The sequence below is a fragment of the Rutidosis leptorrhynchoides genome, chromosome 9 (genome assembly GCF_046630445.1).
Source record: "Rutidosis leptorrhynchoides isolate AG116_Rl617_1_P2 chromosome 9, CSIRO_AGI_Rlap_v1, whole genome shotgun sequence".
In the NCBI taxonomy this organism is placed as follows: domain Eukaryota; kingdom Viridiplantae; phylum Streptophyta; class Magnoliopsida; order Asterales; family Asteraceae; genus Rutidosis; species Rutidosis leptorrhynchoides.
This window is the reverse complement of record NC_092341.1, coordinates 355,550,811-355,622,899: the sequence shown is the minus strand read 5'-3', so window position 1 is coordinate 355,622,899 and position 72,089 is coordinate 355,550,811. Positions and strand designations below refer to the sequence as shown.

The 72,089-nt window shown below is 33.3% G+C and overlaps 1 pseudogene; it reads right to left on the bottom strand.

Moving 5' to 3' along the window:
- Nucleotides 1-33,079: 33,079 nt before the first annotated feature.
- Nucleotides 33,080-60,633, bottom strand: LOC139869223 (uncharacterized; annotated as a pseudogene).
- Nucleotides 60,634-72,089: the final 11,456 nt, after the last annotated feature.

Sequence of the window (72,089 nt, the reverse complement as noted above, 5' to 3'; positions counted from 1 at the left end):
GTTATTTGGGAGGTGTATATCAATTTCATATGTTCATATATAAATCTGAAAATGTGCACACCAACTATTCGATGAAATGTCTCTGTGATAATCATCATTATTAAAAGATAATTCTTGCTTTTTTTTTAATAATGGGGTATATTATGTCTTGTTTTGTATAGTGTTTTGGTGAAACAACAATTTGTTGCTGGTCAAATTAATTTGACTGTCCAGGCAAAATGGTCGTTTTGCGTCCTTGCGTTCCGGACAGAATCAAGTCGCAAGACCATACTTGCGACCTTGCGTACCGGTAGTAAAGGACGCAAGACCAATTTTGCGTATTTTCGTATCATATGCTGATGTTCTTATTGCTAATTTTACAGGGATGGGTTGAAGGTAAACTGATGATGAAGAATAAAATAAGTATTATAGGTGATGTGAAGAAAGTAATGACCGAAAATCAAATAAAAATATTTAAACAAACGTGTTTTGGTGTATGGTTAGATCTTGAATACATGGGAAACGATCCCGGACTTGTACATGCAATGCTCCAACGTAAAACTGAATGGCAGGAAGGTATTGATGATGATAAGTACCCCGAGGAGCAAGATGACATATGGTTTAGATTTAAGCCTAATTTTTCTATTAGATTTGGTCGCCGTGAATTTTGTCTAGTAACGGGGTTTTTGTTTGGTACCCGTACGGATATGGCACATTACATCCCTAAAAATTATGAAAAAGAGACGGCTCCAATTAGACAACGTTTATTTCCGTCCATTAAAGAGAGCACAAACATTTTGATTGGTGATATTGAAAAGAAGCTTCTAAAAAGTAGTCGAGTTGGTGTTTCGGACGATGATGTGGTTCGACTAGCAATCATATTAGTTGTAGAGAGAGCTTTTATGGGTAAACAATCTGCCCATGTGGTGAACAAGAAGTTCTTATATTTAGTTGAAGAAATTTCAAGTGTTAATAAGTACCCATGGGGGTCTCGTATATGGGAACCGACTTACAAAGCGGTTAGTGAAGGGTTTGTTGTTCGGGAAAGCCAATTAGAGAGCGGCAAGGCGTACACTTTGGCGGGATTTATGTGGGCATTTAAGGTAATGACATGTTTGATTTCAAATAGTTTTATTATTTAAAGATAATATATATATTGATATTGTTTAAACAAAAATGATTTGTAGATTTGGATCCTCGAGGCTTACCGTCGTACCATTAAATCCTTTGCTACAAAAACGGACAAGAATGGAGTACCGAGGGCTCTTTTTTGGAAGCGTACAACAGCGGAGACTTTTGGAATCTCATATTACATTAAACTCTTAGATATTCAGGTCAGTGGGCTTTAATATTTGGAATTACCATTGACTGGTAAATGACTGTTGAAACAGAGAGGAAATGGCAAGGACGCAAGACCCTTCCTGCGTCCTTGCATCTTTGGTAAGCGTGGTCGCAAGGTTGTACTTGCGTCTTTGCGTACGTGCTACTATGGAGACGCAAAGAGATGTTTGCGTCCTTGCGTCTGTTTAACCAGAAAAGTTTCAAGTATTTTTTGTTATCTTGTGTATAAAGTCGTGTTTGATTATGCAGGATGATTGTCCCAAGAACAAGAGACCTATACGTGATCTCTTCCCCACTGATACAGAGAAGGAGTGTCAATGGTGGATTGATAGTGACACGTTATTTCTTGGAACTTTAGTTGAACAGGAGATCCAGCAAGAAGAAACCCCAATAATTCCAGAAACTGTAGAGGAGACACAGACACATACACAGAAACAGACACCAACACATCAAAATACCGAGGTACAAGAATTACATCGTGTGGTAGCGTTGTTGACCGAGCGGGTATCCAAAACTAAAAAAGAATTTAAAGAGCGGTTGGACAAAGTTGAAAACGAATTAAGTGAATGTAAAAGAAAATTGTCGGAATACGAAGAAAACCCTTTTCCAGAGCAAGAGTATCTGGTATATTAAAATTTATTAATTATTTTTATTTTTTGCATTTGAATATTTGTTCTCAATGAATTTATATAATTTTTGTTTTTTATTTGTTATTTGCTTAGGACGATACGTATTATGAGAAATCTTTCTCTGACAATGAGATTGTCAACCCTTCTCCGATGCAAATACGACGTGGAATAAGAGAAAGACGACCCACGCGTGCATTAAGGTCCCCGTTTACTTCACCTGGATATAGAAAACCAATTGAGAAGGTAAATTACTGCATTATAATATTTTAGTTGTGTTTTTTTTTAAAAAAATGCTTAAATATTTGGTGTTCTTGACTCACTGATGTGGACGTAAGGTTATGCTTGCGTCCTTGCGCTTCGTGGACGCAAAGTTTGTCTTGCGTCCTTGCGCTTTGTGGACGCAAAGTTAGTATTACGTCCTTGCGTCTGTTGTTTTTATTAACCAGATTTCCTGTTTTGCACAGCTGTCCAGACATGTCATTGAGAAGGTGGAAAACATGAATGCGATCAACCTAGATACAGAAGAGCAATGTGTGGATGAGCAAATGGTTGATCAGAAAGCTGTTGATGGACAACCTGATGCTATGGTAGTTGATAATGTTGCCCCTGGTGAAACAGAAGGACCAAAGAATGTAAGTGGTAAGGATGTGAAGGTGACTTTTAAGAGAAAAAGGAAGGAAAAGGACTGGGCTAGTGAAGAAGAAATCTTTGCCATGATCGACAGACTTATCAATGATCAAGGTTGTCTTAAACCACCACCCACTGGAGCATGGAGAGATCAGAGAAAGCATGCACCCCCTGCAAAAGATCCCACGACAATTATACAGAGCAAACAAGAGACCCGTTGCATGTTCATCTTTCAAAGTGATCAGTTCATTTACCTTGGTCCGGAGTTTTGGATTCGCTTGCTGGGGTTAGGAGAGGCAGGATATTTGGAGAACTTGGTGAGTGATCTTCTTAATGTTTTGTTTATGACATGAATTATTGTGTTAATATCTTAACCTGTCTTCTTAATTTGTAGCACATTGATGGCTGGACTACATTTCTTTTAAGATATCGTCAGAGATTTCTCCCCAGAGCAAGTCAGATGTTTAACACTCCTGAGTTACCACATGAGGTGGTTAAAGCAAGTTCTCGATGGACAATTATGCCATCTGGATTCCTGGCTCAGCTTGCAAACTTTAAAGAATTTTGGGGATTAAGTCAGAAGGAGAAGGAGGAGAGGTTGAAGCAAAAGGAGGAGAAGTTGAAGCAGGCCAAGGCCAAAGATCCTAATTTCAAAGAGAATGAAGGGTTCACTACCTTTAGGGTACCAAATTACACTTATATAATTGCTCTTGGGGATGGTAGTGATGAAATGTATCCAGCTTGGTCTTCATGTGATCAGGTAAGCATTTTAATTATCAATCTGGTGTTGATTAAAATTAGTGATCAGTTGATGTTTTTTGTAAACTGCAACAGGCGCAAGGTATATCTTGCGACCTTGCGTCTCGTTATTTACTTGAACGCAAGGTTAGTCTTGCGACCTCGCGTCTTTTATTTTGCTAAGACGTAAGGTTAGTCTTGCGACCTTGCGTCTTCGTGTTATTTGGATGCAAGGTGAATTTTGCGTCCTTGCGTATGTGTTGTTTTCTGACTAAACGTTCTTTCTGTTTCAGATCTTGATCCCAGTACACTTTAGAGTCCCAGAACATTTCTTGCTGCTATCATTAAAGTTAGAAAAAATGAAAGTTTATGTGTACGACAGTTTACCCGGTCTTGCTAGTGAACAGCTACAACATGTTGTCACAATGATGTGTGAAAACTTGCCCGTCTACTTGCACGCGATTGACTACTATAACAAGACGCCAGAATCACAGCTTGAAGATTACTACCAAAACAATGAGAGTATGGAGTTGATGATTGAATCTGGGCGTAATGTGCCAGTGCAGGCAGGTGAAACCGGTGACTACGGTGTTTGGGTGTGCATCCATATGGAGAGACTGGTGTTTGCACAGGAGGGGCTTGATGACATTGGAGATCCAAAAAGGCTGCACAGGAATATAGGAACAGAATGGCAAGGACGTTCTTCCGTGCACGTTTTGATACACTACCACCACCACCAGACGAAAAAGATGCGACAAGGGATGCTAAAAAGGCTGCACAGGTTGTTTGATTGTACCCTTGTTGATATGTATATGTGTTGTTTGAACTTGTTGTTTGTATATGATTACAAGTACTTACTAGTAGGTCTATATAAATGTGACTCTGATGGGAAAGAATAGACTGTAAGAGTAGCAGTATGCAGAAAGATGGACAATCTTGTGATTTGACCAGGGTTTGGAAGAAAGATGGACTATATTGCGACCTTGCGTCTGTGTAATGAGGTTGCAAGGTCTAACTTGCGACCTTGCGGTCGCAAGGTGAACCTTGCGACCTTGCGTATGTGCAAAAGGTCGCAAGGTGAACCTTGCGACCTTGCGTATGTGCAAAAGGTCGCAAGGGATATCTTGCGACCTTGTGTATGTGCAAAAGGTCGCAATTGCTATGATTGGATTCAAGGTTTAATGATAGCATACATAAACCAAAATATAGATTATTATTACACATAACATAGATAAACTTCTAGAATTTATTACAACGAGAAGATATGACATAAAAAACATACAATAGGAAAATAAACTGAAACTTGGAGATTGGTTTACTAATTATCGCTCCCTAGATTGCACGTTGCATAAAACTGAGACTGATAAGCATGAAACGCTTCTTTGTCAGTGAGTTTCTCCTTACCCTTCTTTGACTTTGAAGTTGAGGCCGATGTTTTTACTACCCTTTTCGTGGTTGGTTCACTAGTTCGATCAACTGAAGATTTGCATGTATCCCTACCATGACCTGGTTCTTTGCAACGAGTACATGTTCTTACTGTTTTTTCAGTGTCTTCACCCGTTGAAGGATGACGTTTTGTTGATTTTGGGCGTCCGGGAGCTCTTTTTGGCTTAATGGGAGGGTTTACAATTGGTAGGACGTTGGGCCCCGGATCCGACCATTCAGACCGATGGGGCAAAGGAAGGATGTGTTCCATATACGTACTTATATAAGTTTCTGTCTTGAACCAATGAGATACAAATTGAGTAACATCAGCTACTCCAAACAGTGGTGCTACTGTAATAACATGTCCGCAAGGTATGCCTGATCCCTGCCACTGCCCACATGAACAAACTTTATCTGCTAGATTAACGAGGCAATTTTTTTGTCCATCGCGCACTTCTACTAGATTGTTTGTCGATGGAATTGCTTGCCATCTTCTTGACTTTTTCGTCCTCTTGGCTAGTTTATGTTCAGCATATGGAGTAACAGTTGAAGTAAGACTAACCGATTGGTTGCGATGTTTGAAATACCAATCTTGTACCGAAGCGCGAAAAAATTCCAATAACATGCAAACAGGTAGTTTTCGAGCATGTACGGATAGTGCATTAACAGACTCTACACTGTTGCTAGTAAGGTATGAATACCTAACATGTTCCGCTCTACTTCTAGACCATTTGTGGAACCCGACATCACTTAAAATTTTGTAAGACGCTTTCAATCTTCTTTGAAATACATCAAGATGATCCTCAAAATCCGACGCACGATAAGCTTTGACCATTTTCCAATAATGCCATTCAAAATATTTGAATTTGTTCGATTTACTTTTAATGCTTGCAAACAAATGACGAGCGCAGAAACAGTGAAACGCTTCGGGGAACACGGTTGAAACACCATGTGCTATTGGCAAACCTCGATCCGAAATAAAAGTAAGCTCTGACATACGATCACCCATTCTCCAAGTCATCAAATGGTCTCGTAGGTTGCCCAAAAACCAATCCAAAGACACGTTTGTCTCACCGCCAGCAATTTCATAAGCCAATGGCAAAATTCCATTATTGTCATCCATCACAACAGCAACTAAATTTGTACCCAAATATCCTGCCTTCAAATGCGCTCCATCAACGATGATTATCGGGCGACAATGTTGAACAAATGATTGAATCTGCAGGAATGAACAATGTTAAAACAAATATGTTTTTAATTTTTTAATCGATACGCAAGGAACGCAAAATTTAAAATATACATATTGTAAACCGACATGACTCAAGCTAGTAACTGAAGATTGGATTATTACTCAGTGGCTTGTCCCGTATAGTTTAGCAGGCAGTATCAAAAGGAGTCATAGTCAGCTAATTGAGAGTTTCTGTTGGTGTTTGACATAATTGACAGGCGAGGCTTATTAAGTTTTGGCGGGTGTAGTTGAAGTACTCTTTATCGAAAGCTGCCAGCTCGAGTGGTTAGATGTGCTTGTCTCAAGATGCTTTCTTGGCGGTATATATAGGCAAGTTAAATGAAGTCAAGATGGTAATCTGGTGTAAGGTTTGTTCAAAGTCTCCAGGTGGGAGATTGTTGAGTGTGGAGAGTTTAAACAAACGAAAAAGACAAGCATAACAAATCTCGTGGAGGTACTGTAGTGTAGTGACCCGAACTTTATTTAACGGGTAGGTACTGTAGTGACCCGAACTTTTCCATGTTTATATATATTAAATGAAATTGATATTTATATGATCAAGTGTTTCCAACATGTTAAGCAATCAAACTTGTTAAGACTTGATTAATTGAAATAGGTTTCATATAGACAATTGACCACCCAAGTTGACCGGTGATTCACGAACGTTAAAACTTGTAAAAACTATATGATGACATATATATATGGATATATATATAGTTAACATGATATTATGATAAGTAAACATATCATTAAGTATATTAACAATGAACTACATATGTAAAAATAAGACTACTAACTTAATGATTTTGAAACGAGACATATATGTAACGATTATCGTTGTAACGACATTTAATGTATATATATCATATTAAGAGATATTCATACATCATAATATCATGATAATATAATAATTTAAAATCTCATTTGATATTATAAATATTGGGTTAACAACATTTAACAAGATCGTTAACCTAAAGGTTTCAAAACAACACTTACATGTAACGACTAACGATGACTTAACGACTCAGTTAAAATGTATATACATGTAGTGTTTTAATATGTATTCATACACTTTTGAAAGACTTCAAGACACTTATCAAAATACTTCTACTTAACAAAAATGCTTACAATTACATCCTCGTTCAGTTTCATCAACAATTCTACTCGTATGCACCCGTATTCGTACTCGTACAATACACAGCTTTTAGATGTATGTACTATTGGTATATACACTCCAATGATCAGCTCTTAGTAGACCATGTGAGTCACCTAACACATGTGGAAACCATAATTTGGCAACTAGCATGAAATATCTCATAAAATTACAAAAATATGAGTAATCATTCATGACTTATTTACATGAAAACAAAATTACATATCCTTTATATCTAATCCATACACCAACGACCAAAAACACCTACAAACACTTTCATTCTTCAATTTTATTCATCTAATTGATCTCTCTCAAGTTCTATCTTCAAGTTCTAAGTGTTCTTCATAAATTCTACAAGTTCTAGTTTCATAAAATCAAGAATACTTCCAAGTTTGCTAGCTTACTTCCAATCTTGTAGAGTGATCATCCAACCTCAAGAAATCTTTCTTATTTATAGTAATATATCTTTCTAATACAATGTAATACTCATATTCAAACTTTGATTCAATTTCTATAACTATAACAATCTTATTTCGAGTGAAAATCTTACTTGAACTTGTTTTCGTGTCATGATTCTACTTCAAGAACTTTCAAGCCATCCAAGATCCTTTGAAGCTAGATTCATTTGTCTCTTTTCCAGTAGGTTTATCTACAAAACTTGAGGTAGTAATTATGTTCATAACATCATTCGATTCATACATATAAAGCTATCTTATTCGAAGGTTTAAACTTGAAATCACTAGAACATAGTTTAGTTAATTCTAAACTTGTTCGCAAACAAAAGTTAATCCTTCTAACTTGACTTTTAAAATCAACTAAACACATGTTCTATATCTATATGATATGCTAACTTAATGATTTAAAACCTGAAAACACGAAAAACACCGTAAAACCGGACATACGCCGTTGTAGTAACACCGCGGGCTTTTTGGGTTTGATAATTAAAAACTATGATAAACTTTGATTTAAAAGTTGTTCTTCTGGGAAAATGATTTTTCTTATGAACATGAAACTATATCCAAAAATCATGGTTAAACTCAAAGTGAAAGTATGTTTTTCAAATTGGTCATCAAGACGTCGTTCTTTCGACTGAAATGACTACCTCTTACAAAAATGACTTGTAACTTATATTTCTGACTATAAACCTATACTTTTTATGTTTATATTCATAAAATAGAGTTCAATATAAAACCATAGCAATTTGATTCACTCAAAACGGATTTAAAATGAAGAAGTTATGGGTAAAACAAGATTAGATATTTTTTGATTTTTGTAGCTACGGGAAATATTAACAATTCTATACGAATCATATCCTAGCTAACTTATATTGTATTATACATGTATTCTAATATATTATGTAATCTTGAGATACCATAGACACGTATGCAAATGTTTTGACATATCATATCGACCCATGTATATATATTATTTGGAACAACCATATACACTCTATATGCAGTAATGTTGGAGTTAGCTATACAGGGTTGAGGTTGATTCCAAAAATATATATACTTTGAGTTATGATCTAGCCTGAGACGTGTATACACTGGGTCGTGGATTGATTCAAGATAATATATATCGATTTATTTCTGTACATCTAACTGTGGACAACTAGTTGTAGGTTACTAACGAGGACAGCTGACTTAATAAACTTAAAACATCAAAATGTATTAAAAGTGTTGTAAATATATTTTGAACATACTTTGATATATATATATATATATATATATATATACATATTTGTTATAGGTTCGTGAATCGACCAGTGGCCAAGTCTTACTTCCCGACGAAGTAAAAATCTGTGAAAGTGAGTTATAGTCCCACTTTTAAAATCTAATATTTTGGGATGAGAATACATGCAGTTTTATAAATGTTTTACGAAATAGACACAAGTAATTGAAACTACATTATATGGGTGAATGATCGAAGCTGAATATGCCCCTTTTGCTTGGTAGCCTAAGAATTAGTAAACCGATCTACTAATTGACGCGAATCCTAAAGATAGATCTATTGGGCCTAACGAACCCCATCCAAAATACCGGATGCTTTAGTACTTCGAATTCGTTTTTATCATGTCCGAAGGATTTTCCGGAATGATAGGGGATATTCTTATATGCATCTTGTTAATGTCGGTTACCAGGTGTTCACCATATGAATGAATTTTATCTCTATGTATAGGATGTATATTGAAATATGAAATCTTGTGGTCTATTATTATGATTTGATAATATATAGGTTAAACCTATAACTCACCAACATTTTTGTTGACGTTTTAAGCATGTTTATTCTCAGGTGATTATTAAGAGCTTCCGCTGTTGCATACTAAAATAAGGACAAGATTTGGAGTCCATGCTTGTATGATATTATGTAAATACTGCATTCAAGATACTTATTTTTGATGTAATATATTCTTATTGTAAACCATTATGTAATGGTCGTGTGTAAACGGTATATTTTAGATTATCATTATTTGATAATCTACGTAATGCTTTTTAAACCTTTATCTATAAAATAAAGGTTATGGTTGTTTTAAAAATGAATGCAGTCTTTGAAAAACGTCTCATATAGAGGTCAAAACCTCGCGACGAAATCAATTAATATGGAACGTTTATAATCAATATGAACGGGACATTTCAGTTGGTATCCGAGCGTTGGTCTTAGAGAACCAGAAAATTTGCATTAGTGTGTCTTATCGAGTTTGTTAGGATGCATTAGTGAGTCTGGACTTCGACCGTATTTTCTTTAAAAAATGATTGCTTAACATTTTTGTTGGAAACTATATATTATTAACATGTAAATATTATGTGATATATTAATCTCTTAACATATTTGATATTGTGTGATAGATGTCTACCTCTAGCACAAATCCCATTGACTCACCTAATAATAACGAAGAGTCGAATATATATTGGCAAGATTCACAAGTTCCCGAAGAACCGGAAGAAGAGGAAACAGAACCGGAAGAAGAGGAACCGGAAGAAGAGGAACTAGAAGAAGAGGAACCGGAAGAAGAAGGGGTTCCGGAGGGAGGAATAGTAGGAACCATAGAAAACCGTTCAAATAAAAGAAAATCCTCAACTAATGGACCAAAGTTAATAATGGTCAATGGTGTTTCCGCTAAGGAAGTAAAATATTGAGAAAATCACCAATTTTCCGATGAATCGGATCCTGATGAGGATTCCGATGATGTTATAGAAATTACCCCGACCCAATTTAATGAGGCAAAAGAAAATAATAAGGGAAAAGGCATCAAAATAGAGAAATCTGATTTCGACCCCGATGAACTTTATGTGTACCGTCAACACCCGTATTTTCAATATCGTGACAATAACCCGGGAACCTCTAAACCACCAGGTTTTTCTAAACCAATGTGAAAAACGAAGACTTGTATTAGAGGAACATCATATATCCCTAGAAGATTAGGAAAAAGAACCAAGTCCGAAGAAGAAGAAGAAACCAGTGATTCAGATTAAAGGGGTGTGAGCATGTTGTGTAATAAATGTATTGTAGTGTGCTTGTACTTTTATGTTCTATGTAAAAATTGCTTGTATTGTTTATTATTACGAATCTAATCCTTGTCTATTTTACAGTATAAAAACAAAATGGACGTTAAGGGTAGACAACCGAATATTTTAGAAGACCTACCAGAGGATATAATTGAGGAAATCTTGTCTAGAGTCGGTCAAAATTCATCAGCACATTTAGTTATGGCAAAATTAACTTGTCAAACATTTGAAAGACTTTCCGGAAATGCCTTAGTTTATAAAAGGCTTTCCTTTGATAGGTGGGGTATATCACATTGGGGAGACCGTAAGTTACGCCGTGTTTTCTTTAAAGCATTAAATGCGGGGAACCCAAATGCAATTTTACGCTACGGGTTAAGAACCTATTTTGACTCAACATATCCCAACATAGGATTTCATGAATTAGAAAGAGCTTCTAACATGCAACATAAAGAAGCATGTTATGCTTACGGTTAGTGATGTTCGCTTCTTACCAAAGTGAGAAAAAGAACATCGGATTGCAACTTTTAAATAAAACCTTCCCACAAGTGACGGATTCAGTAGTTGGGGTGAGAAACAAGGTTTTTAGATTATTACGGGGCTGTTGAACATTACGAAACCCTCGTCCTTTTGACGACATTACAACATGCTGCCTAGCCAATGGTCATAAAGGTTATTTTCCACAAGACCAAGGATGGGAAGTCGTCTTAGTAAAACCAGAATGCATGACTTGTTTCTGGACTTATGAACTGCGTGTCTTTATTTCCTTTGCTGAACAACTTGCGTATTAACTAGATTTATCTTTAAAACTGTCCTGTATCATAGTGTACTATATTTCATGTTATATGTAATATAGCAAAGTTGTAAGTTTGAAGAATATTTGTATGTGATATATTATTATAATCAGTTTTTCATATGGAATTGTAGTAGTTGAATTGTATATTAGCTACTAAGTATGAACTTAACGGGTAGGTAGTACCCGAATTTAAACTTATAAAACGCTAATATGAAGAAAAAGCTTTTATAAATGAGTTCATATTATGCTACGAAATACTATTTGACTACTCTTAATATTCTGTATGATTAACTCGATTCAATTGGCTATTTTGAAGAAAATGGCACCGACTACTCGACACACCATGAATATGAACGAAGAGGAATTTTGTACCTTTCTTGCTGCAAACATAGCCGCAGTACAGGCTGCGCTACATACTAACAATAACGATGAATCTAGCAATGCAGCTAACGGTGCAAGAAATCATGTAGGATGCACCTACAAAGAATTCACTGCCTGCAAACCTTTGGAATTTGATGGAACCGAAGGACCAATTGGATTGAAACGGTGAACCGAGAAAGTCGAATAGGTGTTTGCCATAAGTAAGTGTACTGAAGAGGACAAAGTTAAGTATGCTATGCATACCTTCACAGGTACTGCATTAACGTGGTGGAACACCTATCTTGAACAGGTAGGACAAAATGCTGCTTACGCACTACCGTGGTCAGCATTCAAGCAATTGATGAATGAGCAGTACCGTCCTAGAAATGAAGTCAATAAACTCAAGGCAGAACTTAGAGAGTTATGAACACAAGGGTTCGACGTTACCACATATGAACGACGATTCACAGAGTTGTGCCTATTGTACCCGGGAGCATTCGAAGATGAAGAAGAGAAGATCGACGCGTTTGTAAAAGGGTTACCAGTAAGGATTCAAGAAGATGTAAGTTCACACGAGCCCGCTTCTATACAGAAGGCAAGTCGAATGGCTCATAAACTCATAAATCAGATTGAGGGAAGAATTAAAGAGCAGGCGGCCGAAGAAGCCAACACGAAATAACTCAAGAGGAAGTGGGAGGAAAACGGTGACAAGAGTCACCAGTACAACAACAATAACAATTACAACCACAATCGCAAAAACTATCCCAACAACCGCAAAAACAATCACAACAATAACCGCAATCCTAACAATAACTACAACAAACATCCCAACAACAACAACAACTACAATAACCGTTTCAACAACAATAACAATCCCAGCAACAACCTCAATAACAACAACGGCAACAAAAACCAAAAACAGCCATGTCATAGGTGTGAAGAAAATCACCAGGGGTTTTGCACGATATTTTGCAACAGGTGTAAAAGAAATGGTCATAGCACGACAAAGTGTGAGGTCTACGGACCAAAGTTTAACAGAACTAAGGGAGCAAATAATGCCGGAACAAGTAATGCCGAAACGAATAGTGTCGGAGCAAGTAATACCAACGTTGTTTGTTATAAATGTGGAAAACCGGGCCACATTATTAGAAATTGCCCGAATCAGGGGAATACTAATGGGCAGGGCCGTAGAAGAGTTCAATATTAATGCGGCAGAGGCACAGGAAGACCCGGAGCTTGTTACAGGTACGTTTCTTATTGACAATAAATCTGCTTACGTTTTATTTGATTCGGGTGCGGATAGAAGCTATATGAGTAGAGATTTTTGTGCTAAATTAAGTTGTCCATTGACACCGTTGGATAGTAAATTTTTACTCGAATTAGCAAATGGTAAATTAATTTCAGCAGATAATATATGCCGGAATCGAGAAATTAAACTGGGTAGTGAAATATTTAAGATTGATTTGATACCAGTAGAGTTAGGGAGTTTTGATGTAATAGTTGGCATGGACTGGCTGAAGAAGATGAAAGCAGAGATCGTATGTTACAAAAATGTAATTCGCATTGTACGAGAAGAAGGAGAACCCTTAATGGTGTACGGAGAAAAGAGCAACACAAAGTTAAATCTTATTAGTAACCTGAAGGCACAAAAACTAATAAGAAAAGGTTGCTATGCTGTGCTAGCACACGTCGAGAAAGTCAAATCCGAAGAAAAGAACATCAATGATATACCCGTCGCAAAAGAATTTCCCGATGTATTTCTGAAAGAATTACCGGGACTACCTCCACACCGATCCGTTGAATTTCAAATAGATCTTGTACCAGGAGCTGCACCAATAGCTCGTGCTCCATACAGACTCGTACCTAGCGAAATGAAGGAACTTCAGAGCCAATTACAAGAACTTTTAGAGCGTGGTTTCATTCGACCAAGCACATCACCGTGGGGAGCTCCTGTTTTGTTTATTAAGAAGAAATATGGTACATTCAGGTTGTGTATCGACTACCGAGAGTTGAACAAACTTACCATCAAGAACCGCTACCCACTACCGAGAATCGAAGACTTATTTGATCAACTACAAGGCTCGTCTGTTTATTTGAAGATCGATTTACGTTCTGGATATCATCAAATGCGGGTGAAGGAGGATGATATTCCAAAGACTGCTTTTAGGACGCGTTACGGTCATTACGAGTTTATGATTATGCCATTTGGATTGACTAACGCACCAGCTGTGTTCATGGACCTTATGAACCAAGTGTGTGGGCCATATCTTGACAAGTTTGTCATTGTTTTCATCGATGACATACTTATTTACTCAAAGAATGATCAAGAGCACGAAGAACATTTGAGAAAAGTGCTAGCAGTATTGAGGAAAGAAAAACTGTACGCTAAGTTTTCAAAGTGTGCATTTTGGTTGGAAGAAGTTCAATTCCTCAGTCACATAGTGAACAAAGAAAGTATCCAAGTGGACCCGGCAAAGATCGAAACCGTTGAAAAGTGGGAAACCCCAAAAACTCCGAAACACCTACGCCAGTTTTTAGGACTAACTGGTTACTACAGAAGGTTCATCCAAGACTTTTCCAGAATAGCAAAACCCTTGACTGCATTAACGCATAAAGGGAAGAAATTTGAATGAAAGGATGAACAAGAGAAAGCGTTTCAGTTATTGAAGAAAAAGCTAACTACGGCACCTATATTATCATTGCCTGAAGGGAATGATGATTTTGTGATTTATTGTGATGCATCAAAGCAAGGTCTTGGTTATGTATTAATGCAACGAACGAAGGTGATTGCTTATGCGTCTAGACAATTGAAGATTCACGAGCAAAATTATACGACGCATGATTTGGAATTAGGCGCGGTTGTTTTTGCATTAAATACTCGGAGGCACTACTTATATGGGGTCAAAAGTATTATATATACCGACCACAAAAGTCTTCAACACATATTTAATCAGAAACAACTGAATATGAGGCAGCGTAGGTGGATTGAATTGTTGAATGATTACGACTTTGAGATTCGTTACCACCCGGGGAAGGCAAATGTGGTAGCCGACGCCTTGAGCAGAAAGGTCAGAGAACCCATTCGAGTAAAATCTATGAATATAATGATTCACACTAACCTTACTACTCAAATAAAGGAGGCGCAACAAGGAGTTTTAAAAGAGGGAAATTTAAAGGATGAAATACCCAAAGGATCGGAGAAGCATCTTAATATTCAGGAAGACGGAACCCGGTATAGGGCTGAAAGAATTTGGGTACCAAAATTTGGAGATATGAGAGAAATGATACTTAGAGAAGCTCATAAAACCAGATACTCAATACATCCTGGAACGGGGAAGATGTACAAGGATCTTAAGAAACATTTTTGGTGGCCTGGTATGAAAGCCGATGTTGCTAAATACGTAGGAGAATGTTTGACGTGTTCTAAGGTCAAAGCTGAGCATCAGAAACCATCAGGTCTACTTCAACAACCCAAAATCCCAGAATGGAAATGGGAAAACATTACCATGGATTTCATTACTAAATTGCCAAGGACTGCAAGTGGTTTTGATACTATTTGGGTAATAGTTGATTGTCTCACCAAATCAGCACACTTCCTGCCAATAAGAGAAGATGACAAGATGGAGAAGTTAGCACGACTGTATTTGAAGGAAGTCGTCTCCAGACATGGAATACCAATCTCTATTATCTCTGATAGGGATGGCAGATTTATTTCAAGATTCTGGCAGACATTACAGCAAGCATTAGGAACTCGTCTAGACATGAGTACTGCCTATCATCTACAAACTGATGGGCAGAGCGAAAGGACGATACAAACACTTGAAGACATGCTACGAGCATGTGTTATTGATTTCGGAAACAGTTGGGATCGACATCTACCATTAGCAGAATTTTCCTACAACAACAGCTACCATTCAAGCATTGAGATGGCGCCGTTTGAAGCACTTTATGGTAGAAAGTGCAGGTCTCCGATTTGTTAGAGTGAAGTGGGGGATAGACAGATTACGGGTCCGGAGATAATACAAGAAACTACCGAGAAGATCATCCAAATTCAACAACGGTTGAAAACTGCCCAAATTCGGCAAAAGAGCTATGCTGACATTAAAAGAAAAGATATAGAATTTGAAATTAGAGAGATGGTCATGCTTAAAGTTGCACCTTGGAAAGGCATTGTTCGATTTGGTAAACGAGGGAAATTAAGTCCAAGGTATATTGGACCATTCAAGATTATTGATAGTGTCGGACCAGTAGCTTACCGACTTGAGTTACCTCAACAACTCGCGGCTGTACATAACACTTTCCACGTCTCGAATTTGAAGAAATTTTTTGCTAAAGAAGATCTCACTATTCCGTTAGATGAAATCCAAATCAACGAAAAACTTCAATTCATCGAAGAACCCATCGAAATAATGGATCGTGAGGTTAAAAGACTTAAGCAAAACAAGATACCAATTGTTAAGGTTCGATGGAATGCTCGTAGAGGACCCGAGTTCACCTGGGAACGAGAAGATCAGATGAAGAAGAAATACCCGCATTTATTTCCAGAAGATACGTCAACACCTCCAACTGCTTAAAATTTCGGGACGAAATTTATTTAACGGGTAGGTACTGTAGTCACCCGAACTTTTCCATGTTTATATATATTAAATGAAATTGATATTTATATGATTAAGTGTTTCCAACATGTTAAGTAATCAAACTTGTTAAGACTTGATTAATTGAAATAGGTTTCATATAGACAATTGACCACCCAAGTTGACCGGTGATTCACGAACGTTAAAACTTGTAAAAACTATATGATGACATATATATGGATATATATATAGTTAACATGATATTATGATAAGTAAACATATCATTAAGTATATTAACAATGAACTACATATGTAAAAACAAGACTACTAACTTAATGATTTTGAAACGAGACATATATGTAACGATTATCGTTGTAACGACATTTAATGTATATATATCATATTAAGAGATATTCATACATCATAATATCATGATAATATAATAATTTAAAATCTCATTTGATATTATAAACATTGGGTTAACAACATTTAACAATATCGTTAACCTAAAGGTTTCAAAACAACACTTACATGTAACGACTAACGATGACTTAACGACTCAGTTAAAATGTACATACATGTAGTGTTTTAGTATGTATTCATACACTTTTGAAAGACTTCAAGACACTTATCAAAATACTTCTACTTAACAAAAATGCTTACAATTACATCCTCGTTCAGTTTCATCAACAATTCTACTCGTATGCACCCGTATTCTTACTCGTACAATATACAGCTTTTAGATGTATGTACTATTGGTATATACACTCCAATGATCAGCTCTTAGCAGCCCATGTGAGTCATCTAACACATGTGGGAACCATCATTTGGCAACTAGCATGAAATATCTCATAAAATTACAAAAATATGAGTAATCATTCATGACTTATTTACATGAAAACAAAATTACATATCCTTTATATCTAATCCATACACCAACGACCAAAAACACCTACAAACACTTTCATTCTTCAATTTTATTCATCTAATTGATCTCTCTCAAGTTCTATCTTCAAGTTCTAAGTGTTCTTCATAAATTCTACAAGTTCTAGTTTCATAAAATCAAGAATACTTCCAAGTTTGCTAGCTTACTTCCAATCTTGTAGAGTGATCATCCAACCTCAAGAAATCTTTCTTATTTACATTAATATATCTTTCTAATACAAGATAATACTCATATTCAAACTTTGATTCAATTTCTATAACTATAACAATCTTATTTCAAGTGGAAATCTTACTTGAACTTGTTTTCGTGTCATGATTCTACTTCAAGAACTTTCAAGCCATCCAAGATCCTTTGAAGCTAGATCCATTTGTCTCTTTTCCAGTAGGTTTATCCACAAAACTTGAGGTAGTAATGATGTTCATAACATCATTCGATTCATACATATAAAGCTATCTTAAACCGTTTAAACTTGAAATCACTATAACATAGTTTAGTTAATTCTAAACTTGTTCGCAAACAAAAGTTAATCCTTCTAACTTGACTTTTAAAATCAACTAAACACATGTTCTATATCTATATGATATGCTAACTTAATGATTTAAAACCTGAAAGCACGAAAAACACCGTAAAACCGGACATACGCCGTTGTAGTAACACCGCGGGCTTTTTGGGTTTGATAATTAAAAACTATGATAAACTTTGATTTAAAAGTTGTTCTTCTGGGAAAATGATTTTTCTTATGAACATGAAACTATATCCAAAAATCATGGTTAAACTCAAAGTGGAAGTATGTTTTTCAAAATGTTCATCAAGACGTCGTTCTTTCGACTGAAATGACTACCTCTTACAAAAACGACTTGTAACTTATATTTCTGACTATAAACCTATACGTTTTCTGTTTAGATTCATAAAATAGAGTTCAATATAAAACCATAGCAATTTGATTCACTCAAAACGGATTTAAAATGAAGAAGTTATGGGTAAAACAAGATTGGATATTTTTTGATTTTTGTAGCTACGGGAATTATTAACAATTCTATACAAATCATATCCTAGCTAACTTATATTGTATTATACATGTATTCTAATATATTATGTAATCTTGAGATACCATAGACACGTATGCAAATGTTTTGACATATCATATCGACCCATGTATATATATTATTTGGAACAACCATATACACTCTATATGCAGTAATGTTGAAGTTAGCTATACAGGGTTGAGGTTGATTCAAAAAATATATATACTTTGAGTTGTGATCTAGCCTGAGACATGTATACACTGGGTCGTGGATTGATTCAAGATAATATATATATCGATTTATTTCTGTACATCTAGCTGTGGACAACTAGTTGTAGGTTACTAACGAGGACAGCTGACTTAATAAACTTAAAACATCAAAATGTATTAAAAGTGTTGTAAATATATTTTGAACATACTTTGATATATATGTACATATTTGTTATAGGTTCGTGAATCGACCAGTGGCCAAGTCTTACTTCTAGATGAAGTAAAACTCTGTGAAAGTGAGTTATAGTCCCACTTTTAAAATCTAATATTTTGGGATGAGAATACATGCAGTTTTATAAATGTTTTATGAAATAGACACAAGTAATTGAAACTACATTATATGGGTGAATGATCGAAGCCGAATATGCCCCTTTTGCTTGGTAGCCTAAGAATTAGTAAACCGATCTACTAATTGACGCGAATCCTAAAGATAGATCTATTGGGCCTAACGAACCCCATCCAAAGTACCGAATGCTTTAGTACTTGGAATTCGTTTTTATCATGTTCGAAGGATTTCTTGGAATGATAGGGGATATTCTTATATGCATCTTGTTAATGTCGATTACCAGGTGTTCACCATATGAATGAATTTTATCTCTATGTATGGGATGTATATTGAAATATGAAATCTTGTGGTCTATTATTATGATTTGATAATATATAGGTTAAACCTATAACTCACCAAAATTTTTGTTGACGTTTTAAGCATGTTTATTCTCAGGTGATTATTAAGAGCTTCCGCTGTTGCATACTAAAATAAGGACAAGATTTGGAGTCCATGCTTGTATGATATTATGTAAAAACTGCATTCAAGAAACTTATTTTTGATGTAATATATTCTTATTGTAAACCATTATGTATTGGTCGTGTGTAAACGGTATATTTTAGATTATCATTATTTGATAATCTACATAATGCTTTTTAAACCTTTATCGATAAAATAAAGGTTATGGTTGTTTTAAAAATGAAAGCAGTCTTTGAAAAACGTCTAATATAGAGGTCAAAACCTCGCGACGAAATCAATTAATATGGAACGTTTATAATCAATATGAACGGGACATTTCATCAACCGTGCGTATGAGCCTGTCAGCCATACGAGTGAGACTTCCCTCGCACGTCTGACTAAGTCTAACATAGTCAAACATTCAAATCTCATTCCTGCAGTTCCTGTAACCACATACAAACACAGATAGGATAATAACGAGCGATCATGGTGGCCTGTAAACTGTTGTACCTGCAATGGACGTGGGTAGATGTCTAGGGACTTGCATAAAATGCATCAACAATAAACAGTAGTCATCTGGTATTCCATTCTTTCTTTATATAGTGCTCATTGGATTCGTTTATAGTAATTCTCAAGTATTTGAAAAAATAAGTTCTTGAAGTAACTTATGAGTTCTTGGATCGACTTTTATTGTTCATCTTTTTGTATGTATTAGTTATGTGCACTACTGAAGTATATAAACCCCAAATATTCACATTATATATGTATTGCATATTAGGTTTTATGTAAGGCTAGAGTTTATTAAAAACAACAAAGAAAAAAAGAATTTTGGTGTTATTTGGATGTGCTGCTGGAAACTGATTTTTGTTATTTAGAGTTCGGATTTATATGAATTTTTAAGGTTCCAAATAACCTCTTTATTCTAGAAAAAGTGTAAAGTTACTTTAGTATTTACATGTTTAGTCATTTACGACGGAGTAACTAACTATTTGAATATGATTCTCGAGTGCTGTTATAATCACATTGAATATATATATATATATATATATATATATATATATATATATATATATATATATATATATATATATATATATATATATATATATATATATATAGGGATCATTGAATATTGTATTTGACATATATTTGAAATGTGTTAGTTGCGTTGAAAGCATGTGAACTTGTTTGCGGTTTTTTTTTCCTCTTTAGTCTATGCAACATTGATTAATGCATGTTGAAATGGAATAATTAATGAGTGCATTCATTTGTTATGTTATATGATGAAATTAAAAAAGACATATTTACTCTGTACTTCTTAGTGACACTGTTGGGTAGTTATTCCACATCGGTCAGTGGACTAAAAATTAACTAGTTTATAATAGCTTGGGTAGCTCATCCCCTTAAGTTAACTTTTGGGGTTGATTTGGGCTCAAGTCTATTAAACTCATTATGGTATCAGAGCCATGCCCAAATATTGATGTTGGAAGCCCATCTGCACGTCTCAATGTGAGGGGGCGTGTTGGGTAGTTATCTCACATCGGTCAGTGGACTAAAAATTAACTAGTTTATAATAGCTTGGGTACCCCATCCCCTTGAGTTAACTTTTGGGATTGAATTTGGCTCAAGTCTATTAAACTCTTTATGGTATCAGAGCCAGGCCCAAATATTGATGTTGGGAGCCCATCTGCACGTCTCGATGTGAGGGGGCGTGTTGGGTAGTTATCCCACATCAGCCAGTGGACCAAAAATTAAGTAGTTTATAATAGCTTGGGTACCCCATCCCCTTGAGTTAACTTTTGGGATTGAGTTGTGATCAAGTCTATTAAACTTTTTATGGTATCAGAGCCAAATATTGATGTTGGGAGCCCATCTGCACGTCTCGATGTGAGGGGGCGTGTTGGGTAGTTTTCCCACATCGGCCAGTGAACTAAAAATTAACTAGTTTATAATAGCTTGGGTACCCCATCCCGTTAAGTTAACTTTTAGGGTTGAATTTGGCTCAGGTCTATTAAACTCTTTAGACACAAAGTGCTAGCTTGATCATAAAACCCTATATTATACAAAATCAACACGTTGATGTTAAAAACAATTAAATATAAATTGTTTATATAATGAGTGTAACGAGAATAAGCGTTGCTGGTTGCCAACGTATTTCGACATGTCCTATAATTTAACAACTGTTACAAATATTTTTTATTAAGTAAAACAATTAAAAAAATTAAGTATTTATCCTTTAAAAAATAAAAACAACGCGTTTTTCAATAATTTTGAAAGATTGGTCAAATATATTTGGATGAGGTGAGAATTGCATGATATTAGATGATGTATAATTGGGGCAACATATGGTACTGACCGGAGGAAAAACTAAAACGTTAATGAATATTAATATTAATACTCTACTTAAAAGATCTATCCATTTAAGGAAAAGAAAAAAGACATCAAACTAACACTGGCGGAGCCAGGGTGTGTGCCACGTGCCAAACTTCTGGAAAACCATAGATATAATTATACTCTCCCTCTATAACAACATGCGACCATTTTTAAACTTCTTTACCAAACGACATATGTATTTTACTTTCAAAACATATAACTATAACTATTGTATAATATACTGTAGCCAAAAAATAGGAAAAGTCTTGTCACACACGGTTAATAAATAAATTGTATTCGTAGGATCGAGGTCACTAATGGCGTCAGGTTCCTTATCCGATAGATCACTAGAGGAAACGGCAACATGGGCGGTGGCACTGGTGTGTACGGTTTTCATCACGATTTCGATAGTCATTGAACACGGAATTCATTGGCTCGAAAGGGTAAGACTTTTGTTCAACTTTCTTGTAAGTTGGTGACAATTTAATATATTTTTCTTAGTATACTAGAGTATACAGATTGATGTATATAATTTCATATGTATTATTGATATATAATAAATAAATTATTTGTATAATAATAAGTTTGGTCTAAATGATGCATGGATGCAGTTTTTCAAGAAGAAACAGAACAAACTAGTTCTCAAAGTTTTGAAGAAAATGAAATCAGGTAAGTATTTATTTATATTTAAAAGTTTGACTTAAACTTACTTCATATCCCACGTTTGGTATATCATCTTTTACTAGACCATCAATATTGGCTACTCCCACTATCAACTCATGAACGTAACGTTTTTTACTACTATTGCCAGCTTCTTTTTTCCTGTTGACAGTTAGCTACTATGTGGAGTATTCATAAAAAAATTTGGCTGCCACGTGTAGTTTTTCACCTTCCTTATTAGATATGGAGTACATTTATGTTTATAAATAGGTTCACGTACACCATTCTTCTCTTTTGAAAAAATCAATTGTTAGTTCAAACATAAAAATGTAAATTGTGTATATGTTCTTGCTTTTGCCTTGTAAATTATCTAAAGATTTTCTTTATGCTCTATTGTGGTTGTGTTTAAATAAACATGTTAGATATTAATAGTGTTGTAAAAAACTCGATTACTCACCGATTAATCGTCGATAAATCATTTTTAAAAGCAATCCGTTCCGATTTCTAAAAATTCATTTAATTAAACGGTCAACGTCATTTGATGGGTCAAAATCGAATTTGATAATCAAAGTCGGTCAAAGTAAAAAATGATTAACATTTTAACATGAATTTAAATTAAAACTTTATAGTTTGGGAGAAAAAATGAACAATTTTAAACAATTATGTTTAAATTTATTTTTATATTTATGGTTTTATTCTATATTTACACATATAATTTATAAAATTTAATATTTAAATGTATATAGTAAAATTCGATAAATCTTTAAATTTTTGATTAATCTTTCCAAAGTCTTAACCGATTAATCACCGAATAACGAATTTTGAAAACTTGCTAGTTAGAGATTGAAAATACAGAGGCAGCAAAGAACGACATTGTTTCGTTTCATTTAGACCATGATAGTTAACCGATTCGAGATGGTTAGTCTCCAAAGAAAACTAGAAAAGAAGAGACAATGCTTGGAGCAATTTTCTGATATCCATTAATTCAATAAACAATTACTCCAATTTATACTAGAAGCTAAACTTGTAACTGAAAGTAAACGTGCAATACCACTACTAATTTATTTAGCTATAATAATGCAACTAAAAAAAGACGTGAATGCATGCATAATTGTCGCTGTGGATCATGAAGAAGACTTCCTCAACCCTCACGTGCCCTTAGACTTATTCCATAATACTTGAAGTAACTGCAATATTTGATGGAATGCCAAAATGGACCCAGGCCCATTAATCCAAGTAGCGATCTAGGATTTTCCTTGTACGTATGGGCCTTGTAGGAGAACTTCCATGGATTACGATGATATTGTTACTCTAAATACATTTTCCAATTCGTTGCCTCTGCAAGACGACGTCATTAAGAAGGAGAAAGAAGAAGCCAAGAAAGAAGAAGCCGTGAGAGAGGAGGAAAAGAAGATTCTTGAGTAAGATAACTTGTTTTTGTATTATCTTTTCAATAGCATTAGGGAAAATCATGGCTGCAAATATATGTAGCCAAAAGGCTGCAATTTATGCTTAGAAAATTAACTATTCAATTGACGTTCTGGTATATCAGATCAAGAAGAAAAAGAGGCAGAATAATTTAATTATTCAATGTTGGCATGAAATGGATGGATACCGAGAACAAAAAGAAGGATCGACCATTACATTTTTTGTAAGGAACAATACACGTAACAATACAAAATAACAACCAAGTATGAAAACGATTCATTACCCTTTTTGCTTTTGTACTTTCTCGTGCCACAAACTGTATCCATTTGTTTTCCTCTAAAAATTTGTACATCGAGACTCTTACTTTTAAACCATTATTAATAAAAATAAGTAATTACTTGACGTTATGGTATATCAGATCAAGAAGGAAAAGAAAGGAAAACACAATGATATGAAATTAAAAGAAATGAAGTGTAAGGAAATAAATAGAAATAAAAGGAAACAAAAGGAAATGAATGGAAACAAATGAAAATAAAGGAAATGAAAGGAAACATTAGGGAAATGTGAGGAAATAAATGATATTCACAATAAAAGAAAACAAATGGAAATACGGCCCACTATCAGACCCTATATTTATTTCCACCCCAGCTGGGCAGCCGTCCTATATATACATACTAACTAAGAACCCTAAATCGGTAACCCTAAAAATTAAAGCAATGGAGAATCCAAGTTACGATTGTATCATAAATGCTGAAGCTCTCGAATTGATTATATCCAACATTGAAGAAGAAGCTCTGTCTGTAGATTACGGTGATATTATTGCCTCATTGCCTCTGTAAGACGACGTCGTTAAGAAGGAGAAAGAAGAAGCCAAGAAATAAGAAGCCGTGAGAGATGAGGAAAAGAAGATTATTGAGTAAGATAACTTGTTTTCTGTATTATCTTTTCAGTAGCCATTACGAAAAAACATGGCTGCAAATATATGTAGCCAAAAGGCTGCAATTTATGCTTAGAAAATTAACTTTCATCTCTTTTGATTTTTTTTTGAATGATAATGGCTTCCTCAAATTTTCTGTGAAATTTGAAACTAAAAGGATATACCTTATCTTAATTAGGTGTTATTGATCTAAATACGTAGATGATTTTGTGAGGTTTTTGTAACATCCTGTTACTGGGCCTAGTTGAAATGACCCTTTTGACCTTGGGGATGTTTGTATGTTATTATAATAATTATATGTTTATAATTATTTAGTTGTTTAGTGGAGACCAGTTTGTGACAAGGGTCACAGAACAGGTTTGTTTATTTAATTTGGACTCCGTTAGGGCCGCCTAACGAGGTACGAACGATATCAGATAACTGATAAATACCCGTGTGTTGTGCAGTGTGGGTTTTAACACACATTAAGTGACTAAGTGGCTGCCTTTTCTTTCCTTTTCTAGAACCCTCCCAAAACTCTCCCGTACCTAATTCCTTCCACCTTTGAAACCCTAATCTTCAAGTGTTGATCTTGAGCTCAAATTGTTGTTAGAATCTTGTTGGTTGTTGTTCACTGATTCATTTGAGGTAAGAAATCTATGTTTTTATGTTAAATCCATTGTTAAATTCAAGGTTTTGTGTAGGTTTTGTTAAAAGCTTGAATTTGTGTCAAAATGGGTGATTTAAGTGTTGTTATGGTCAAATTGTTATGGGTTTTGAGTCTATAACAAGTAGTGAATCTGTTGTGGTCGATTTTGGTGTTTAAATTGAGCTTTAGATCAAGATTTGGGGATTTCCTCGTGAAGTCCGTAGCTTTTGTTCAGATTCTGAAGAAGATGAACACAGTCGGCCGACTGTCGGTCGACAGTCGACCGACTGTCTAGACAGTCGACCGATGGAGTGGGTGAACCGACCGATTGAGTGTACCTTCGGCCGATTGTGGTTTTACCAAGTGAACCGGCCGACTGAATGGACAGTCGACCGATTGAGAGAGACAGTCGACCGACTGTCTTTGACAATCGACCGACTGTGTGACCAGGGCAGATTGTTTTACCAATGTGCCATTTTCTAGCCGTTATGCTGCCCGTTTGTAGTTTGGTGTTCTGTATGTATATGTTGAAAGTGCTTAAGGCTGTTTGTAGTGTTGTTGTGTAATTGTCTTGTTGTCAGGTTGTTATCAAGACACGATTACTGACTGTGTTATGTTTATTCTCAGGTGATAAGGACGAAGAGAAGGCTCAGTAAGATTAGAATTCTGAGTGCCTTCTGTTGCTGGTAATCGGTGAGTGGGATTATCTCCGTGTGTAGTATAGAGTAGCAAGTTGTGCTACTATGAGATATTGTTTTAGTTGCTATGCTTAGTAGATATGTTGTATTAATGATCATTGTAGAGTTGCCATGCTAGTCGTAGGGACAGTTTTTCGTAGTGGTAGTTGCTTAACTGTTGTGTGCACAAGTTGTAGTTGCCTGTTGGAACCTATTGTTGTTAGGTTCAGCTCAGAGAGGTCAACCTTGTTGTGGTTGGGTCCAGTTGGCTACTGTTTGTTGAGTATAGTACTGAATGACGCATCACCTGCGTGTGGATTTACTATACTGGGATTCAGTAGTAAGGACTTTCGGTAGACGCTAGACTGATCAGCTAGTGCTCGTGTGCTCGTACAAGCCGCCGAGTCTCTAGTTGGAGCATAGTTGCCAGTTGTTGTTGTGTGTTGCATGTAGTTGTATATTGTTGTTGTTATAGGAGTACAAGTTGGTACTGTATGCTAGACCCTGTGATAGTTCCATTCACTTAGCCTCGTGCTAACCCCTCACCTCCCCCTTGCAGGTTTTGGATCTTAGTGCTGGTAGGGACGGGAGTCGGGCTGATGATATGTTTGACAAGACGAAATCTGATGTCTTAACTTTTATAATTATGTAACTAGTCGTTTAACGTAACACCGTGGTTTGTAATAGAGTAATTAACTAATGATTTGTAAAATCATGTTTGTAATCGACTAAGGGTATTTATGTACAATAAGTCTTCCGCTGTGACTTAAAAAAAAAAAAAAAAAAAAAAAATTCAGGTTGTTACAACTTGGTATCAGAGCATAGGTTTGGCCGCATGTACATTGTGTTGAATGTCATGTTCCCAAATCTAGTGTTGTGTCAAACATATCTGAGGGGACGGGTTAAGTGAATGTAGGGATTACATGCGTTAGTTGGTAGGTACTAACCTGTTTTCCACTAAGCGTTTGTGTGAAGTGTTGTGGTAGTGCAGATATGGCAGATGATACAGGAAACGCAACTGGTCCGTCAGCCCCCGGAACATTCCGAGCCCCAGATGAAGACGGATATGTGTCGGAAGAGGATCCGCAGGAACAAGTAATAGAATTGCAAAGTAAGTTAAAGGAAGCACATGATAGGATAAGAGAATTAGAACAACGTCAGGTAGTAGTGAATCCCAGTGGTAGTATACCGAATCAGATGTTTAGTGGGTATCCGATGCAGTCAAATATTTATCAGCAAACTGGAAGTGCTTTTCCTCAACAGTATCAGGTACCACCTCAGCTTAATCAACAGTTCCCAAATCAGATGTGGGGTCAGTATCAGATACCGCTGTTTCAACAACCGAAGAAATGTACGTTCAAACAGTTTCTAAATTGTAATCCGCCAGAGTATTCTGGAAGTTCTAACCCAACGGTAACCCTTAACTGGTTAAGAGAGATAGAAAAGGTTTTTGAGGCTTGTCAGTGTGAACCGGAATTACAGGTTATTTATGCTAGTCGTATGTTGAAGAATAGGGCCATGGTTTGGTGGGATACGGTTATTTCTAGTATACCGAAAGAGCAAGTGAGCATGATTACTTGGGAACAATTTTATAGTAAAGTTTGTGAGCAGTATTGTTCGTCCTATGATCTCAACCGAATTAAGACGGAATTTTTGGCAATGAAAATGACACCTCAAATGACGATAGATGAGGTGATTGAGCAGTATATGGATAAATTAAGGTTTGTGCAACAGTGGGTTCCAGATGAACAGTCTAGAATTCAGCATTTTGTTAATATAATTTTACCAGAGTACAGGATAATGGTTAGGATGGCGACGACGTTATCGCAAGCATTTGTTATGGCTAAGATGGTAGAAGATGATGTCAGAGCAGCAAGAAACAGAATGGGAGGTTATGTGATGCCACAACAAGATCAGGTGATGAGTCAGTCTGAATCTAAATCAATGAAGTCTGTCAAGTTGAAAAAGAAAAGTGGGTCAGAGCAGAGTGGGTCAGCATCAAGTCAGAATTCTTGGTGTTATAGTTGTAGATCATCTCATAGTGGTCCTTGTTCAGATTCAACCAAAAGGTGTTTGAGATGTGGTATTGTGGGACACGAGATTCGGATGTGTTCATTCCAAGAGGATGTATGTTGGAGATGCCATCAAGTGGGGCATAGGTCAGCTCAGTGTCCGTATGTTAGAGGATCAGGTTCTGGGGCGGGGCCAGGAGCGCAGTCGAGATCGGTAGGTGGATCTTCGGGTTCTCCGGTAGGGCATAAAAGAAAGAATCCACCTACGGCAACAGCAAGAGCTTATCAGATGGTTGCAGATGCAGATGTCGAATATGATGTGAATACAGGCATGTTTCTAAATCTTCGTATTGTTTAGTTATATATATGTATGTGATTGTATATATATATATATATATATATATATATATATATATATATATGTGTGTGTAGATTGGTAGATCTTGCTTGTAGTGTAAGACTTACTTTGTTAGGTTATGTGGTTGTATGTTCCGTTGCGACCCTTGTGTGCTTTGTTGGGTAAGGGTGACCCTTAGATTGATGTTCGGGATTGAAAACTGTGACTTGGATAGAGATATGTTGGGTACTCTTGTGTAGTAGATTTTTGGCCGACATGAGACTATTTGATAGTAACATTGTTGTGAATGGCATGATAGAAAGAGGACTATGCTGATTGGATAATTCCTTTGCTTAAACAGTACTGCTAGTTGAGCATATTTTTTGATATTGATGAACATATGTTGCGAATTCCTATGCTTGTTGGATGTATGGTAATGTGGTTAGATTATATTTGAACATTTGATGGACAATGTTTAAATAACTATGATTGGACAGATGATGTAATTGATTAATTATAAAGTAGTTTAGTTATTGCCGAAGCGTTTGAGGAGATTCGTTGGACTTAAGATTAGTGGATGGAACAAGTAGATATTTTCCGGTTCGACGACTCAGAATGAAAGTATGATTTAGGATAATATACTTGTGTCCGGCCAACAGAAGTATATTGTAGTAAGTCATACGGAATTTCTGAGAAGTTGAAGGAAAATTATGTGGCCTGAGCTATATTGGATTGTGACTTGATTGGACATGAGACGATTAACCTCAAAACTTTTGTTGAAATATGGATAAATTTTGTGGACACAGACACATGACTTAGACTGATAACTAATTCTATAGCCTGAGCTTGGAATAATTATGGAATATTGACTGTGTTATAAGTTGAATTTGATGACAAATAGTGAGATTTTTCGATACAGAATGACGTAGAAACGTGAAATTTGACTTGGATCATGGGATTAATAGTGGAAATTTATGGATTCAAGTGGTTGACCAATGGATGTTGTGATGATTTGTATTGTATCAGACGTGAGAAAATGATAGAAATTCCATATTCGTGCACTTGTTTAAAGGAAAGTGATTGGAATTGGAAGGACGATTTGCTAGTTTAAAGCGATCATTGATAAAGACTTAGTTGATGTAACGGTTTATTGACCGTAGTTGACCCGATTCCGAGGACGGAATCTCTTTTAAGGGGGGTAGATTTGTAACATCCTGTTACTGGGCCTAGTTGAAATGACCCTTTTGACCTTGGGGATGTTTGTATGTTATTATAATAATTATATGTTTATAATTATTTAGTTGTTTAGTGGAGACCAGTTTGTGACAAGGGTCACAGAACAGGTTTGTTTATTTAATTTGGACTCCGTTAGGGCCGCCTAACGAGGTACGAAAGATATCAGATAACTGATAAATACCCGTGTGTTGTGCAGTGTGGGTTTTAACACACATTAAGTGACTAAGTGGCTGCCTTTTCTTTCCTTTTCTAGAACCCTCCCAAAACTCTCCCGTACCTAATTCCTTCCACCTTTGAAACCCTAATCTTCAAGTGTTGATCTTGAGCTCAAATTGTTGTTAGAATCTTGTTGGTTGTTGTTCACTGATTCATTTGAGGTAAGAAATCTGTGTTTTTATGTTAAATCCATTGTTAAATTCAAGGTTTTGTGTAGGTTTTGTTAAGAATTTGTGTCAAAATGGGTGATTTAAGTGTTGTTATGGTCAAATTGTTATGGGTTTTGAGTCTATAACAAGTAGTGAATCTGTTGTGGTCGATTTTGGTGTTTAAATTGAGCTTTAGATCAAGATTTGGGGATTTCCTCGTGAAGTCCGTAGCTTTTGTTCAGATTCTGAAGAAGATGAACACAGTCGGCCGACTGTCGGTCGACAGTCGACCGACTGTCTAGACAGTCGACCGATGGAGTGGGTGAACCGACCGATTGAGTGTACCTTCGGCCGATTGTTGTTTTACCAAGTGAACCGGCTGACTGAATGGACAGTCGACCGATTGAGAGAGACAGTCGACCGACTGTCTTTGACAATCAACCGACTGTGTGACCAGGGCAGATTGTTTTACCAATGTGCCATTTTCTAGCCGTTATGCTGCCCGTTTGTAGTTTGGTGTTCTGTATGTATATGTTGAAAGTGCTTAAGGCTGTTTGTAGTGTTGTTGTGTAATTGTCTTGTTGTCAGGTTGTTATCAAGACACGATTACTGACTGTGTTATGTTTATTCTCAGGTGATAAGGACGAAGAGAAGGCTCAGTAAGATTAGAATTCTGAGTGCCTTCTGTTGCTGGTAATCGGTGAGTGGGATTATCTCTGGGTGTAGTATAGAGTAGCAAGTTGTGCTACTATGAGATATTGTTTTAGTTGCTATGCTTAGTAGATATGTTGTATTAATGATCATTGTAGAGTTGCCATGCTAGTCGTAGGGACAGTTTTTCATAGTGGTAGTTGCTTAACTGTTGTGTGCACAAGTTGTAGTTGCCTGTTGGAACCTATTGTTGTTAGGTTCAGCTCAGAGAGGTCAACCTTGTTGTGGTTGGGTCCAGTTGGCTACTGTTTGTTGAGTATAGTACTGAATGACGCATCACCTGCGTGTGGATTTACTATACTGGGATTCAGTAGTAAGGACTTTTGGTAGACGCTAGACTGATCAGCTAGTGCTCGTGTGCTCGTACAAGCCGCCGAGTCTCTAGTTGGAGCATAGTTGCCAGTTGTTGTTGTGTGTTGCATGTAGTTGTATATTGTTGTTTATATAGGAGTACAAGTTGGTACTGTATGCTAGACCCTGTGATAGTTCCATTCACTTAGCCTCGTGCTAACCCCTCACCTCCCCCTTGCAGGTTTTGGATCTTAGTGCTGGTAGGGACGGGAGTCGGGCTGATGATATGTTTGACAAGACGAACTCTGATGTCTTAACTTTTATAATTATGTAACTAGTCATTTAACGTAACACCGTGGTTTGTAATAGAGTAATTAACTAATGATTTGTAAAATCATGTTTGTAATCGACTAAGGGTATTTATGTACAATAAGTCTTCCGCTGTGACTTAAAAAAAAAAAAAAAAAAAAAAAAAAAAATTCAGGGTGTTACAGTTTTTGTAGCCAACAAAGCTACATGGACTTGCAGCCATGTTAATCCCTAATTCATTAGAGAAAATCACCATTGAAGGAATATGAATACGTCTAACTAATAATTAAAAAAAATTATTAAAATAAAAGAAATCTCTCTATGCAGATTGTTCCTAGAAGTTATATACAAATAACAAATTGAAGTTAAAATCTCTTTACCAAACCCATTCTATAATAAATGCCTCTCAACTAACTAATAGATGCCTCCAATGCATATAGAGACATATATAGTATACTTTTACTAACTACAGTAACATATATAGTCTTACTAACCAGATGAACCCTTCTAATGTCACCAGCATGATATTTTCTCCATCTTCAAGGTTATTGTCTAACTTTAGATACTTTGATGGTCTGCTGCTATAATTGATAATTGTTGTTCACAAAGATGAATTTAAGCATAAACTTCGATTAGGATACTCTTTATAATGTCCTTAAGTACAAAGAATAAGCAAATCAATTCAGGATTAACAAATTATTGAAAAACTCACCTGATGAAAATTCCCATGTGTTATATATTTATGAATATAAACCTACAAATACATAGGATGAGAAGAATTGATTCAAATACATTGTGTGATGTATTGTATCAAAGTAAACTGAATATTAGAAGCTTATTAGCAATAAATAATTCTTAAGCAATATTCATTTAATTTCTTGTGTATTATAATTATTATAATTTTATAATTTATAAGAAACTCAAAGGAATTGTTGGTCTAATCTTCATACTTGCTGCTTGTTTGGTTGCAATACCACCAATATCAGAACATACGATGAAGGATCATCCCATGATCGAATTCTTTTTGGTTGCTAGCTGTGTGATTTTTTTCGTTGTAGCGTATAATCTCTGGATCTCTATGGTTCAAGGCCGTTGAACAAGAAAAAGATTGAAAATCATAGTTTCATTTGGAGTCGTAGGTGTTTTAACCTTGTTTGCGGCTGTTATCATTCCCTTTGTCATGGATTTCGTAGAGTGCTTACTTTCTCAGAAGAAAACTAAAATCTGTTTTCTTGGAAATAACTACAACAACAACAATACCCAATTCCACACATAGTAGTAAGAAAACTAAGACATGTTTTATTGGAATATAATTTTATGGATTTAGAGTAATCTCTTATGTAAATTTATGTTCAAATTATGACTTTCTTTTTGTGGAAGGTAGGTTATCATTTTAAATTCGAAGTCTGTATATATATTAGTCCCGTTTGTTTGTTCAAATTTCTGTTTGAATCTTTTTGTGCAAACAAACAGGACTAATATATATATACAGACTTCAAATTTAAAATGGTAACCTACATTCCACAAAAATAAAGTCATAATTTGAACAGAAATTTACATAAGAGATTACTCTAAATCCATAAAATTATATTCCAATAAAACATGTCTTAGTTTTCTTACTACTATGTGTGGGATTGGGTATTGTTGTTGTTGTAGTTGTTTCCAAGAAAACAGATTTTAGTTTTCTTCTGAGAAAGTAAGCACTCTACGAAATCCATGACAAAGGGAATGATAACAGCAGCAAACAAGGTTAAAACACGTGCGACTCCAAATGAAACTATGATTTTCAATCTTTTTCTTATTCCACGACCTTGAACCACAGAGATCCGAGATTATACGCTATCATGGGATGATCCTTCATCGTAGTTTCTGAGATTGGTGGTAGTGCAACCAAACAAGCAGCAAGTATGAAGATTAGACCAACAATTCCTTTGAGTTTCCTGTAAATTATAAAGTTATAATAATTATAATATACAAGAAATTAAATGAATATTGCTTAAGAATTATTTATTGCTAATAAGCTTCTAATATTCAGTTTACTTTGATACAATACATCACAAAATGTATTTGAATCAATTCTTCTCATCCTGTGTATTTGTAGGTTTATATTCATATCAGTATAACACATGGGAATTTTCATCAGGTGAGTTTTTCAATAATTTGTTAATCCTGAATTGATTTGCTTATTCTTTGTACTTAAGGACGTTATAAAGAGTATCCTAATCAAAGTTTATGCTTAAATTCATATTTGTGAACAACAATTATCAATTATAGTAGCAGACCATCAAACTATCTAAAGTTAGACAATAAGTTTGAAGATGGAGAAAATATCATGTTGGTGACATTAGATGGGTTCATCCGGTTAGCAAGACTATATATGTTACGAGTAATATACTGTTTCAATGTTTTTTTATTTTCAAGCTCGACGTTCCATGTTCTTATCAGTCAAAAACACAATTTTAAAACTTGCATGATACTTTATTTATATTTACCCCAGGCTGCCTATGTGTTACTATCTCATTGAATGTGTTGGATTACTATTTCATAAACCTCCTAATGGGATGAAGTCACATGTAAATTCATCGAGGCTTCTATAACTTTCAAACAGAAATAGATTACTATTTCATAAACCTCCTAACAACAATAGCTTTCAAACGGTACCGTTCAGCTCGAGATCCAATAACCTGGCCCAAAATAGACGCTGCAATTGTAAACGCCATTGCGGTTTTTGGCATCAAAACAGGCTTTCTAAGCATGCCTATAAAAGGAACAGCTGCATGAACGGCTACAAACCACGAAGGTGAAAATTTCTTGGTGTGTTCTCGCCATACTCATAATGGGACATTAACTGCCATACCTAATACACCAATCGCTAGTACCTTTGCAGGTAAACGTTGTGGTCTGAGGTTTTTTACAAAGGTGGTTCGAGCTATTGCTGCTCGAGCCGCCACGATTGCTGGTGGATACGTGTACTTTACGCGTGATGGGAGTTTGAATGCTTTAGCCACGAGAGGTAGGACGTTAGCTACCGCCCTATATGATTTGGCTATCGGACAATTCCCACTCTTCAACCACTCCTCGCCCATTGACTCATGGTTTGAGTCTCATTTCTGTAATATTATTTAATAATATTTAACTAATTGCAATTTTGACAAAAGAAATATTACAATGTTGATATAACTGGTAGCTCCCAATACCTGAGAAGAGTCTTTTTTAGATTTGTGTTTCTTTTGTTGATTCTTGAACATGTCGTTAAAATGCATCAAATCCAAAGGACCCTCCAAAACCTGCGAGACTTATAATAGCGGCTTTTGCGGCTAAAGGATTAAACTAGTGAGACATTACTTCGGCCTTCACCTTTTGGGAAAATTGCAATGATTCCTGATGTGTTGCGAGGTGGGGTACGAAATAGTATTATTTTTACTACGAAATACGTTACAAATTACACAAGTTTTAATTATTTATTTACAGATGGGATATACCTAAACCTTGCTACAACACTATAGGCAGTGTACCTAATCGTAGAGTAGTATAGTTTTTAGTAAGTCCGGTTCGTTTCACAGGGAGCTGGCTTATTTCACACTATATTTTAATTAACTATATTTGTACAAAATATATATAATTATATATAATAATATATAAAAGGGGGTTTACCGTTTAATGACCGGTTTGTCGATTTTATATTTTAAGCGAAGCGTAAAGTAAATGACGATATTTAACTAACAATATAAAATAAATAACAATAATTAAAATGACAATAAATAAAAGTACGGGGAAATATGAAATAAAATATATTATGCTTATTTAAACTTCCGTAACCATGTTGTTTGACGTTTTGATTTAATTTATTGTCCTGGGTTAATTGTCCTTTGTCCTGGATGTATTTGAAACCTATCTGGTTTTTGTCCATAATAGTTCATCGGTCATAATTATAAACTGCTCGGCAAATTTAACCTTATACCCGAAGTCAAATATTCCAACTAACTGGGGATTCGAACTGTAACAAGGTCTTAATACTTTGCTTAATGAATACACCAGGTTATCGACTGTGTGTAAACCAAGGTTTTAATACTTTGTTGACAATTACACCAATTACCCTTGAATGTAATCCACCCCTGTTTTAATGAGTCCATTGACTATTAATCCATCCCCGTGTCCGGTCAAATGAACAATAATTCGTACTTATAAATATCTCCCCCATCGTGTCCGATTAAGCGTATGTGGTTATATAAAGATACGTCAAATCATAACCTTTATATTAAATTAACGAGGTATCGTTAATTTAATATTAAGCCCATTAATAGCCCATAGTCTAATTTCCACAAGTGTCGTTCTTTTGTCCAAACCCCAATTATGGTACAAAGCCCAATAACCTCATCTTTAATATTTAGCCCAACATCATAATTACTTCGGCTCAAATAAGCATAATAATAACTTAGTTACGAGACATTAATTTTAAAAAGGAGAACATAACTTACATTGAGTATTTATCGCGTAGTGTGACATGGACAGAACTTCAACTTTAGAGCCCGTAAAATAACCTTTACATAACCCAAACTAATCTAATATAAAACTAAACTAATATATATATATATATATATATATATATATATATATATATATATATATATATATATATATATATATATATATATATATATATCTTACAGAGGGAGTAATATATTTATTTTTTTGTGTTTTAAACTCGGCTGAAGCTCGTTGTATTTATAGGACATTTCTGATTTTGGCTGCTCCGCGAGTGCGGAGGTTTAAGCCTTTACAGCTCCGCGAGTGCGGAGTTGCTGAATCCTGCTCACCAAATTTTGAATCTTAGCTTTGTCGACATATTTATTATATATATATATATAATATATAAATAATTTATATAATTATTTAAATATTATATTATATTCTTGTGCATAGTTGACTTGTAATTTTAGGCCCGTTGCATCGCGCGTTGATAGTTGGCTCAGGTCCCGGTTCCAGATTTTCGAACGTCCTTTCGTATAATTTAATATCTTGTACTTTACGTTTCGCAACTTGTACTCTTATCATTTTTAGACGTTTCTCATCAATAAATTGAACCACTTGGATTGTATCTTGTACATTTGAGCTTTTTGGACGTTTGCGTCTTCAAATCTTCGTTTTTGCCTTTTGTCTTCGCACTTATTTAATATAAACGAATATTACTTGAAATAGAACAATTGCAACTGAAAACTTTACATATTGGAAGGATATTGCGCCTAAATATATGTTCATTTGGAGCACTATCAAATATCCGCACACTTGAACGTTGCTTGTCCTCAGACAATACAGAACTTGAAATTAAATCACACGAATCACTTCTTTATTTTTCACACTTTGTACATCAGTGATTTTGATATGGCGGTATGAACAATGATAGTAACGATGTGGTTTACAGTCCCACATAACTATGAAAATTTAGATCCTTTAAGGAAATTGGATCTTTATGAAAACATTTGATCTTTTGAAAATTCAATCTAGCTTTTACCCTAGATAAGTTTTTCGGAATAACCCTTCACCGGTGTTGCAAAATATTTTTGTGGGTTTCAGATTTGAAAATTTTAGCTCAAAACTTATGGTTTTGTGTTACCCACTTGCTAACCTTGTATTAGGAAAGCAACACGTCCAGTATACTTGCTCCGTATATTACCTTTCGATAAACTACCGTCCGGTTGTAAAGGAAAGCGTTGAACAAGCACAACTGTTAAGGCAATGTCCCCTGACATGCTTTTTAATTATGGTCTATAACGTATCAGATGCAATTACTATCCTTTGTAGGAGCAATAGTAAAGCTCACCCTTATAATTTTCCGGTCTGGCACAAGGTTCTGTCTTTGACCATGCTATGCAACCACCGTTCTTACGGTTGACACCCGATTTGGTTCAGGTGACCTAATGAATTCCAGGTGAATTCCTAGGATTTTACGTTCAATGGTAATGAATGCATTGAAAATGGGTTTTCAGAAAACAAATCGGTTTGTAATTTTGATCAAAATATTTTCTCGTTCAAGCTCGAGTTTAGATATCATTGAATTCCATGAGTTTGTAATTCTCAATCTTTAAGGTCAATCTCTAGTATTGAGTAATATCAGGCTTAAAAGCTGATTTTTAATCTTTAAGGAAATTATCCTTTCTGGGGGTCTGATTCATTAGTCTTATCAAGCTAATTTGCACGGCGCCCTCCCCATTTTACGAGACAGATCCTTTCATGGTTAGGATAAGTCTGACCACATGGCGACCCTGTTTGATGCTGTGGTCCGTGGATTTCCTGCTGATTTTAGAGATGACTTTTCTAGATTTTTCGTCAACCTACAGCTGGTCTGGACGACAACTTCTTGACCTAAATCAAGAAGCGCGTGTCTTTTTCGGAAGACTTTACTTCCTTTTAATGATGAAATTGATTCATCGTGTAGATCCATCTTTTCTTTTATCTTTATTATAATATTGCGGGTAAAACAGTCAATTTAGTCCAAAACAAAAGCACCTGCAATAACTTTACAGAAACATGTGATAAATAGTTTTTTTAATTGAATAACTTGGTACATTCTCCCCACACTTAGTTTCTTTCTTTGTCTTTTTATTCTCCTTTATTCCATTTTAAATGAATTCAAGTATTTTAGGGTGTTTCTCAATTTATGTCATTTCTGAGGTAACGATAATTTCGGTATTAACACCTAGTTTTCATCGTTCATAAATATGTATAAACATGATTTTGAATTCATTTATTTGAAAATTTTTAAAATTTTCACAAAATTTGGCAAATAAACTAAGTGCAAACCCGAGAGAATTTATAACCCTTCCCCACACTTGAGATCATGCAATGCCCTCATTTGCATGAAATCAGACTATAATTATAAATTCACGAGGGTGATTAGTGTAGAAAAGTGATTGAAAATACCCAGTTTGTAATTACAAAGCTCGTCGAATGATAGATGGCGCGCCTCATCGTTCATTCCTTCTTGTTTTATCACACATGTTTTTCTTCAAAAACGGTTGCTTTTCTGAACTGTTATCTAATATTTGAAAATATGTCTTTTACCCTAACTCATCATGCATTTTTATTAACGAGTTATGCACTAACCCGAACCCTAAATTTAACGTTAAGTGGGGTTAGACTTCCCCACACTTAGCTGACGACATGTGAAGTCGGTAGAATAAGTTCCACGAATTAAAATAGTGAGCCAGTTATTTACATCTTGGGTGGTGTATAATATATCAATGGGTTTAAAGTTTAGACTCACCCGATCGTCACTACTTAATTCTTTTTTAAGTGTAGCTTTTAGTAAATGGATATGTCTCTTTTCTGGTTCTTGGTCAAATGGATCGATATACACTGACATACATATTATAGGGTGGACAATTCCTAACATTTCCTTCCGTTCATTCTCGGGATTAAAGGTTTCACCTCTATTACCCATATTACCCAATTGGGTGAAATCCGAGGAATCATTATCTATTACAGCTCGTAGTTCATCTTCGGTAGATGACTCGTCTATTGAGAATATTGGGTTGGAAGGTTGTGGAATGGTGAATTTCGGGATCGAAGCAAATTCTTCTTCATTAATGGTACTTATCGGTTCCACTACTTTGGTCTCGGGGGTAAAATTTTCAACGTTATCGTTTTCCCAAGAGTACCAATTTATCACCCTTACTTCTTCTTCATCAATTGATGGATCGATGATTTCGTCAGTAGATGCTAATGTGTCGATATGTTGTGAAATTGGTAAGACTGAATAAAAAGTATCATCGGGATAGTTGGTGATTTCGGAGCTCTCGAATTCATCAAAATTCGATGATATGAGATTTTCTTGCACATGACTCCTCAGATCAACAGGTGTGTAATCTGATAGAGTTTCAGCTTGCCGATTTACAAACTCTCTCATTTGTTCATTTTGAGCATCAAGTTCTTCGAGTTTGATTTTCATATAATCTAAAGAATTTTTAGACACATAATTTTCCTCGTCCTCTGGTTGTTGAGTTTGGAAATATTCTTGGGAATAATCCCAATTTGAATTGTATTCTTCATAATCGTTCCATTCAAGTTCCATGGGTTCATAATTTTCCATAGGAACGTAATAATAACATTCCCATGTTGAGTGATAATCTCCACAGATTTCACAACCAGTTATTGTTTCGTCATTCGTGATCCAAGATTGACCGAACAAATTGTCATCAACACTCGTTTGAGGGTATTGATTTAATTAGTTTCGGATGTCATAAAGAGTTTCCAAGATATTTTCGAGGTTTTCCATACTACACTTATTACCAAATTTTAATTATACTATTAGTTATAAATATAAAAATTATATAAGTTATCAAATTAATAGACTTATCTGATTTTGCCCACATTTCGAATAGCCAATAGATGCAGCAGGTAGCCAGGACCCTTTAAATCGGAAGCCCACAACTCGCCACTAACAAATCCAACTATTACTACGAACCAGAAAATTTGGATGTCTATCAATTTAACCGCTTAAAATAATTTTTTCGTTTAAAATTTTAGAGAAAAAATAGAAAATTCTATGTCCTAAAAACTAAAGCGTCGAGAAATAAGAAAGAAAAAGATTGCGCGTCGAAAAACGTCAAAAAATAAAAGGTCGAAAAATAAATGTCGAAAAATAAAAATAAGAAAATAAAGCGTCGAAACTTAGTATTCTAAAAACTAAATATTAAAAGTTATGTCTAAAGGTATTAAAGCTTAAAAGGAATTCTATATCTAAAACGGCAATAACTTAAAAAGTACTGAAATTTTAAAATGGCGTCGCAAAATTTTAAAGCACCTAAATCTTAGTCTAAAGAAAAGGCACTTAAGGGATTTTACTGGAAAACCTAAAAATCTATAAATACTCAAAGAACTATGGAAAAATACTAACTTAAAACTAAATACGAACGACAATAAAAATTACGAATTAAACGATAAAAAATACAATTTATAAAAAGAAACTAAAAATGGCAAAATTACAATTTTAATAAAAATATTATTTTTATATTATTATTATATATTATATATTATATAAAATTATTAATCTATAATAATAATACTTAAAATTACAAATTAATATAACTAGATATAAAAATATATTATTAAATAAAACCCTAATTAGGTTTAAGTAATAATAATATATTAATTAACCCTAATTGTATAATTATTACGTACAAGGTTGCAGCTGTCAGAGCAGCTCCGTGAGTGCGGATACCTACAGTCCAAAAAGCTCCGCGAGTGCGGATTAATGCAGGCTCAAACTGGTTCATTTTTTTTTCCCTTTTATATTGTTTTTCTAAAAATTATATATAAATATATTTATAAAAATATAAATTAAAAATATAGCGTTTCGCCGAGTTCCCCCGGCAGCGGCGCCAAAAACTTGATGTGTTGCGAGGTGGGGTACGAAATAGTATTATTTTTACTACGAAATACGTTACAAATTACACAAGTTTTAATTATTTATTTACAGATGGGATATACCTAAACCTTGCTACAACACTATAGGCAGTGTACCTAATCGTAGAGTAGTATAGTTTTTAGTAAGTCCGGTTCATTCCACAGGGAGCTGGCTTATTTCACACTATATTTTAATTAACTATATTTGTACAAAATATATATAATTATATATAATAATATATAAAAGGGGGTTTACCGTTTAATGACCGGTTTGTCGATTTTATATTTTAAGCGAAGCGTAAAGTAAATGACGATATTTAACTAACAATATAAAATAAATAACAATAATTAAAATGACAATAAATAAAAGTACGAGGAAATATGAAATAAAATATATTATGATTATTTAAACTTCCGTAACCATGATGTTTGACGTTTTGATTTTAATTTATTGTCCTGGGTTAATTGTCCTTTGTCCTGGATGTATTTAAAACCTATCTGGTTTTTGTCCATAATAGTTCATCGGTCATAATTATAAACTGCTCGGCAAATTTAACCTTATACCCGAAGTCAAATATTCCAACTAACTGGGGATTCGAACTGTAACAAGGTCTTAATACTTTGCTTAATGAATACACCAGGTTATCGACTGTGTGTAAACCAAGGTTTTAATACTTTGTTAACAATTACACCAATTACCCTTGAATGTAATCCACCCCTGTTTTAATGAGTCCATTGACTATTAATCCATCTCCGTGTCCGGTCAAATGAACAATAATTCGTACTTATAAATATCCCCCCCCCCATCGTGTCCGATTAAGCGTATGTGGTTATATATAGATACGTCAAATCATAACCTTTATATTAAATTAACGAGGTATCGTTAATTTAATATAAAGCCCATTAATAGCCCATAGTCTAATTTCCACAAGTGTCGTTCTTTTGTCCAAACCCCAATTATGGTACAAAGCCCAATAACCCTATCTTTAATATTTAGCCCAACATCATAATTACTTCGACTCAAATAAGCATAATAATAACTTAGTTACGAGACATTAATTTTAAAAAGGAGAACATAACTTACATTGAGTATTTATCGCGTAGTGTTACATGGACAGAACTTCGAATTTAGAGCCCGTAAAATAACCTTTACATAACCCAAACTAATCTAATATAAAACTAAACTAATATATATATATATATATATATATATACATATATATATATATACATATATATATATATATATATATATATATATATATATATATATATATATATATATATATAATATCTTACAGAGGGAGTAATATATTTATTTTTTTGTGTTTTAAACTCGGCAGAAGCTCGTTGTATTTATAGGATATTTCTGATTTTGGCTGCTCCGCGAGTACGGAGGTTTAAGCCTTCACAGCTCCGCGAGTGCGGAGTTATTGAATCCAGCTCACCAAATTTTGGATCCTAGCTTTGTCGACATATTTATTATATATATATATATAATATTTAAATAATTTATATAATTATTTTAATATTATATTATATTCTTGTGCATAGTTGACTTGTAATTTTAGGCCCGTTGCGTCGCGCGTTGATAGTTGGCTCAGGTCCCGGTTCCAGATTTTCGAACGTCCTTTCGTATAATTTAATATCTTGTACTTTGCGTTTCGCAACTTGTACTCTTGTCATTTTTAGACGTTTCTCATCAATAAATTGAACCACTTGGATTGTATCTTGTACATTTGAGCTTTTTGGACGTTTGCATCTTTAAATTTTCATTTTTGCCTTTTGTCTTCGCACTTATTTAATATAAACGAATATTACTTGAAATACAACAATTGCAACTGAAAACTTTACATATTGGAAGGATATTGCGCCTAAATATATGTTCATTTGGAGCACTATCAATTCCTCAGAAAGGGGAATGACACCATTCTGTCCATGGAAGAGCCTAAACGCCATATCAAAATTGGGACCATCCTCGAATATAGGACCTTTGGTTTCCCGGGCCTATAAAAACAATGGTAACGTTAGTTCATTTGCACCGAGTTCGTGATGTTATATTAAGTAGCTTGCATTTTGTAATAAACATGCCATTTCAATCATGAATAGTGTAGACGAGCTATTTATGTTCTATTCATTTAATTAAAGTGAAATTAATAAGGGAAATAAAACACTTACAGGCAATGGGAAGGCCATGGACGGAGAAAAGGAGAAGTTGGTTGGTTCATTTTTGTTGCTCAAAAATGGGCAACTAACAATATCGTTCTGTGATGGTGAAGATCATTGGCCATATTATTACAGAAAAAATTCATTTCTCAGCAAGCTGCCCTGCAAATTAACAACTATCAAAAACCGGTACCCAATTTACACACATATATAGACATATGAACGAGATTTCCTGCTTTAGACACACAAGAAATCAAATATACATGTGTTGATCATGGATATGTTAATACTAATGTACGTAACACAAAGACCTTTCTGTTATGTGGCTACCTATGGGTTTTGGTTCAAAAAGTTCTGGACAAAAATCCAAAGAAGCATCACAAAGTAGATAAGAGATATATAGTAAGTTTCCAGGATTGCTTAATACGGTCGATGTGGTCCTAGATCAACCATATAATAATAGGCAAATGTTGACTTCAAGTTTATAGTGCTCTATTTCAAAATAAGAGCGTCAACAACTTGTAGTGACCCGAACTTTTCCATGTTTATATACATTAATTGAGATTGATGTTTACATGATTAAATGTTTCCAACATGTTAAGCAATCAAACTTGTTAAGACTTGATTAATTGAAATAGGTTTCATATAGACAATTGACCACCCAAGTTGACCGGTGATTCACGAACGTTAAAACTTGTAAAAAAACTATATGATGACATATATATGGTTATATATATAGTTAACATGATATTATGATAAGTAAACATATCATTAATTATATTAACAATGAACTACATATGTAAAAACAAGACTACTAACTTAATGATTTTGAAACGAGACATATATGTAACGTTTATCGTTGTAACGACATTTAATATATATATATATCATATTAAGAGATATTCGTACATCATAATATCATGATAATATAATAATTTAAAATCTCTTTTGATATTATAAACATTGGGTTAACAACATTTAACAAGATCGTTAACCTAAAGGTTTCAAAACAACACTTACATGTAACGACTAACGATGACTTAACGACTCAGTTAAAATGTATATACATGTAGTGTTTTAATATGTATTTATACACTTTTGAAAGACTTAAATACACTTATCAAAATACTTCTACTTAACAAAAATGCTTACAATTACATTCTCGTTCAGTTTCATCAACAATTCTACTCGTATGCACCCGTATTCGTACTCGTACAATACACAGCTTTTAGATGTATGTACTATTGGTATATACACTCCAATGATCAGCTCTTAGCAGCCCATGTGAGTCACCTAACACATGTGGGAACCATCATTTGGCAACTAGCATGAAATATCTCATAAGATTACAAAAATATGAGTAATCATTCATGACTTATTTACATGAAAACAAAATTACATATCCTTTATATCTAATCCATACACCAACGACCAAAAACACCTACAAACACTTTCATTCTTCAATTTTCTTCATCTAATTGAACTCTCTCAAGTTCTATCTTCAAGTTCTAAGTGTTCTTCATAAATTCCAAAAGTTCTAGTTTCATAAAATCAAGAATACTTTCAAGTTTGCTAGCTCACTTCCAATCTTGTAAGGTGATCATCCAACCTCAAGAAATCTTTGTTTCTTACAGTAGGTTATCATTCTAATACAAGGTAATAATCATATTCAAACTTTGGTTCAATTTCTATAACTATAACAATCTTATTTCAAGTGATGATCTTACTTGAACTTGTTTTCGTGTCATGATTTTGCTTCAAGAACTTTGAGCCATCCAAGGATCCATTGAAGCTAGATCCATTTTTCTCTTTTCCAGTAGGTTCATCCAAGGAACTTAAGGTAGTAATGATGTTCATAACATCATTCGATTCATACATATAAAGCTATCTTATTCGAAGGTTTAAACTTGTAATCACTAGAACATAGTTTAGTTAATTCTAAACTTGTTTGCAAACAAAAGTTAATCCTTCTAACTTGACTTTTAAAATCAACTAAACACATGTTCTATATCTATATGATATGCTAACTTAATGATTTAAAACCTGGAAACACGAAAAACACCGTAAAACCAGATTTACGCCGTCGTAGTAACACCGCGGGCTGTTTTGGGTTAGTTAATTAAAAACTATGATAAACTTTGATTTAAAAATTGTTATTCTGAGAAAATGATTTTTATTATGAACATGAAACTATATCCAAAAATTATGGTTAAACTCAAAGTGGAAGTATGTTTTCTAAAATGGTCATCTAGACGTCGTTCTTTCGACTGAAATGACTACCTTTACAAAAACGACTTGTAACTTATTTTTCCGACTAGAAACCTATACTTTTTTGTTTAGATTCATAAAATAGAGTTCAATATGAAACCATAGCAATTTGATTCACTCAAAACGGATTTAAAATGAAGAAGTTATGGGTAAAACAAGATTGGATAATTTTTCTCATTTTAGCTACGTGAAAATTGGTAACAAATCTATTCCAACCATAACTTAATCAACTTGTATTATATATTATGTAATCTTGAGATACCATAGACACGTATACAATGTTTCGACCTATCATGTCGACACATCTATATATATTTCGGAACAACCATAGACACTCTATATGTGAATGTTGGAGTTAGCTATACAGGGTTGAGGTTGATTCCAAAATATATATAGTTTGAGTTGTGATCAATACTGAGATACGTATACACTGGGTCGTGGATTGATTCAAGATAATATTTATCGATTTATTTCTGTACATCTAACTGTGGACAACTAGTTGTAGGTTACTAACGAGGACAGCTGACTTAATAAACTTAAAACATCAAAATATATTAAAAGTGTTGTAAATATATTTTGAACATACTTTGATATATATGTATATATTGTTATAGGTTCGTGAATCAACCAGTGGCCAAGTCTTACTTCCCGACGAAGTAAAAATCTGTGAAAGTGAGTTATAGTCCCACTTTTAAAATCTAATATTTTTGGGATGAGAATACATGCAGGTTTTATAAATGATTTACAAAATAGACACAAGTACGTGAAACTACATTCTATGGTTGAATTATCGAAATCGAATATGCCCCTTTTTATTAAGTCTGGTAATCTAAGAATTAGGGAACAGACACCCTAATTGACGCGAATCCTAAAGATAGATCTATTGGGCCTAACAAACCCCATCCAAAGTACCGGATGCTTTAGTACTTCGAAATTTATATCATATCCGAAGGGTGTCCCGGAATGATGGGGATATTCTTATATATGCATCTTGTTATTGTCGGTTACCAGGTGTTCACCATATGAATGATTTTTATCTCTATGTATGGGATGTGTATTGAAATATGAAATCTTGTGGTCTATTGTTACGATTTGATATATATAGGTTAAACCTATAACTCACCAACATTTTTTGTTGACGTTTGAAGCATGTTTATTCTCAGGTGATTATTAAGAGCTTCCGCTGTCGCATACTTAAATAAGGACAAGATTTGGAGTCCATGCTTGTATGATATTGTGTAAAAACTGCATTCAAGAAACTTATTTTGTTGTAACATATTTGTATTGTAAACCATTATGTAATGGTCGTGTGTAAACAGGATATTTTAGATTATCATTATTTGATAATCTACGTAAAGCTTTTTAAACCTTTATTGATGAAATAAAGGTTATGGTTTGTTTAAAAATGAATGCAGTCTTTGAAAAACGTCTCATATAGAGGTCAAAACCTCGCAACGAAATCAATTAATATGGAACGTTTTTAATCAATAAGAACGGGACATTTCAGTTGGTATCCGAGCGTTGGTCTTAGAGAACCAGAAAATTTGCATTAGTGTGTCTTATCGAGTTTGTTAGGATGCATTAGTGAGTCTGGACTTCGACCGTGTTTTCTTTAAAAATGATTGCTTAACATTTTTGTTGGAAACTATATATTTTTAACATATGAATATTATGTGATATATTAATCTCTTAACGTGTTTGATATTATGTGATAGATGTCTACCTCTAGAACAAGTCCCATTGACTCACCTAATAATAATGAAGAGTCAAATGTAAATTGGAATGATTTGTGGACTGATTCACAAGTTCCCGAAGAGGAACCGGAAGAAGAGTCGGAACCGGAAGAAGAATCGGAACCGGAAGAAGAATCGGAACCGGATGAAGAAATAGAACCGGTGGGGGAAATAATAAAACGGTTAAGTAAAAGAAAATCCTCAACCAACCGACCAAAGTTAATTATGGTCAATGGTGTTTCCGCCAAGGAAGCAAAATATTGGGAGGATTACCAATTCTCCGATGAATCGGATTTCGACGAGAATTCCGATGATGTTATAGAAATTACCCCAACTGAATTTAAAAAGGCAAAAGAAAATAATAAGGGAAAGGGCATAAAAATAGAGAAATCTAATTCCAACCCCGATGAACTTTATATGTATCGTCAACCCCCGAAGTCCTTAAGTTGTAACAATGACCCGGGAACCTCTAAACCACCAGGTTTTTCTAAACCAATGTGGACAACGACGGCTCGTATTAGGGGAACATCATATATCCCTAGAAACTTGGCAAAACGAACCAAAACCGAAGAAGAAGAAACGAGCGAGTCGGAATAAGATAGTTGTATTCGTGTGGTGTAATATATGGAATATAGTGTTCTTATGCTTTATGATATATGTAAAAATTGCTTGTATTAATAAGTATTTTTTTTTATGAATCTAACTCTTGTCTATTTTACAGTTTAAAAACACAAAATGGATAGACAACCCAATATTTTAAGAGACCTACCCGGAGACATGATTGATGAAATCTTGTCTAGAGTCGGCCAGAATTCTTCGGCACAACTATTTAAGGCGAGATCAGTTTGTAAGACATTCGAAGAACGTTCCAAGAATGTCTTGGTTTATAAGAGACTTTCGTTTGAAATATGGGGGATATCACATTGGGAAACCCATAAATTACGATGTGTTTACTTTGACGCATATATTGCGGGGAACCCAAATGCTATTTTACGCAACGGGTTAAGAAATTATTTTGACTCAATATATCCGAATATTGGACTTCGTGATTTAGAAAAAGCGGCTAACATGCAACATAAAGAAGCATGTTATGCTTACGGATTAGTAATGTTCGCTTCTCACCAAAGTGAGAACAAGAACATCGGGCTACAACTATTAAACAAAACGTTTCCACAAGTGACGGAGTCGGTAATTGGGGTAAGAAATGAGGTTTTTAGATTATTACGGGACTGTTGGACATTACGTAACCCTCGTCCCTTTGATGACGTTACAACACGCTGTCTTATCAATGGCCATAACGGTTATGTTGCACAAGACCAAGGATGGGAAGTAGTCCTAGTAAAACCAGAATGCATGACTTGTTTCTGGACGTATGAATTACGTGTCTTTATTGCCTTTGCCGAACGACTTGTGTACTAGCTAGAATTGTCTTCACAACTATCTTGTATCAAAGTTATTGTGTGCTATATTTCATGCTTTATGTAAAATAAGCGGTATTGTAAGTTTGTAAAATATTGTATAAAAGTTTGAACGCGAAATATTATTACAATCAGTTTTTCATATAGAATTGTAGTAGTTGAATTGTATATTAGCTACTAAGTATGAACTTAACGGGTAGGTACTACCCGAATTTAAACTTATAAAACGCTAATATGAAGAAAAAGCTTTTATAAATGAGTTCATATTATGCTACGAAATACTATTAACTACTCTTAATATTCTGTATGATTAACTTGTTCCATTTAACTATTTTGAAGGAAATGGCACCGACTACTCGACACACCGTGAATATGAATGAAGAGGAATTCCGTACTTTTCTAGCTTCAAACATAGCCGCAGTACAGGCTGCGCTACATACCAACAATAACCTTGGATCTAGCAGTACAGGAAATCGTGTAGGATGCACCTACAAAGAATTCACTGCCTGCAAACCTTTGGAATTTGATGGAACCGAAGGACCGATCGGATTGAAACGGTGGACCGAGAAGGTTGAATCGGTGTTTGCCATAAGTAAGTGTACTAAAGAGGACAAAGTGAAGTACGCTACGCATACCTTCACAGGTTCTGCGTTAACATGGTGGAATACCTATCTAGAGCAAGTGGGACAAGATGATGCGTACGCACTACCGTGGTCAGCATTCAAGCACTTGATGAACGAGAAGTACCGTCCCAGAACCGAGGTCAATAAGCTCAAGACAGAACTTAGAGGGTTACGAACCCAAGGATTTGATATTACCACGTACGAAAGACGATTCACAGAATTGTGCCTATTGTGTCCGGGAGCATTCGAAGATGAGGAAGAGAAGATCGACGCGTTTGTGAAAGGATTACCGGAAAGAATCCAAGAAGATATAAGTTCACACGAGCCTGCCTCCATACAACAGGCATGTAGAATGGCTCACAAACTAGTGAACCAGATTGAAGAAAGAATTAAAGAACAGACTACTAAAGAGGCCAATGTGAAGCAAGTCAAAAGAAAGTGGGAGGAAAACGGTGATAAGAATCACCAATACAACAACAACAGCAATTACAACAATAATCGCAACAATTATCCCAACAATCGCAACATCAATCGCAACTACAACAAACGGCCCAACAACAACAACAACAACAACAACAACAACAGCAACTACAACAATCATCCCAACAACAATAATAACCGCAACAACAACAACAACAATCAGAAGCAACTATGCCAAAGGTGTGAAAAGAATCACTCGGGGTTCTGCACCAAATTTTGCAACAAGTGTAAAAGAAATGGTCATAGCGCGGCGAAGTGTGAGGTCTACGGACCAGGGGTTAATAGAACGAAAGGAACAAATGGTGTCGGAACGAGTAATGGCGGAGCAAGTAGTGTCGGAGCAAGTTATGCCAATGTAGTTTGTTATAAATGTGGAAAACCAGGCCACATTATTAGAAATTGCCCGAACCAGGAGAACACGAATGGACAAGGCCGTGGAAGAGTTTTCAATATTAATGCGGTAGAGGCACAGGAAGACCCGGAGCTTGTTACGGGTACGTTTCTTATTGACAATAAATCTGCTTACGTTTTATTTGATTCGGGTGCGGATAGAAGCTATATGAGTAGAGATTTTTGTGCTAAATTAAGTTGTCCATTGACGCCTTTGGATAGTAAATTTTTACTCGAATTAGCAAATGGTAAATTAATTTCAGCAGATAATATATGTCGGAATCGAGAAATTAAACTGGTTAGCGAAACATTTAAGATTGATTTGATACCAGTAGAGTTAAGGAGTTTTGATGTGATAATCGGTATGGACTGGTTGAAAGAAGTGAAAGCGGAGATCGTTTGTTACAAAAATGCAATTCGCATTATACGAGAAAAAGAAAAACCCTTAATGGTGTACGGAGAAAAGGGCAACACGAAGCTACATCTTATTAGTAATTTGAAGGCACAAAAACTAATAAGAAAAGGTTGCTATGCTGTTCTAGCACACGTCGAGAAAGTACAAACTGAAGAAAAGAGCATCAATGATGTTCCCATTGCAAAAGAATTTCCCGATGTATTTCCGAAAGAATTACCGGGATTACCCCCACATCGATCCGTTGAATTTCAAATAGATCTTGTACCAGGAGCTGCACCAATAGCTCGTGCTCCTTACAGACTCGCACCCAGCGAGATGAAAGAACTGCAAAGCCAATTACAAGAACTTTTAGAGCGTGGTTTCATTCGACCAAGCACATCACCGTGGGGAGCTCCTGTTTTGTTTGTCAAGAAGAAAGATGGTACATTCAGGTTGTGTATCGACTACCGAGAGTTGAACAAACTTACCATCAAGAACCGCTACCCACTACCGAGAATCGACGACTTATTTGATCAACTACAAGGCTCGTCTGTTTATTCAAAGATTGACTTACGTTCCGGGTATCATCAAATGCGGGTGAAAGAAGATGATATTCCAAAGACTGCTTTCAGAACACGTTACGGTCATTACGAGTTTATGGTCATGCCGTTTGGTTTAACTAATGCACCAGCTGTGTTCATGGACCTTATGAACCGAGTGTGTGGACCATACCTTGACAAGTTTGTCATTGTTTTCATTGATGACATACTTATTTACTCAAAGAATGACCAAGAACACGGTGAACATTTGAGAAAGGTGTTAGAAGTATTGAGGAAGGAAGAATTGTACGCTAAGTTTTCAAAGTGTGCATTTTGGTTGGAAGAAGTTCAATTCCTCGGTCACATAGTGAACAAAGAAGGTATTAAGGTGGATCCGGCAAAGATAGAAACTGTTGAAAAGTGGGAAACCCCGAAAACTCCGAAACACATACGCCAGTTTTTAGGACTAGCTGGTTACTACAGAAGGTTCATCCAAGACTTTTCCAGAATAGCAAAACCCTTGACTGCATTAACGCATAAAGGGAAGAAATTTGAATGGAATGATGAACAAGAGAAAGCGTTTCAGTTATTGAAGAAAAAGCTAACTACGGCACCTATATTGTCATTGCCTGAAGGGAATGATGATTTTGTGATTTATTGTGATGCATCAAAGCAAGGTCTCGGTTGTGTATTAATGCAACGAACGAAGGTGATTGCTTATGCGTCTAGACAATTGAAGATTCACGAACAAAATTATACGACGCATGATTTGGAATTAGGCGCGGTTGTTTTTGCATTAAAGACTTGGAGGCACTACTTATATGGGGTCAAAAGTATTATATATACCGACCACAAAAGTCTTCAACACATATTTAATCAGAAACAACTGAATATGAGGCAGCGTAGGTGGATTGAATTATTGAATGATTACGATTTTGAGATTCGTTACCACCCGGGGAAGGCAAATGTGGTAGCCGATGCCTTGAGCAGGAAGGATAGAGAACCCATTCGAGTAAAATCTATGAATATAATGATTCATAATAACATTACTACTCAAATAAAGGAGGCGCAACAAGGAGTTTTAAAAGAGGGAAATTTAAAGGATGAAATACCCAAAGGATCAGAGAAGCATCTTAATATTCGGGAAGACGGAACCCGGTATAGGGCTGAAAGGATTTGGGTACCAAAATTTGGAGATATGAGAGAAATGGTACTTAGAGAAGCTCATAAAACCAGATACTCAATACATCCTGGAACGGGGAAAATGTACAAGGATCTCAAGAAACATTTTTGGTGGCCGGGTATGAAAGCCGATGTTGCTAAATACGTAGGAGAATGTTTGACGTGTTCTAAGGTCAAAGCTGAGCATCAGAAACCATCAGGTCTACTTCAACAACCCGAAATCCCGGAATGGAAATGGGAAAACATTACCATGGATTTCATCACTAAATTGCCAAGGACTGCAAGTGGTTTTGATACTATTTGGGTAATAGTTGATCGTCTCACCAAATCAGCACACTTCCTACCAATAAGAGAAGATGACAAGATGGAGAAGTTAGCACGACTGTATTTGAAGGAAGTCATCTCCAGACATGGAATACCAATCTCTATTATCTCTGATAGGGATGGCAGATTTATTTCAAGATTCTGGCAGACATTACAGCAAGCATTAGGAACTCGTCTAGACATGAGTACTGCCTATCATCCACAAACTGATGGGCAGAGCGAAAGGACGATACAAACGCTTGAAGACATGCTACGAGCATGTGTTATTGATTTCGGAAACAGTTGGGATCGACATCTACCGTTAGCAGAATTTTCCTACAACAACAGCTACCATTCAAGCATTGAGATGGCGCCGTTTGAAGCACTTTATGGTAGAAAGTGCAGGTCTCCGATTTGTTGGAGTGAGGTGGGGGATAGACAGATTACGGGTCCGGAGATTATACAAGAAACTACCGAGAAGATCATCCAAATTCAACAACGGTTGAAAACCGCCCAAAGTCGACAAAAGAGCTACGCTGACATTAAAAGAAAAGATATAGAATTTGAAATTGGAGAGATGGTCATGCTTAAAGTTTCACCTTGGAAAGGCGTTGTTCGATTTGGTAAACGAGGGAAATTAAATCCAAGGTATATTGGACCATTCAAGATTATTGATCGTGTCGGACCAGTAGCTTACCGACTTGAGTTACCTCAACAACTCGCGGCTGTACATAACACTTTCCACGTCTCGAATTTGAAGAAATGTTTTGCTAAAGAAGATCTCACTATTCCGTTAGATGAAATCCAAATCAACGAAAAACTCCAATTCATCGAAGAACCCGTCGAAATAATGGATCGTGAGGTTAAAAGACTTAAGCAAAACAAGATACCAATTGTTAAGGTTCGATGGAATGCTCGTAGAGGACCCGAGTTCACCTGGGAGCGTGAAGATCAGATGAAGAAGAAATACCCGCATCTATTTCCAGAAGATTCGTCAACACCTTCAACAGCTTAAAATTTCGGGACGAAATTTATTTAACGGGTAGGTACTGTAGTGACCCGAACTTTTCCATGTTTATATACATTAATTGAGATTGATGTTTACATGATTAAATGTTTCCAACATGTTAAGCAATCAAACTTGTTAAGACTTGATTAATTGAAATAGGTTTCATATAGACAATTGACCACCCAAGTTGACCGGTGATTCACGAACGTTAAAACTTGTAAAAAAACTATATGATGACATATATATGGTTATATATATAGTTAACATGATATTATGATAAGTAAACATATCATTAATTATATTAACAATGAACTACATATGTAAAAACAAGACTACTAACTTAATGATTTTGAAACGAGACATATATGTAACGTTTATCGTTGTAACGACATTTAATATATATATATATATCATATTAAGAGATATTCGTACATCATAATATCATGATAATATAATAATTTAAAATCTCTTTTGATATTATAAACATTGGGTTAACAACATTTAACAAGATCGTTAACCTAAAGGTTTCAAAACAACACTTACATGTAACGACTAACGATGACTTAACGACTCAGTTAAAATGTATATACATGTAGTGTTTTAATATGTATTTATACACTTTTGAAAGACTTCAATACACTTATCAAAATACTTCTACTTAACAAAAATGCTTACAATTACATTCTCGTTCAGTTTCATCAACAATTCTACTCGTATGCACCCGTATTCGTACTCGTACAATACACAGCTTTTAGATGTATGTACTATTGGTATATACACTCCAATGATCAGCTCTTAGCAGCCCATGTGAGTCACCTAACACATGTGGGAACCATCATTTGGCAACTAGCATGAAATATCTCATAAGATTACAAAAATATGAGTAATCATTCATGACTTATTTACATGAAAACAAAATTACATATCCTTTATATCTAATCCATACACCAACGACCAAAAACACCTACAAACACTTTCATTCTTCAATTTTCTTCATCTAATTGAACTCTCTCAAGTTCTATCTTCAAGTTCTAAGTGTTCTTCATAAATTCCAAAAGTTCTAGTTTCATAAAATCAAGAATACTTTCAAGTTTGCTAGCTCACTTCCAATCTTGTAAGGTGATCATCCAACCTCAAGAAATCTTTGTTTCTTACAGTAGGTTATCATTCTAATACAAGGTAATAATCATATTCAAACTTTGGTTCAATTTCTATAACTATAACAATCTTATTTCAAGTGATGATCTTACTTGAACTTGTTTTCGTGTCATGATTTTGCTTCAAGAACTTTGAGCCATCCAAGGATCCATTGAAGCTAGATCCATTTTTCTCTTTTCCAGTAGGTTCATCCAAGGAACTTAAGGTAGTAATGATGTTCATAACATCATTCGATTCATACATATAAAGCTATCTTATTCGAAGGTTTAAACTTGTAATCACTAGAACATAGTTTAGTTAATTCTAAACTTGTTTGCAAACAAAAGTTAATCCTTCTAACTTGACTTTTAAAATCAACTAAACACATGTTCTATATCTATATGATATGCTAACTTAATGATTTAAAACCTGGAAACACGAAAAACACCGTAAAACCAGATTTACGCCGTCGTAGTAACACCGCGGGCTGTTTTGGGTTAGTTAATTAAAAACTATGATAAACTTTGATTTAAAAATTGTTATTCTGAGAAAATGATTTTTATTATGAACATGAAACTATATCCAAAAATTATGGTTAAACTCAAAGTGGAAGTATGTTTTCTAAAATGGTCATCTAGACGTCGTTCTTTCGACTGAAATGACTACCTTTACAAAAACGACTTGTAACTTATTTTTCCGACTAGAAACCTATACTTTTTTGTTTAGATTCATAAAATAGAGTTCAATATGAAACCATAGCAATTTGATTCACTCAAAACGGATTTAAAATGAAGAAGTTATGGGTAAAACAAGATTGGATAATTTTTCTCATTTTAGCTACGTGAAAATTGGTAACAAATCTATTCCAACCATAACTTAATCAACTTGTATTATATATTATGTAATCTTGAGATACCATAGACACGTATACAATGTTTCGACCTATCATGTCGACACATCTATATATATTTCGGAACAACCATAGACACTCTATATGTGAATGTTGGAGTTAGCTATACAGGGTTGAGGTTGATTCCAAAATATATATAGTTTGAGTTGTGATCAATACTGAGATACGTATACACTGGGTCGTGGATTGATTCAAGATAATATTTATCGATTTATTTCTGTACATCTAACTGTGGACAACTAGTTGTAGGTTACTAACGAGGACAGCTGACTTAATAAACTTAAAACATCAAAATATATTAAAAGTGTTGTAAATATATTTTGAACATACTTTGATATATATGTATATATTGTTATAGGTTCGTGAATCAACCAGTGGCCAAGTCTTACTTCCCGACGAAGTAAAAATCTGTGAAAGTGAGTTATAGTCCCACTTTTAAAATCTAATATTTTTGGGATGAGAATACATGCAGGTTTTATAAATGATTTACAAAATAGACACAAGTACGTGAAACTACATTCTATGGTTGAATTATCGAAATCGAATATGCCCCTTTTTATTAAGTCTGGTAATCTAAGAATTAGGGAACAGACACCCTAATTGACGCGAATCCTAAAGATAGATCTATTGGGCCTAACAAACCCCATCCAAAGTACCGGATGCTTTAGTACTTCGAAATTTATATCATATCCGAAGGGTGTCCCGGAATGATGGGGATATTCTTATATATGCATCTTGTTATTGTCGGTTACCAGGTGTTCACCATATGAATGATTTTTATCTCTATGTATGGGATGTGTATTGAAATATGAAATCTTGTGGTCTATTGTTACGATTTGATATATATAGGTTAAACCTATAACTCACCAACATTTTTTGTTGACGTTTTAAGCATGTTTATTCTCAGGTGATTATTAAGAGCTTCCGCTGTCGCATACTTAAATAAGGACAAGATTTGGAGTCCATGCTTGTATGATATTGTGTAAAAACTGCATTCAAGAAACTTATTTTGTTGTAACATATTTGTATTGTAAACCATTATGTAATGGTCGTGTGTAAACAGGATATTTTAGATTATCATTATTTGATAATCTACGTAAAGCTTTTTAAACCTTTATTGATGAAATAAAGGTTATGGTTTGTTTAAAAATGAATGCAGTCTTTGAAAAACGTCTCATATAGAGGTCAAAACCTCGCAACGAAATCAATTAATATGGAACGTTTTTAATCAATAAGAACGGGACATTTCACAACTCATTAAAAAACTCAAAGTTAATACCACAAAATACAAATACATATAAGAGAATTCAAAAGACCAAAGGAAAGAGCATAATCCTGTCATATCTCTAGCATGAGCACAAAACACAGAAATTGATATATCTTCCAAGGTGAAAATCTAAATTTTCATCGCACAAATACCTAAATCAGTACACCACCTTAAACAACCTAATTCACAATTTCACCTAAACCTCATCAGTAATACCACCTAAAAGTTAAAGTCGACACCATCTAGTTACAAGTTTATAACTTACATAAAAATGCACAAATCTAACAACATAAAATAAGTAATGCATTTACATATCTTATATCTCACAATAGCAGGAGGAGATTTAAACAATGCGTTACTACTGTAAAAAGTGAAAAACTAAAAAAAATTACGTTACAATCAATGAAACCTACCTCTCAGCCTCATCAAAAACATAGATCTACATAATAATACAGAAATGGATGGATTACCTAATATTTCCATATATAATAAACTAACAGAAATTCTAACAAAACGACATCAGCAGCTCATCAGATACGTAAGTACAATAATTTTCGAATTTCGCTATATCAAATCATATCTGATTAACAACATAGTATTCGACTGCACCAAAATTACAACAATAATTCAATTGTAAACTAGAAATTCAACGTAATCAAGTAATTAATTATGTAAAAAAACAGAAAAACCTAATTATACCTTAGAAATTGACGATGCGGAGGAATTGTTGAAAATTGAGATAATAGAGAATTTATATAACTAATTATCTAGGTAATCAAAGGGATGAAGGAATCAAAGGAAGGATAAAATAGTAGGTGGAACAAATGCAGAATGAAATGAATGAAAATGAAAACAAAAGTGGTAATATGCTTTCCAGTTTCCACACTCCTTGTTGCATAAACAACGTCGTGTTATGCACAAGCCACGTTTGAAAATGTGACTTTGTGCAATTAATATTGATCAGGATTTGGTGGCTGCCACAATTAGTATATTTATTTAATATGTACTCCATATTAAATCTTAAATTCTTAATTTATAACCGGCGATGGATTAATATTAATAATTAATTAAAATTAATAATATTATTTAATAAAGTAATTAATATATAGTAGTACTAAATAGTTAATTAGGGGGAAAACATATACAGAGTAATCAATTTGGATAGAGGTGAATAACTACGGATGTCTCCTTAATGAAGAGACTAATAATAATTTGGTTGTAATTTAATCAATGGTTAAAAATTATATCGAGTTTAAAAATAAAAGAGAGACAAATATAATATAATCATTTAAATCAATGGTGAGATATTATTTAAAATGATCATCTAACGATTACTTAATTACTATATGCTTCGTCTAGAAGCACTACGTTTATATTCCTCTCCCACAAATCCACAATTGAAAATCCAGTTAATGGTTAAAATCTAAATCCATAGTTTAAAATATAGAAGAGAGACAAATGTGACATACTTACTCAAATCAAATGTGAGATTATCATTTAAAATAATCATAACGGTTAATTAAATATGCTTACCTAATTACTATTTTTATACATAGTTAGATCATATTAGCTGTGGATGATGGACTTGCAGCGGACCACCTAAGGGAGGCACTAGGGGAACTTGAAGAACTAACCAACGTGTTTTCTTTGTTAGAATTTAATCACGAGAGTTTTGATACTTGGAGTTGGAATTTATGAAATGATGGGTTGTTTACAGTTAAGAGATTAGCTACTCTTATAGATAATAAAGTTCTACTGGATCACAGTTCGACTCAGGAAACATTACGCAATAACCTTGTTCCAAAAAAGATCGAGTTGTTCGTGTGGAGAGCATTGAAACAAATATTACCGGTACTTGTTGAGTTGGACAAGAGGGAGATTGATCTTCATAGTGTTCGTTGCCCTCTTTGTGATGACGAAATCAAAACGGTGAAACACACTCTTATTTTTTGTAAACACACGGTTGACATATAGGAGCGGGTATTCAAACGGTGGAACCTTGTTAACTTCACAAACCTAAGTATCAATGAAAATTTCTGAGGCATTTCTCCTCATACAAATTAAGCTACCGGTAAGAAAATGGCAAGCCATGGAATGTATATGTGGATATATGCTTCGAAAAAATCGCAATCTTATGGTGTTTCAAGATAATTGTTTGAATGCTCTGGTATCCTTTAGTTACATTCAAGTGAGATCGTTTGAATGAATATCGTGAAAAGTGAAAGACAAGAAAATTGATTGCATATTTGGCTCACGAATCCTAGTATATATATTGAGTAAATCGATTGGCACTTTTTTCAAAGTTTTAGAATTTTTATAATCATAGAAACTAATGATTTATTAATTCTACACCCAATTAGGTGTTTAACAAGCTCATATTCATTTTATTCTATTATTATTATTATTATTATTATTATTATTATTATTATTATTATTATTATTATTATTATTATAATTGTGACGACCCGAAAATTTTCGACCAAATTTAAACTTAATCTTGATATGTTTCCAACAATATAAGCAAAGTCAGTAATGTTGAGTCTCGAAAATTTTGGAACTATGTTCATATATTCAATTACCCTTCGACTATTCTCAACGATTCACGAATAATTATTTGTACAGAAATATATATATATATATATATATATATATATATATATATATATATATATATATAAATAGAAATAGGTATAAATATACATAATAATGTGAAATAATAAAATACAATTGAAACATTAGAATTAAATAAAATAATATTAGATAATAAAGATGTATATATATAGGACTTCTAAACATAATTAAAATTTCATGAATATTTTAATTTATATATATATATATATATATATATATATATATATATATATATATATATATATATATATATATATATATATATATATATATATATATATATATATATATATATATATATATATATATATATATATAGGGTATAATTAAAAATTATATATCACATAATTAAAAATATATAATATATTAAATTATAAGTTGTTATAGTAATATTATTATTATTTTAAATATTAATTAGGATTATTGATAATATGATATATAAATATAAAATTTGATATTTATAAATTGTTATAATGTTATATTGACTAAAAATGATTGTTATTATTAATAATAGGAGTATTATAATTACAGTTATAATTATTAATGAAATTGATTATAATCTATAAATATAAAAATGGTTATATACATATATATTATATATAAATATATATACAGATTATATCATATATAGATATATATTACTAAATCCAATTCTATCATAATTAACTTTTCTTAATTTCCCTATGTTCTATTTTACTTGTGAGAAAGTGTCGATTCAATTTAAGATACAAACAACTATCTATCAATTTTTGTTACTGCACACGTCAATTAATCACCTACTTAAATTATTCCCTACAATTCGTTTAGAAATTAAAAAGAAAAAGAAGCTGAACTTGTTTATTCCTTTATTCTTGGTTTAAATTATCAAAAGCTTCAAATACAAATTAAATTCAAAATCTGGAATGAATTCAGTTAGCCATCACGAGCCACATTAAACTTTTTATTTATTTTTTTATTTTATTGTTGTTCTTATCTGTTTGATGGAATCAACCTGTCTCCCTTTTGTTTACTAGCCTTCTTTCTGTTAACATCTAATCTAACCATCCCATCTATTTTATCTCCCTATCTCTTTCTACATTCACAGAAGCAAACGCATCTGCATTATCTATTGATTTTGTTCTTCTTTTCCTATCTTCTTCCCTCTATTTCTATCTATCAAAAGCACAACACAACCATGTATCTCTTTACCTTCTGAACTGCTACAGCTCGTTTCAAATTGGAACTGAAGACAAAGACCATAATCAAATAAACCACTGCTACACCTTCTTTCTGTTTCCCTTTTCAATTCGAACAACCACCCTCGTTACCATCAGACTCACCCTCTCTAACATCTCTCTCTCTCTCTCTTCTTTTATCAAATGTAAACCAACCAACAACCATCGCTGCAATCGCTATTCTATTGCATCCTTTTTCTGTTTTTAATCGACTAACACAACCCACCATGATCACCACCTTGAACCACCTACGATAACCAAGAACCACTTTCATCACCCTCATCTCGACTTCATATATGCATAATTATATTCTTGTTTGCTACTCCTTGTTTCACCATCACCAAATCGAACCATCACCATGTAAGATTACTCTTTTTATTTTAATTTATTTTTTTGTTGTTACACGACTCAAGAATAATCACCCTCACCAACACCTTCACCATTAAAACAACCACCTCCATTAATCACAACGAACTCGCCCTTAACCACCTGCTACATGCTCATGCTTCTATTTTTATGTTCGCAAAACAAGCCCACAAAATCACCACTTTCGAATCACCACCACAAGAAAACTCCGACCACCTTCTCTCTCTCCTCAAACACACAAAGGGTCGCTATGATTTCTGTTTCTTTTTTGATGACAAACACCAAACCACCATCATCCAACCCGTCACTGAAACTGCAAATACTTTCCTTCTATTTCTGTTTAAAAACGACCCAACCATTCCACCTTACAGCTATCATGCTTGTTGTCTACAGCTGCCATTATACTACGTGGAGTTCAGCCTTGTATGCCGGTTTCTTTTATGTTTCATTCGAACCGAACACTGCTATTACAACTGCTATAAAACGCGTATGGGTTGCTGCATCGTTTCCTTTTGTTGAACACATAATGAAAAGAAATTGATTGAATATATTAAAGCCTTTTCAACATAGATATAGAATATTAATGGAGCTTTATCAAAGTAAACAAATGGAACCCTTTATCAGCTCATGGCCGACAACCTTTATACAGATGACCCACTTCCACCAACCTATCGTTCCATTCAAATTTGAAACATGTTAATTGGGCCATAAACTAATTTTCGTTGTTGGGCCATGTATATGTTGGACCGTAAACTTGTTTTAGGTATTGAGGTGTTACCTTGATCGATCAACAACCCTTTAAGAGATTCATTATCCCCAAGAACATAAAGACCGAACAGTTTCTGTATCGTTAGACTGAATCCTTTTGTGATTAATAGCCGGGAACTATCATCCAAACTTTATTATCTTCCAATCACCAACACCCCAAACTTTGATCCCCATTGAACACACCATCGTAAACTGCTACGATTACTTGCTGCTGCTGCAGTTATACTTCAGTTTTTCTGTCGATCTCCAACACCCAAAACTATGGCAACAGTTATACTTTCGGTTTTCTTTTACAAACAAACCTCTCGATCATTGCAACTGCTGCTATACCTATTGCTATTACCCTTCGAGACTTAAAAACGGACCTCAACAAAAACCACTAGATTACTGCTCGGATTTTTCTGTTTCATTCTAATGATAACGATGATGAATATTAAATAAAAATTTGCTAACCACTCGGGCTTAGTTTATTTACTCAGTTGGACTAGAAGTTTAATAGTTATTGGGCCGTGGATATGTGTTGGGCTGGATTATTAAAATTGAAGGAGAAATAAGAAACAAGATAGTAATACGGGTTATATATGTATCAGTTGTATATTTAGTCTGAAAAACAGAAATAAAGGGACAGTCTAGGGTGTTGTGGGTTAAGCCGGAGGTCGCAGGTTCAAACCCGGACTTGGGCATTATTTTTAAGGACTACTTCTTTGAGATAGTTTACTTATTACTTGTTATTATTATTATTATTATTATTATTATTATTATTATTATTATTATTATTATTATTATTATTATTATTATTATTATTATTATCGAGGTTACTAAAATCATTATTTTCAATATTAACATATAACTATTATTATTATTATTATTAAATGATAGTATTAGTATTATTGTTAAAATTATTATCATTATTATAAGTAGTGTTATCATCAAATTTATTATTATTATTATTATTATTATCATTTTTATTATTACTAGAATCATTATTATTATTATTATTATTATTATTATTATTAATAGTATTATTTTTATAACAAATTATTAATTTTTGATATAAAAATCAATATATATATATATATATATATATATATATATATATATTAATATAAATATATGTATACATATTGATTATTTTACAAAATAACTATATATAAAATAAAGCCAAATATATAAAGTATAAATAAAGTATATATATATTTGTATATATATATATATATATATATATATATATATATATATATATATATATATATATATATATATATATATTATATAGGTAATTATGTGACTATATGTGTTAATATATATACTTGATATAAGTTCGTGAATCTGAGGCCAACCCTGCATTGTTCAATATTGTCATATGTATTTTTACTACAAAATACAGTATTGTGAGTTTCATTTGCTCTCTTTTTAAATGCTTTTGCAATATATATATTTGGGACTGAGAATACATGCGCTGCTTTTGTAACTGTTTTACGAAATAGACACAAGTACTTGAAACTACATTCTATGGTTGAATCATTATACCGGATATCACCCTTTTTAGCTTGGTAGCCTAAGAATTAGGGAACATACCCCCTAATTGACGCGAATCCTAAAGATAGATCTATCGGGCCTAACAAACCCCATCCAGGTTATGGATGCTTTAGTACTTCGATTTTATATACAGATGAGTGTACCTGTATATTTGGGGATATTCTAGATACATTTGTTAATGTCGGTTACCAGGTGTTCACCATATGAATGATTTTTAATTCGCAGGTTATGCGTACTATTTTGTACTCGGGTTACGTGTACAATTAAATATTTGAAATCTTGTGGTCTATTAAAATATTGAAATGATTGTTACGATAAACCTATGAACTCACCAACCTTTTGGTTGACACTTTAAAGCATTATTATTCTCAGGTATGAAAGAAATCGTCCGCTGTGCATTTGCTCATTTTAGAGATATTACTTGGAGTCATTCATGACATATTTCAAAAGACGTTGTATTCGAGTCGTTGAGTTCAACAAGATTATTATTGAGTCATTGATAGTTTGGACATATTATGAAATGGTATGCATGCCGTCAACTTTCGATGTAAAGAAAGTTTGTCTTTTAAAAACGAATGCAATGTTTGCACAATGTATCATACAGAGGTCAAATACCTCGCAATGAAATTAACTATTGTGAATCATTTATAATGTATATGAACGGGTCCTTTCAGTTGGTATCAGAGTGGTGGTCTTAGAAAACCAGGTCTTGCATTAGTGTGTCTAACTGATAGTTGTTTAGATGTATTAGTGAGTCTGGACTTCGACCGTGTCTGCATGTCAAAAGTTTTGCTTAGCATTTCGTGTCGAAAATTATTTACTTATCCTCCTTAAAGTCTAGACACGTCTTACTGCCGCTATTGCATAGATAGTGTATAGAAAAATTCATATCTTAGTGTATCTGTTACTGTAAACTTTGCCTGACAGCTTCCGAAGATTCCTCCGTAACTCATGGGATTCTGGTATTATATGTACATATGTAGATTATGTATTGAATAATATCAATCTAAGTCCTATAATCTATATCGTATCAAAAATTAATTCCCTGATCGTACGAGATGGATCCCTTCCATCCACCACATTTTCCTCTTGGCGAAGAACCTGAAGCACTTACCGGAGAATCTGTTCGAAACACCATTTTTTCTCTCATTTCCAGAGTATCTCATCATGATTATATACTATTTCACATTCTAAATCTTATTCATCCGCTCGTCCCGACCGACAATAATCCTGGAGTAATAGAAGAAGTCAACGAGCTTCGCGCCCGAATAATAGCTTCGGAGAATATGATGCACAATTTGCAAGCGTCATCGGTATCAACAGTACCACCAACATCAGCACCGACAGCACCAGTACCACCGACAACACAAGCCTTAACATCACACACCTCAACATCACAATCGATACCTCGAGCATGATCTTCGTTCTACATGACGATTATGTAATCTCTAATGTTTTAGAGATTATATATTCTTGTTCTAACGGTAAATCAAATGAGATTAATATCTTATTAACTCATTAAATTCATGATTACATCTGAAGAAAATATATATGTATATATGTTTTCATAAAGATTGTAATTAAAAATTCTTTTGTATAAACTGTTAATGGTGAAAATACTTTAACGGGTAGGTAATACCCGAGGAAATATTTAGCTTTCATATTAACATATTATACTATACATTCTTCCAATCTGATTCAACAGTCATTTACTATCCTACTTACATCCAGAGATATACGAATCCGTTCACCACAGAATAACCATTTTCATTCAATTTTATATTTGGATTTTAACTTATCGGAATCCAACAAATGGCATAATGAAGAAAACTTTGGACAAAAAATAAAATTTATTAGAAACAAACAAATTAACTATGAGAAATTTTGTTAAGAATCCACGCTAACAAAATCCTAGCTAACTGTTCCTAGCTAACTGTTAATTCCTTATTACATTTAATTATCGCAATTTTAATTCTCGCAATTTTATTTATCGTCATTTAATTTCTGTTATTTATTTTACGCACTTTTTTATCGTCATTTAAATACTGTTATTTACGCATTTAAATATCGGGACACGTATACAAGGTTTTGACATATCATATCGACGCATCTATATATATTATTTGGAATAATCATAGACACTCTATATGTGGTAATGGTCGAGTTAGCTATACAGGGTTGAGGTTGATTCTAAAATAATATATATACTTTGAGTTGTGATCGAGTCTGAGACATGTATACAATGGGTCACGATACGTATTAATTAATTGGAATATTATATATTAAACTATATATGAATTATTAAATTACTAACTGTGAACTACCAACATTGGACAATTAAAATGAATTAAAATATTGATTATAACATATGAAATTAAACCTTTCTTCAAGTTTTCCACTTGATTTCATCTTAAACCTCATTTGTATCTTGACGATTACAATCTGCGTTCAAACCTTTCATGATTTTTGAAAACACTTCAATCGAAAGGATGAATCAACCGCACTTCATTTACGGAAGAAAAGATTGATGCATATAGTCATGCACCTGAAAACACTCGGAACCTGAGTAAACGTTTAACACGTATCCGTGCTAGCTCCTTTGACGTTGTTATTAATGAAAATAACTTTACAATCCCTTCTCAAAGTAACAAATTTTGTCACAACTTTTAATGACCCGTCCTAATCCATCTGGACGAATACATTACATTTGGTTACATCGTGAGGTACTTGACCTCTATATGATACATTTTACAAACATTACATTTGTTTTTAAAAGACAAACTTTCATTACATCGAAAGTTGACGGCATGCATACCAATTCATAATATATCCAACTATAAATGACTTAATAATAATCTTGATGAACTCGATGACTCGAATGCAACGTGTTTTGAAATATGTCATGAATGACTCCAAGTAATGAAGCGACCCGTCCTAATCCATCTGGACGAATACATTACATTTGGTTACATCGCGAGGTACTTGACCTCTATATGATACATTTTACAAACATTGCATTCGTTTTTAAAAGACAAACTTTCATTTCATCGAAAGTTGACAGGCATGCATACTATTTCATAATATCCACTATCCAATTATAAATTGACTTAATAGTAATCTTTGATGAACTCAATGACTCTAATGCAACGTTCTTCGAAATATGCCATAAAAGACTCCAAATAATATCTTTAAAACAAGAAAATGCACAGCGGAAGATTTCTTTTATACCTGAGAATAAACATGCTTTAAAGTGTCAACCAAAAGGTTGGTGAGTTCATTAGTTTATCATAATCATTCATTTCCATCATTTTAATAGACCACAAGAATTTCATTTCCAGTTCTCATAAATATACGTCCCATGCATAGAGACAAAAATCATTCATATGGATTGAACACCTGGTAACCGATATTAACAAGATGCATATAAGAATATCCCCTATCATTCTGGAAAATCCTTCGGACATGATAAAACAACATCGAAGTACTAAAGCATCCGGTACTTTGGATGAGGTTCGTTATGCCCAATAGATCTATCTTTAGGATTCGCGTCAATTAGGCGTGCACTAATTCTCAAAATTAGTGATGTTCCCTAATTCTTAGGCTACCAAGCAAAAAGGGGCATATTCGTCTTTGATCATTCAACCATATAATGTAGTTTCGATTACTTGTGTCTATTTCGTAAAACATTTATAAAAATTGCGCATGTATTCTCAGCCCAAAAATATAAAGGGTAAAAAGGCAAATGAAACTCAAAATACTGTATTTTGTAATAAAAATACATATGACGTCATTGAACAATGCATGGTTGGCCTCGAATTCACGAACCTATATCATTTGTATATTTATTAACACGCATAATCATAATCAAATAAATATATATATTATTATTAGTGATATAATTTTTATATTATTAACTTATATATTTTTCATTATTTTATTAAATGAATTTATTTTGTATGAAAAAGTATTAATATAGTTAAGTTATGTATGTTAAATATATTTATACATATATATCATTTGTTTGTTAAAACTAGTAATTGTAGTAATACTAAAATAATATTTGTAATGGTAAAAATGATAATATTGATGATACCTAATATTACTAATAAAAATAATAGTGTTAATAATCTTAGTGATGAATATAATGGTATAATAATAACTATAAAAATATTAATCTTTACCGTTAATGATGGTTTTGATAATAAATCTTATAATAATGATAATTATAGTAGTTTTTAATAAAATGAAAAATTTAGTAATGATGGTAATAATTATTTTGATAATAATACTTAATATTTAATAATAATAATAATTTTAACTATTTTAATACTAATACTAATAATATTTATATTCAATATTTCTATAATTATCATCTTAACAATATCATTAAAACTTTTATTTTTATAATAATAATCATAATCTTCTCGTTTAATTTCTAAACTAGTGACTAAAGTTTCTATATCATCCATTTGTAATCCTAATCCTAATCATAATAATAATAGTAATACTTATATTAATACAAGTCTTATAAAATTAATAATAACGATAATAATAATAATATTTAGTGATAATACTAATAATGATAATGATAGTAATATTATTAATAATAACAGTTATGTTATTAATCTTAGTATGTATATAATAACAATTATAATTACTAACAATAACAATAATAATAACAATAACAATAATAATAATAATAACACAAAAATAATAAGAGTGTATACCCTTAGAAAGTTTTCTAAAAAGAATTGTCCCATTCAAGACTCGAACCTTTGACCTCTCGAACACCCAAACACACCTTGAACCGTCTGGGCTGATGCCCGTTTTCTGATTTTTAATCCCTCGAATATATAATAACCCGTATTACTAAATAACTTCATCTTCTACAAAGAATAATCAAACGATCCCAAATCCGTTCAAACTTAATAATCGTTACGAAATTGATTTTAGGATTTCATATCCAACACATAACTGATTACTTGAAATAAATTGGATAAAAAGAAATAAATAAATAAAAAAATTAAATACAAGCAAGCTGCTGTTCGGTGCTTTATAAAAAAAATGTGATTTTGCAATTGATAGCGTTTTAGACAAAGATTTCTAAATAAAATATGTTCTAAATCGTTGTTAGAAACTATATGAATTATCAATTGAACCTATAACATCAAAACACTTACGAATTTCGTGATGAACAAGATTGTTGACTTTTTTTATCCAAAACATTGACTCAGAAATTCAAAATCAAGAGAATGAATTAGAGGTTAAAAACTTGCAGATAGGTCGACTTGATGCTTCCTAACACTTTTGTATTTTTGAATTTGATGATTGAATCGAAATTAGCTAATGATCAAAATAAGTTGTGAACAGAGGTATCGGCTATGACTTAATTCATCAGATAATAACTGAGTAATTATAATTGAATATGATAGTGGAAAATCTCATGATTTTAGACATATGATCACGGACCAGCAGGACAAACAGAAGAAGAAACAAATAACAGATGGGGATGTATATACGCAATTTTATTTAAGTTTACATATTATATATATATATATATATATTAAAAATAATAATAATACTATTAATAATAATACTAATTAATAACTAAAATACTAACAATAATAATATTAATAATAATATTAATAATAATAATAATAATAATAATAATAATAATAATAATAATAATAATAATAATAATAATAATAATAATAATAATAATAACAATAAGACTACTACTAATATTAAGAATAATGATAATAATAATGTTAAATAAAAATGGTTATGAAACATATCATTAGGATAATAATAATTATTATTATTATATTACTAATACTAATCATAATACTAGTAATAATAATAATATTACTAGTAATCAATAAATGATACATGTATTAATCATATTAGCTAATAATATCTAAAATACAACTAAATAATAATTTTAAATCGTTCTTATAGTAGTATTTATATTTTAAGTATTTATTTTGATAATCTTTACATTAACTTTATTAAAAAGATTTTAATATGTAATATTTATTATTATTACTACTATTAATATTAATGAAATTAGTAATAATAATATTTATCCTAACAGTTATATTTTTTAATTCACAGTTACATTTAATTTATTTATATTATAATTTATCACTTATGTAATGTCTACTAGTTATATACCTATATTTAATATTTACATGTTTTAATATATTACATTATATATAAAATCATCAATTAAATAGTATCATATATATATATATATATATATATATATATATATATATATTCATTTTAACAAACTTATTATCTTGCATATTATTTTACTTATTTGTTATTATTTCCAACGATTATATATATATATATATATATATATGTATATATTTATATATCTATATATATTAATTTGCAACCAATGGTTCGTGAATCGTCAGTAATAATCGAAACACAAGTGTATTCATCTAAACAATTCCAAAAATTTTGAGACTTAACATAACAGACTTTGCTTATCGTGTCGAAATCATAATAAGATTAGGTTTAAATTTGATCGAAAATTTCCGGGTCGTCACAAGTAATATCTCTAATATGAGCAAGTGCACAGCGGAAGATTTCTTTCATACCTGAGAATAAACATGCTTTAAAGTGTCAACCAAAAGGTTGGTGAGTTCATTAGTTTATCATAATCATTCATTTTCATCATTTTAATAGACCACAAGATTTCATATATTGTCACGCGTAACCCGCGAATTAAAATTCATTCATATGGTGAACACCTGGTAACCGACCTTAACGGGATGCATATAGAATATCCCCATCATTCCGGGACTCACATCGAACATGATAAATCGAAGTACTAAAGCAGTTCAAATTCTCTGACTGGGGCTTGTTAGTGCCCATAGATCTATCTTTAGGATTCGCGCCAATTGGTGGCAATTATAATAAACACCAATTCTTAGGCTACCAAGCTAAAAAGGGGCATATTCGGTTTGATAATCCAACCATAGATTGTAGTTTCGATCACTTGTGTCTATTTCGTAAAGCATTTATAAAAGCAGTGCATGTATTCTCAGTCCCAAAAATATATATTGCAAAAGCATTTAAAAAAGGAGCAAATGAAACTCACAATACGATATTTTGTAGTAAAAATATGCATAAGACGATACTGAACAATGCAGGGTTGGCCTCGGATTCACGAACCTATATTGTTCATATATATATTAGAACATATACATGTAGTTGAACAATTTCATATATTATAACTTTATATATTATATATTTAATTTGTATATATATATTTGAAAATGATTATTATTTGTATAGTTTTATATCTATATATTTTTAAAATACCTAATTGATTATATATATGAATGTTTATTTAAAGACTGTTAATATAATTAATTCATATGTAATGTTACTTATAAATATATTTTTTACGTTAATAGTAATAAAAGTTGTGCTTGATTATAATAATAATATTAATATTAATAATAATAATACTGATGATAATAATAATAATTATACTAGTAATAATAATATTGATAAAAATAGCAATAATGTCTATAAAAATAATACTAATAATAATAATAATAATAATAATAATAATCCTAATATTAATTAAAATGATAATTTTTATAAAAATGTTATTTGTAATAATAATATTAATGATCTTAATAAATATAGTACTTTTACTTAAAATGATACTTTTCATAATAATTTTAGTAATAATAATGTTTATAATAATAATAAAAACAATATTGGTTTTCATCATAATACTACTACAAATAATATCCTAAATGATGATACTAATAATAATAATAATAATTAAAATGATAATAATAATACTTTATAATAAAATTTACTACTAATGATAACAATAATTGTAATACTTATAACTATAATTATGATAGTAATAATGCTAATGATAACCATAATAATCATAATAATAACAATACTAATAATAATAATAATAATAATAATAATAATAATAATAATAATAATAATAATAATAATAATAATAATAATAATAATAATAATAATAATAATAATAACAATAATAATGGAAATAAAAATAAGAGGTTATACCCTTTGAAAAAGCTTTTATAAAAAGATTGTCCAAGACCGGGCTCGAACCCTTAACCACTCGCTAACCCGCTAACACCCATGTTCACTCTTCCGTTTCATCCTTTTCTATTTTAATACCCAGTAGTAAATATATAACCCGTTCGATTTTACTATACTTCTTCTCCAAAAAATCCCATTAAACTGCTTATCCTTCTAACCAAGGTTATCACAAGTTTGGTTTTTGATTTAATAACAAAACAGAAATATTTATTTGATATAATTTAAATTAACAGCAAAAGAAAATTTTAAATAAAAGAAAGAAGCAGTAGCTGCACTTCGTAAAAAAAATATAGAACAAAATTCGTGATTTCGTATTTTAGATACAATTAGGTTATAGTGTCAACATAAAAGAGGTGTTAAATCGTTCCAGAAAACTGTGTAAATCCTCAATTTTAAAAGAATCAATCTGTAAAACTCGAATTTCTTTGATAAACAATATGTTGACTTTTTCTATTTCAAACTTTGACTCTCAAATTCGTGTTCAATATAAAGAATTAAGAGTTACAAATTTGTAGATGGATTCACTAACAGGTTCCTAATACATCTGCATTTTTACATTTTAAAGATTCATTCAATTTTTATCTAATGCTCATCACAGTTAAGAATATCATGAACACTAAATCAAATCTTAAATTTTAAAGCATTTTAGATTATAATTACAACACGAATTATGTTTTAAATCATTCATATAAACTTTCTGAATCATCAATTGATTCAAAAACCTCAAAACGAATTCTAATTTCGCGATGAACAAAACCATTGACTTTTTGCATTTTAACTTTGACTTCAAAATTCGTAATTAATATGAAAGATTGGAAGTTGAAAACTTACAGATAGTTTACTTAGATCATTCCTAACAGAACTGCAATTCTAGTTTTTAAAGCTTGAATCGAAATTGAGCTTTTGATAAAATTGGTTGAAGAATAGAGGTCAAGCTCTTATATCTGGTTTTTA